Source organism: Ovis canadensis, chromosome 1 (genome assembly GCF_042477335.2).
Source record: "Ovis canadensis isolate MfBH-ARS-UI-01 breed Bighorn chromosome 1, ARS-UI_OviCan_v2, whole genome shotgun sequence".
Classification (NCBI taxonomy): domain Eukaryota; kingdom Metazoa; phylum Chordata; class Mammalia; order Artiodactyla; family Bovidae; genus Ovis; species Ovis canadensis.
Genome location: NC_091245.1, coordinates 569,551 through 640,849, shown reverse-complemented (window position 1 = coordinate 640,849; position 71,299 = coordinate 569,551). Strand labels below are relative to the sequence as shown.

The window sequence follows — 71,299 nt, the reverse complement described above, 5'->3', positions numbered from 1 at the left end:
CCTTCTGGTTTGGTCCTTTGACAGTACATACTGATCAAAGAGCGGTAAAAATGATTTATGCTTGGCATGGAAATTTTAAGTCTCACTCCTGGGAATTTATACCAAGTAATTAGGTAAATATTTTGACATTAGAATATGTACTCTAAGATGAGAAATAATCTTTACTCTCAGCATAAGGATTTGGTTAAACAAAGTATAGCAACTTTCACACCATGGAAATGTTTAAATTGGAAAGGAAATAAACCAAAATATGAAGCGAGATCATCTCTGATAGGTAGATTTTCTGAATTGTATACAAGTAAATTTAAATGTCTTCTTTCCTAGTTATCAATATTTTTCAAAGTTTGCTAAGATAAAACACAGATGGCTTTGATAATACTGTGGTGGTGGTTTCATCACTAAGTTGTGTGTGACTCTTTGTGAACCCATAGACTGTAGCGCACCAGGCTCCTCTGTCCATGGGTTTCCCAGGCAAGAATAGTGGAGTGGGTTGCCATTTCCTTCTCCAGGGGATCTTCCCGACTCAGGGATGGAACCCATGTCTCCTGCGCTGCAGGCAGATTTATTACAGCTGAGCCTCCAGGGAAGCGCAGGAAATCTATAAAGTCACGTCAAAGAGACATGAAAGCAGCTGATGAGGGATCTGAGTAAAGTGGGAAGCAGATACCCTAGGCTACCTGAGCAGAGTGGGAAGCGGAACCCGTGGGCCTGAGACCCAGGGACAGGACTCATCTGCATTTGAATCCTGGTCACTCTCACTTGCTCTGTAATCTTGGCTGGGTTTCTAAAAGTACCAAAGTCTGAGCTTTGTCAGCTGCCTCAGAACCTTGTTTCCTGAACTCAAAGGGCTCAGAGTGGGCACAGAGAAAGGCTGCTGCTCACCAAATCCTCCAACCTTGTACAGTGAAAAGTAGATTTTTAAAGTTGAGAGTAATGAGGTCTTTTTGAACCAAGGGGGATGCAAAGCAGAAACAGGCCAGACGGATGGAAAGAATTCAAAGCAGGACCAGAATCCAGAGGACGCTAAGCATGGTCACCCTGCGCTCAGTATCACGAGTCATTCCCTGGGGTTTTTGGGGATTGCTAGCTACCCTCACTATGCTAGCTGCCCTCACAGATGTGAAGAACTGACTCACTGGAAAAGACCCCGATGCTGGGAAAGATTGAAGGCAGAAGGAGAAGGGGACGACAGAGGATGCCATGGCTGGATGGCATCACCGACTCTATGGACATGAGTTTAAATGAACTCTGGGAGTGGGTGATGGACAGGGAGGCCTGGTGCCCGTGGGGTCACAGAGAGTTGGACCTGACTGCATGACTGAACTGAACTGAGCTCCCCTCATAGAAGTGCCAACGCGTGTCTTATCTCATGTGATTTTCCACGCAGCTCTATGAGCAATAGGATTGTCATTTCTACTCTGGAAGTAAAGAAACAGGTGATTAAAGACATTAGGTGTCCTGTCCAAAATCACACAAGTAGACAGGGGCAGCGATAGGATGTGGATGTTTGTGTGACTCAGAGCCAGCTCGTGTTCACCCTGCTCACACAAGCACAGTTTGCTTCAGGCTTGTGCACTGAGAATGACTGGCTTCTTACCTCCTCATCTGATGACACATTGCTGTCACACTCAGCTAGGCATCAGAAGAAAGAGAAAGATGCAGAGCCAAGTCTGCATGGGGCACGTTGTGATAGAAGGTCATTTTTTTTCCTGGTTACACTTTTCCTCCAGTGGTGACACCCCTGGTACTGGATGCTCATCTTTGAGGGCTGGCGCTCATCTGGTGGTGAAGATGCAGGCGCAAGGCCCCAGGACCCCCCTTGTGCATCACCCTCTCTCAGCTCAGCTGTCTCCAAAGCATCTCCAGATCTAAGTAAGATCACGAGCACACAGCCCTCCTAGCTGTTTCCCTGAGGCTGCTCTGCCTGCAGTCCCTTCCTGCCCCCAGGGAGGGCCTTTCTTATCTACTCACATCTTCCCTTCCCTCTTTCTCAGAGAGTGCCTTCTGAATTGCTTTTCAGAGGATACATATTATCGAATTACCTATCCGCATTCTAACTCCCTGATACAAAGAAATTCTTCCTACTAGTAGGGGGGCCATGTATCTTTTAAAAAGATACATTTTTTCAAGGAAACATTTTAAATTTTAAAGAAATTCTTCCTACCAGTAGGGACCCATGTATCTTTAAAAAAGATGCATTTCCCTACCTGTTTTCATTTCTTACTGCTGGTATAACAAACGAGCACAAGTTCACTTTCTCATCCATCTGGAGAAGTCCGATGTGGATCTTGCTGTGTGGACATCGGGTGCTCTTCCTAGGGGTCGAGGTGTCGGCGGGCTGCGTTCCTTCTGGAGGACCTGGGGGTGCTCTTCCTAGGGGTCGAGGTGTCGGCGGGCTGCATTCCTTCTGGAGGACCTGGGGGTGCTCTTCCTAGGGGTCGAGGTGTCGGCAGGCTCTGCTCCTTCTGGAGGACCTGGGGGTGCTCTTCCTAGGGGTCGAGGTGTCGGCGGGCTGTTTTCCTTCTGGAGGACCTGGGGGTGCTCTTCCTAGGGGTCGCCGCACTGCTCGCCTGCGGGCGCAGCAGCCACTTCAGCCCCGCGGTGGCTCACGTCCTCACGGCTCCTGCACCAGCTGTGACCCTCCTGACTCCCTCTCTGCCTTCTGAGGACGCTTGGGACCACATTGCACCCTCACCAGTGACCCAAGGGCCTCCGGATGTAGAGCCTTTCTTTAACCACACCCACACAAGTCCCTTCTGCCCTGTGAGTTAACAGTCACAGGTTCTGGGGATTAGGACCCGGACATCTTTACGGGGAGGGAAACTGCTGATCACACTACTCTCTCTGCGCAACTTGAGAGAAAATTACTTTAAACAATTGCAAGGTACCTTCACAACAGCTCAGAGTAGCATCACCTGCTAAAATATGACATACAGATAACACAACAGTTGGGTCATAATGTAGGTCTCAATAAACAGGCCTAGAAGAATGCTTTCCTAATTTTTCACCAGCGAGAAACGACGATCAGGTTGCATTTGGGTGACACCTGTCGCCGTGGTTTCCTGAAGCATGAGGTCGGGGAGGGTGGGTGCGGTCTGCACAGACAGGGCTGACGGTCCCGGTGAACACAGGCTCGGAATCCAAGGGACAGCGAGGCCTCTGCAGGCTCAGGCAGGAGGAGCCCCGGACGTCAGGGTGGGAGCTGGGTGGGCAGGATGCGGCTGCGGGTGTGGGGGTCCCTGAGACGCCGAGTCTTCTCACCACTTATTTGTGCAAGGGCCCCACCCTCTTTAACTCCTAGTCACCCCGTGATGTCCTGGTCTACAGCGTCCATTCAACACAAAAGGGCAGCGTATTAACAGCAGCGTGGCAGGACTGCAGAGGGCGGTTCGGCCCGCTGAGATCAAGAAGCACTTGGGAAGCAGCACCTATGCTGAGCCCGGAGCCCCGGGAGACTCCTTCCGCCCCGGCCCGTCGGCGATCCCCAGCCCCGGAGCTTCCCGATCCGCTCCTCTGCTGGAGAGGGGTCCGGGCGCCCGCACGTCTGAGCCCTGGGCCTCGCGCCCGAGCTCGGGTGTGCCGCGCGCCCCTTCTCCCGGTCCTTCGCTCCCGGTTCCTTCAGCGGCGGAGGCCCGGGGTCGGGCCCGGGGAGGCGAGCGGGCGGGGACGCGCGGCTCCGTCGGTGGCCGCGTGCGGGGAGTGGGTGCAGTTTCTCCCCGCGGGGCCGAGCCCGGTCGGTTGGAAGCCCTTAGCCCGGCGAAGGGGCCGCTGTGCCGCCCGCGGGATCCCCGGGTCCTCCGCATCTCCCGCCCGCGGGGGATCGGAACGGTCTCCGGAGCCCGGAGACCGCCCCGCTCTCTCCTCGCCGCCTCCCAGCTTCTCGGGCGCACCAGGCTCCCGGGTTCCAGCGGCGGCCAGGGGCCCGGAGCTCCTGCGGGGACGGGACCCCAGATCCCGCCCGGCCCCGGGCCGTCCGTGCGCGTCGCCTGCCCCGCGGGCGCGGCTTCCCGGAGCGGCCGGCCGAGCGGCAGCCCCGGCCAGGGAGATGCGGCCGCTGGAGGCCCCGTCGGACGCGGACACCGGGCCACCTGGGCTTCTGGCTCCGCCGGCCGCCCCGGCTGCAGCCCGAGGGCCGGGGGACACCAAGCCAGGCAGCTTCGCCGTCTGCCCGCCGAGCGCAGGGGCGGCCCTAAACTACGACTCGGGGTCAACTGCACGCGCGCCGCTTCTTTGATCCACGTCTCCGGTGTGAAAGAACCCAGAGTTCCCACCCTGGGCGGAAGAAAGGTTCTCTATAAAGGTTTTGTAGAAGGCGTTCTTTCCCCCGCCAAAATAAGAGGGTTGGTGATTTGAAACGCCACCGTCACCCACGCTGTTGGCGGTGCGCCTGAAGGGCAGGTCTGAGCCTAACCCGCTGTGGGTGCGCGGAGCACAGAGCAGTGCCCGCCTCGGCTGCTTCTCAGCCCTCAGAGAATCAGACTCTCAGGGCTGGACTCCAGCTCCAGGGCTGGGGCTGGAAAGGCGGCTTCTGTCCCGCTGGGAGCCTCAGTAGGTACTGAAGGCTTGATGGGTGAGGAACTGTGCCCAGCAAGTAACTGCTGCTCAAAACTCGATGGGCGCCAGCGCGCAGCAGGAAAGGGGTACCGAACAGGACAGCTTCCCTCCTGCTGGAGGCTGGGGACGCACAGATGAGCTTGTTGCAGCAAAAACAGAAATGCAGTGTTTCCTGTCCTGAGAACAAGGAAAGTAAACAGCGAAGACTAGACGAGAAACGTGGCCGGTCGCCAAAGAGTTAATCACTCCTAGTTTTACTTGAGGTGTTTCTAACCTGTGTGTCTGTAACCGGGAGTCCCCGATCCTGCGTACTTTCCATCCTGCACCACGTTTTTGCTCTCCCTGCACCCTCTCATAGCAAGTCACCCCTTAGAGCCGTTTGCATTTCGGGAGGCAGGTGGCAGGCTGCCGGACCCAGGAGACCCAGGCTGTACACAGTCTCTCGGGTCCCCCAGGAGGGGACAGGGCCCTGTTCCTGGGGGGCTAGCCTGCTGTGTGCTCCCCTTGGCTGCTGAGGAGTAAAGCCGTCTAATTCCTCCCAAATTCCGTCTCCCATATTTTTTAATTGAGCATTGGTGGGCCGAGAAAGGAGAGATGTTGGCAGTAACAAGGCGGCCACGCATGAGTGGGAGGCAGGGGTGGAGGCGGGGGGCGGAGTATCCTGGGGCGGGGGAGGACTCGAACCCCTCACACCTCAGGCAGCTTTTGGAAATTTGGATTTTGTTTTTTGAATAGGGTTTCATAGTTACAGCACATAGCTCAATCACTCTGTTTTGGAATGGTGGTCCCTATGGGTGGGAGCGTCCACTATAAATGGATAGAATAGGCCATTGCATCTTACGTCCCATGGACCAAATTCCACTCCCAGATTGTGCTGGTAGGGCCTGAACGCTAAAAATGGTTTTTATACCTTTAAATGGTTGAAAATAGTTCTTACAGATAATATTTGCAGCATGAAAATTCTCTTCATTATACTCACATTCATCCAGATTTCATTGCCTATAAGGAGTGTCTTCTTGAAACGGGCTCTTCATGTACTTCTTATCTGTGGTGCTTCTTGGATACAACGAGTGAACTGAGTGGATCCAACAGATGTCATGTGGAAAAGCTAAAATATTCACTCTCTGGATCTTTCTAGAAGTTTGCCCACCTCCACTGTAGAAATATGGTAGGGCTTTTTGTTTGATTGTTTGTTTTAACACATATGCTGAGAACTTTTTGTTCACATTACAAATTACTGTGAATTTAGTTCACATTACATTGTGCATTTTGTTCTTTGAAGCAAACCTCCTGTGGGTAGATGTCCAGCTGGTCACATCGCTCTCAGAAATCTCACCAGCATGAACACTGCGCCTGTGTACTCAGTTGCTACTCAGCTGCTAAGTTGTGTCTCTTTGTGACCCCATGGACTGCAGCCCTGCAGGCTCTTCTGTTCCTGGGGATTCTCCTGGCAAGAATAATACTGGAGTGTGTTGCCAGGCCCTCCTCCAGGAGATCTTCCCAAGCCAGGGATCGAACCCGGGTCTCCCTCATTGCAGGTGGATTCTTTACCATCTGAGTCACCAGGGAAACCTCTCAGGAGAATGGTCAAGATGAATCGAGTTCTCAGAGTGATGTTTACTCTACTTTCTGTCTCAAATGTCACCCCTTAATTGAATCTCCCACCCTTTTCTGCCTTGATTTGTCAAATTTTCCATCTCTGCCTGCCCCCCTGCCCCCAAAGGGTCTCTCTGCATTCCTTCCAACCTATCCTTCCTACAGTAGAAAATGTAACTTAAAAAAACAAACAAAAAAAACACACCCAAATCCTCCTTAAAAATTTCAGTAATTTCTCACTACCACCAGACCCACGATTCCAGGACCTTCCATGAATGACCCCTGTGTTTCTCCTCAGGCTAATCTCCCTGCCATCCTGGGCTTCTTTGAGTGCCTGGCACCGTACGTTTCCCCCTGAGTCAAGGCTTTATATATGCCGCTCCTCCTGCCTGGGGAGCTCTTCTCTCTACCCCTTGTTCCACCAGCTCCCACCATCTCATCTTCATGTTCAGTACTCCTTGTTCAGGGGCGTCTTCCCTAACCCTTCCACCAGCTCCCCGAGCACCTGCATTCCCCCTCTGTCACATTCATCAGATTGCCAGTTCTTATGGAATCTCCTGCTGGACAGAAAACTCTGGGAGAGCAGGGCTGTGTCTTGCTCATGGTTCTTTCCTGGCTCCTGACACATTGATTCTCGGTCACTGTTGAATGGATGGTTGAAGGATGAGTGACGGGGGTGTGCTGGGAGGGGCCTGGCTCTGCGATGATCTGGAGATGCCACACATCTTTGGAGGATTTGGAGACTGGACGAGTTAATCGCTAATGTTTATCAGCTTGGACATCTATTAATCTTTAGGCTTACCCCCAGCCTGTTCCATTTGCTCCTAGATATTTGGTTGAACATTCACTGTACTGAACTTGAGATTCAAGGTTAGGCTGTGGATAAAAGAGTTAAAAGTGACAGCTGCTTGGTACACACATAAAATAATTTCTGAGATCTTTCTCCAGCTACAGAGCTCAGAGAATAGCCACCAAAACCACATAGTCATGCACTTGGCCACATAGTTTCCCGGGTCCTAAAGCACTGTTGGAGAAGGCAATGGCACCCCACTCCAGTGCTGTTGCCCGGAAAATCCCATGGATGAAAGAGCCTGGAAGGCTGAGTCTATGTGGTCACTTAGGGTCAGACAGGACTGAGCGACTTCACTTTCACTTTTCACTTTCATGCATTGAAGAAGGAAATGGCAACCCACTCCAGTGTTCTTGCCTGGAGAATCCCAGGCACGGGGGAGCCTGGTGGGCTGCCGTCTATGGGGTCGCACAGAGTCGGACACGACTGAAGTGACTTAGTAGCAGCAGCAGCAAAGCACTGTAGCCAAAGAACCAAGTGTTGTCTCTGAAGGTCTAGAACTAGCCATGCTTGCACAATGGAGAAGCTAACTTACGGCAGCCTCTATCTTCCGGTAAATGCTGACACTGGAAGGTGACTGATGATCACCTGGCTTTAATTCCCTCACCCCAGGGCCCTCTGGTGGGACTAATCAATCAGGTTGAAACGTGTACTCTAGAAACACAAGGGGTCCTCCCCACGGGAATCTCACTTTATTCAAAGCTTTCAACAATCTCTGAAATGGGAAATATACAGGGCAAAAGTCTCCCAGCCATACCTGCAATTAAACTTTGAGAAAGGGTTAAGATCTTTGCTTGTGGCTTTTCATATGAGTGAATTCTCATTCCTATCTGTCCATAGATTCCAAGAGCACAATTAATGTTCCCTGAGTTACAGAAGTCAGTTCTGCATCACCTAGGATTAGGGCAGGTTCAAACCCACTCCTGTGGTTTAATTAATGTAAAAGCAACCTTCCGTAAAGGCCTACAGAACAGGTGAAGTTTTCAGGGTTTGCTGACTCTGTGACTACAATCTGGGGGAAAGTCTCGGAGGTGTTTTCCTGCCAGATGTTTAACATTTCAAAGGGCGAGATTCAAGTCTGGACTTGTGTTTCCAAACAGTAGTTGCTCTAATTAATGAAGTGTTTATCAAAGGTGATGTCCATTATCATGATTGTTGGAAAGAGAGTCATTACTGAATGACCACACACTTTACTGGTGTGGAGGGGAAGTGCCCCAGAGCCACACACCAGGGCTGGGAGAATCTGCCCCATGACAGGCGGTGGGAGGAGATCACATTCCCATCTCCACATGGAATGTTGAGAGGGTAACAGATCCAGGACCTACTAAGACCTGCACTAGTCCTACAGGTGCACAGGAAAAGGGTGAGCTCACTTACATGTGGCATCTTAAAAAAATTAATAAATGAAAAGCAAAGCACCAAGGTCCTCAATCCAGGGCACAGATCGGTGTCTGCAGAAGGCGGGCCGTGGGTGTGAGAAGTAGGTGAAGGTGCTCAAAAGGCACAGACTTCCAATTACAGGAAAGTGACTCCTGGGATCATCATGTGCAGCATGGCACCTATAGCTAATAGTACTATTAAAAAATTATTTTGTATATTTGAAAGTTGCTGAAAGAGTGGATCTAAAAAGTCCTCATCACACACACAGAAGATGTCCCAGTGTGAGATGATGGACCTGAGATGGACTTACCATGGTGATAGTGTCACAATATATACAAATAGTGAATCATTATGCTGCACACCCAAAATGAACATGAAGGGATATGTCAGCTATGCATCAATTAAGAAAAAAAAGAAAATGGTGGAAGGATGACATGCGCTCTCATAATTGCTGAGAAAGATAAAGCTTTGAGCTTTGCATCAGGGTCTGCAGTCTTCCCTTCCTCTCAGTAAAGTAAAGGGTACTTATGGCCTTGGAGGCAGCAGATGGGACAGGCCTGGGGCTCTGCATTTTTCACAAGCTCCCAGGAAATGCCAGTTCCTGCGGATCCCTGGCTGCACTTTGAGTAGCAAGGTGTCAAAGCTCCTGAGGGTGGAGATTAGCTGGGCTGGTTTCTAAGGGATCCAGTTACACTTATGAGTACAGCACAGGGGCTTTTTTGGCCTCCATTCCTGACAGTGCAAAATAGCTGGGGGTGAGCCGAGGTGGTGTTTCCCTTGCAGAGAAGAGGAGAATGGCAACTTTCACCATTTCACCAACAGGAAATGATGCTGTTTCATGTTCATATACCGATCTCCTCAGACAGATGGGGCCCACCAGCAAAGACCTTCAGAAATAAGGGCAAAAAGACCACTATGACGTTTAAAGTATTATTTTGGAGTGCTATCCACAATGAATAAACTAGATTCAAGGACAAGATTTTATGTCACAGCTCAAGTGGTTCAATAGCCTAGGACATTTTTTTTTTTTTAAGTTTTATCTTGAACCCTTCTTAGAAGCGTCTACAATCACATGAGGGCTTGACGGAGTGAGTTACTGCTTGTTCAAATCTCTGATGGCAAATAAAATATACAAAGACAGGAAGGACCCTTTACTACTCTTGTTAAAATATGGAAGGGTCCTCCCTGGGAAGCTATAGCTTCTTCGTCACTGCGAGGAGTAGAAAGTGAGCCCGCAGAATTCACAGCTGGGCCGCAGGAGAGGAGCCAGCTGAGCTCCTGACCCTCTCAGCCCCTCTGATACAGGCTCTGTCTGACCCCTGACCCTCAGATATGCCTCCCGAGGGTCACAGACCCTGAGAGGCTTGGTGTGGGTCCCAGTGTTCTCCTCTGACCTGGGGGAGGAAATGGTGGGCTCAGGAGAGACCCCGGGCGTGAGTGAGGCCCGCGGCCTGAGCAGCACCCCGCGTGGAGGGACACCATCTGCACGCTCCGCTGGTGTCGGCTTACACGTGTGTAACACAAGCGGCCCGGCTGCTCTTGGGTGTTTCTTGATTCTTCAACGGTGCTTGGGCCTCAGCAAAATTGGCAGAAGTCAGAAATGTGATATCTCAGGCAGCCCTGCTGACTCAGTGGTAAAGAATCTGCCTGCCAACGCAAGAGACACAGGTTTGATCCAGAAAGATCCCGCACGCCATGGAGCAGCTTAGTGCACACACCAGACTACTGCTCCTGTAGGGCCCAGAGCCACAGCCCCTGATGCCCGTGCCTCCCAGAGCCTGTCTCTGCAACAAGAGGGCGGGGGAGTTTCTTGGAGTGAAAGCTGCTCCCCCACAGTGCGGACAGCGCCTGAGATGAGACCCAGATCGCCCCGCAAGACTGGCGGGGGAGCCACAGCCTCCAGTCTCCGTGCGGGTGAGCAGGGAGCACCTCCGGGCCTGAGAGAGTCGTGGAGAGTCGTGGGGCCTGGATTCCTGTCCTCAGGAAGCCCTGGGCCTAAGAGGGGCGTCAGACGAGACATAATGCACCCCCATGTGGCACATGCTCACCGAGAAAAGGCACACAGGACCAGAAGAGAGACAAGGAGTTACGACACAGCCCGAGGGAGTCAGAGGAAAATCAGCAGAGCAGATGGTTTCCAAGCCAAGGCCTCGGAGGAGTACAGTTCAGCAGCCTGGAATCCAGAGCCAGGGCCCAGTGGCAGGTGCAACAGAGAGCAGGCTCCCCCCAGAAAGGCAGATGCGAAGGCAGAGCTTTCATCTAAGCTCCCGGATGATGTCAAAGGCGGTGTGGACTGCGGGGTGGACGCAGGGGGTGAGGGCTGGCAGAGGAAGGGGCAGGGGAGAGAGAGTGAAAGGCATGTAGAGCCTGGCCTGGGATGCCACTATCCTTCCTGGGAAGTGGGCGCCACTCAGATGCTGTGAGTAGAGAACGGAGATGTTCACAACTGCAGTTAAAGCAGGTCAGTTATCACAGAGAGAAAGCGAACAGGGGGGCAGAGAGGCTGCAGCCAGAGGGCGGCCAGGAGCCCAGCAAGAGCGCCAGGGAGAGGAGCCCAGACTGAACTCAGGAGGCGGAGCTGGAGGCAGGAAGCCCCTCAGAGCAGGGGGAGGAGAAGGAGAGGGGAAGATAGGAACCTGGAGAGCAGCTCCTGCAGAGGCCGAGGGTCCTCGTGGTTGGTGATGAAGGGCAGCTCAGAGAAGGCAGTCGCTGAAGAAGGAAAGGAGAATCCTCATCTCTGCCCAGATGTCTGTTTGCCTACAGATATTAGAAGGGTGAGAACCAAACAAAACTCAGGATAAGATGTGTTTCTTGGGTGAATTCTTTTAAAAAACCAGTCCTTTAGCAATCTCAATTTTTAAGTCAGAATCTAATTCACATATTATAAAATCTACTCTGTAAAATGTACAACTCAGCGATTCATCATCTGTTTGCAAGGTTGTGCAGCCATCACCACTCTCTAAATCAGAGCACTTCACCTCCTCACAAAGAAAGCCACCACCCATTAAGCAGGCGCTTCCCTGCCCACCTCCCCCAGCTTTGGGCAACTGTCTGGGTGCTTTTTGACCCTGATGATTGGCCTGTTCTGCATTTTCACAGCACAGGGGTCTGCACCACTGTGGCCACGCACGCTGGTTTCCTACACTTGGTGCTGTGATTTTGAGACTCATCTCTGGTTTAGCACACGATTCATTCCTCTGTTTGACTTGAGAAGTTTCCTTTCTAGGCCATGATAATACACACACACACACCCACGTTCTTTTCTTTTTAATTGTGAAAAACTCACAGAATATAAAATTACCATTGTCACTCAGCCGTCACTAGGAACCGTCTTTGTGCAGGGAGCCTCTTTGCCTCACCAACCCTCAGCCACTGATGAGCACAGAGCAACCAGCCCAGCCACAACACCCCTTCTCAGGACCCTCCGTGCCACCCGCACGACCAGGACTCCACGCAGGCCTCCCCACGGCGGCCTAAGAAGAGAACTGCATGGGGGGGGGGGGCAGAGTTGGCTAAGGAGAGAGACCCAGGAGAGAGGAGAGGAGAGGCGGGTGGAGGAGTTGCCCCCCTGAGCTCCTGTCTCAGTCGCGTGCCCACCAGACCAGCCCTGCTTAACTGCTGGGATCAGTAATGGTTAGAGGGGTGAGGGAGGTATGATCACCGGTGTCAGCAGCTTCAGCCAGACACCCAACAGTCTACACTGCAAACCTGCCAGGCCCAGCTTCACTCCCCGGGCCAGCTTCAGAGCCCCAGAGCCCCAGCTTCATGTGGGGGGCTATCCCAGCCCCATCCTCCAGAGCTCCACATCCCAGCTCTCAGGAGAGTCTTCTGAGCTCCCAGGAGATCGTGTCCACTCAGGGTGTATGACAAGCGGCATTAGGCTGGGACCAGCTGGAAGTGGCCAGAGTGACATCAAGTGTCTCTGTATCTCTTCTGCCCCTGAAGTGCCCACTCTCTCCGACCCGCTCATGCCTGCTGTGTCCAGGCGTCCCCTAACACAGCCAGGCTGCAGGGAGGGGTTTCAGGACAGAGCAGGAGCTGCAGCATCTCACGGTGAGCAGGGCTGGCCACCAACTCACGCCCGACTCTGGGAGAGCACCACTGTGGGTCAGAAAGTGACCCTCTGAAGGCACAGGTGAGTGCTCCTGGATCACACAGGGGCCCCAGAACTTAGGTTCGTCTTGTGCCCTCTACAGCTGGCTCTAAAGGACAGACCAAGGAGATATCTGGACCCTGGTAATCACAGTCAGGTTGCTTACATACAAAGGGGGTGGGGCAGGGCTGGGCGGTGAGAACGGGGGGTGGGGGCCACTGCCTCTGCTGTTCCCCCCACCCGCAGCTACTCCCCTGACCCTCTCCTGCTCAGCATCCTACCCCTGGGGCGGGGCAGTGAGGACAGGGTGTTGGGGGGAGGGTGGTTAGGCCGCCTGCCTCTGCTCTCCCCACCCACCTCCCCGCCCCCGACCTTCTCCCCCTCAGCATCCTACCCCCGTACTGGGCTTTCTTGGCCCAGACACAACAGAAGTGATCATTCAGTTACTCAGTATTCAGTGGAATAGTCACAAAGTGACTTCAGGTGTAAAAAGAAATAAAATTGAAAATAAAATCCACCCAGACTGTTAATGTTTTGGATGAGGTTAGTGTCAGAGAAGATCCTGGGCTCCTGGTAAAGGTCCCCCTGAAACTCTGGCTCTGGAAGGAGGGAGGAGATGACCTTTGGTGAATGTGACCTGAGCCTGGTTTGTGTCTGACCAGCTCATTGATTTGATTACTGGTCATCATCACATTTTCTGAGCCCCGTTCTGCATCTGTTTGAGGTCCCCACATGGCTGCCAAGCTGGAGAGCTCATCACAGTGTGCTTAAAGACTCGAGGGGTCCTGGGTGAGGCAGGAAATGGTGCGGGCAGAGCGTGGGATCAAGAAAGGCGTTGTGGACCCGCTGAGGTCTGCGCTGGGTCTCCAAGGGTGAGCTCAGCAGGGCCTGGCTCTGAGCAGGACTCACATACACGATGAATCACTAAATGAGTGAAAATGGAAATGTTCCCAAAAAGGGCAAGACTGTGAGCTCGTCTGTAACTGAGCCCAAGCTCATACTGCTCACCTCATGACAGGCCAAGAAACTGAGAGATGAGTTCCTGGGGCAAGGAACAGCGGCTTTATTCAGAAGCCCAGGACTCTTGTCCCGGGACCCATCTTGCCTGAGTGAGAATTCAGGCTTCTTTTATCTTACTTCTCAAAGGTGGTGTGGGAGGAAAGTCAAATATTTCCTCATTCTGATCAGGCTCCGGAGGGGATGTGTTAATGTCTGCCTCCCTGCCATGATTCACAGGTGAGACTGGTCAGGAAGTTTCCTGTGAGCTAAACAAGTTATTTTAGCTTGGTGCTCATTACCTGGGTTGCAGGGCTCCCAGAGACGGGACTTTCTGTACAAGCTTATAGGCATCATTTCTTTAGTGGTTAACTCGTAATAGGTAGAACACAAAGGGTCCTTCCTTATGACACATTCAGGCCAAAGCTTGGACCTGCAGGGCACCCGGGGACAGTGGCAGAGGCCCCGCGGGGCGCCCACTCCACTCCCTCACAGCTGTCTTGCTGACTAAGCAGCCTGTGTCTTGACTCCCTGGGGGCACCTGTTTGCCCTCTTCTCTGGGCCAGTGCTGGTTGTAAGGTATAGATTGGGCTGACGCAGAAAAGGAGAGATGACCTCAACGGAAGTAGGTTACCTTTATTCAGGCAAGGAGGGGCGGCAGTCGGCCTAATGACCAGGCTGAGCGTGAGAGGGATCAGGGAGGCTTCATATTTAAAGGGAGGTTTGTGGACATGATAAGGGCAACGTTAGTCAGGCGGGATCTTTTGGGTATTCTTTAGTTGAGATGGCATTTGCAGTTGGGCAGGGGGTGATAAATCCTCTGGACGAGGGGTGATAAGTCCCAGGTAGATGCAACAAGCCTGTAGCATCAGGGAGGGACCTAAAGTTTGGTTTTGTTTTCCTTGAAGTTAGATGATTCAGCAAGGGCCTTTGAGACTGCTGTTTCCTTTTCTAGGCCCAAAGACTCTTTCACTCATCAGAAGCAACACTCACCTGTGCCCCTCCCTGATCAGGCCCAAGCAAACCAGCTGCCCTCACCTGAAAGGGTGTTAGTCTCTTAATCATGTCCCTGCGACCCCATGGACTGTAGTCCACCAGGCTCCTTTGTCCGTGGGATTTTCCAGGTAAGAATACTGGAGTGGGTTATCTGTTCCTTCTCCAGGGGATCTTCTCAACTCAGAGATGGAACCCAGGTCTCCTACATTACAGGTGTATTCTTTACCATCTGAGCCACCAGGGGCATGCATAAGAAACTGCTACCTCCCCAAACTGGGGTCAGAAGGCTGGGCGTGTGGTTCAGGCTCTACAAGGCAGTTCACATCCTCCTAGTATCTCCCCTTGTCTGCCTAAGAAGCTCTTACATCTCAGGACACCTCTAACCAATACCGTCTTTTGGTGGGAGCTAGAGCTCAGCAGTGAATATTTTCAGCCCAGAGAGACACAGCCTGTGCTTTAGACCATGGGAAACCCTCCCAGCTAGCCCCAGTCCATCGAAATCTCTCCTGTTCCTCAGATCCCATGGTCAACAGACAGTCCCCGAGTCTGTTCAGCAGCCCAGCTCCCACAGTGTCCAGAGCTGAGGCTCCTCCCTCCCCCGTGTCCCCTCGGCCCTGCACGATGAGCCCGCACTCCTGGGAATGGAGGGGCCCCTGTGCGCTTCTTCCAGGGCTGCTGCTGGGCCTTCCTTCTCCTCCAACCAGAGCAGGGAGCTGGGCTCTTCCGTGCCCATGAGTAGGGGGAGGAGGGGACGAGCGGTCAGTCCCTCCATCTCCTGCGGGCCGAGGCCCTGGGGGAGGAGGCGCTGGGGGCTGAGAGTGGGCTTGGCCTGCTCAGTGGTCAGGACTCAGGGCGCATTCGGGAAAGGCTGAACCTGCTGGGGAACGGTGACAATGTTGATGGTGACAAGCTGTGTCCATCTCTGTACGAGCTGGTCCAGTTCACCAATTCTCTCAAAACTAACCCCCGTATATAAACACCCTTCCTCTGGCAACAGAGGGTGGGCTCAGTGTTTTCCAGGAAACTCCTCACTAACCTCTGGGAAACATTCTGAGAGAGTCTCTGATGATGCAACGAGCATCCGCTTTGGTTAGGAATCGACAAGGACTCACTGTTGGGCACATGGATGTCCATGCTATGTAGCAGCCTCGATGGGAGGGGAGTTTGGGGGAGAAAGGACACACGTGTGTGTTTGGCTGAACAGTTCCCCTTGGTGTTCACTTGAAACTGTCACAACACTGTTTGTTAACGGGCTACACCCTAAATACAAAGTGAAAGTTAAGAAACAAAACATGTGACCAAACACAAAAAGAAGACACTGGATGATTTGAACGTTGGCTTCACAAGTGCATTTTGGTAATACAGAAAACCACAGTATTTTAGAATCCTAGTTTATGATTTAGATTCTATGATATTTAGGTGACTGATCAATTGTTGAATACAGGCACTGGCAAAAATACAAGCTAAAGGCTAACCAGTTTTAGTATCATAAATGTCACCCTACAGTCTAAAGCTAGGCACATCTGTCTGTTCATCTGTCTCCCTCCCTCCAACTCCCTCTGTCTATGGTGTTAAGATTTGTGCCACCAGTGAGCTGGCTCCCGCTCTCCTGCAGCACACACCCTTCATTCTGTGGGAGAAGTGGTGACACGCGTGTACACTAGTGTCGGTGAGGAGGTGACGCTCGGTGACAGAAGGAAGGTGACTGGCGGGGGGCTCGGCCCGGCCTCGGCCTGGGGGCTCTGCCCGGACCCCCGCTCCCTGGTCCACTGCTGACCATAGCAGGGGCGGGAGAGGCCCGTGAGGGGCCCTGGCCAAGAACCTTCATGCACGGCTCGCCATTTACATCGAGAGCGTGGAGTTTTTGCAAAGATCTTCAAATTTCTGTCTTTTTTCTGACTTCTTTAGTTTTCATTAGTCTTCTCACCAGGGGTGTCGTTAACTAAATCAGCCTGTATATTATTAATATTAACATATATCATTGATATATAAAATTATATTAAAATAATAACAGTACATAACATTTAATATTTATTTACATTATATATGCATATGTTTATGTAGCATTATTTTATATTAACTTAAATCAATAAATATAAGTTGACTAGCATAGCAGTATGAGTATATGTTACTCCTCAGAGGCAGACCTTTGCCTTTTATGCAGTCAATACTGCCTGCTGACCGTATTTTGTTTGCCAGAAAAAAAATGAACACTGAGGCCAGAGTGAAAAGTGAGGGGAAGACAGGCAGAGAAGACCCAACCTGAAATTACAGCGGAGGCGTAATTAAGTCACTCAAGTGAAACAAGAAGTGCGTTCCTGAGACCAGCCTGAAGCGCACAGTCTTAGTGAGGGGAGCGGATGCGACTCAGCGCCGGCTCATTGGCACCTTCAGGGGTGGGCGAGCGGGAGGGAGCGTCCTCCGGGGGTCTCTCTGCGGCTCCTCCGCGGACCCGCTCGCCTCCCCAGGCTCTGCTGCGACCTTCCTGCTTTGCTGCCCGGAGGCCCGTTTCCTGCCCTCCGCTGTTCTCCTCCTACCCTCTCTCTGTCCTGGATTCTCTCGGCTGCTACCGGCCGGCTGGAGACACAGGCATCACAAGACCTTCCCTCCAGCCAGTGAGCTGTCCTCGCCCAGCCCTCCTCCTTGAGAGCTGGGTTAACGGGGTGCCTGGGGTTCATTACTGAGACTTTCCTTGCTTGCAGTTTCCTCCATTCGTGATGGTGGGATGCGCAGGGCAACTGAAGACATTTCTGGATTTCCCTGAATGTGGATGCTACATGAACCTAGTTTGCTTATAGCAGAATCATGTGGTTCTAAAGAAAGATTTTTATATTCCTATTAAAACCACTGGAAAACCCCCAAACAGGAAACGGTGACACCTCAGAGTCATACTGTTACATGACAAAAGCAAGCTGTAAAACAACACACGTTATTTGTCTAAGGGAACTGAAAGTGAACCTATGTTATCTGCGTGTCAATAAATACACATTTGAAAATGTTTTTAAAAAGCTGGAGGAATATACATAAATGAACCACAGACACTTTGTCAGGATGAAAGAGAAATTCTGCTTTTACTCTAAATTATCCAGTTTCTTGGTGCACTTTTAACTCAGGAGGAACTTGAACATGAGTGTATATTGTTTGTATTTAGATAAACACTTTACATATGATTGTACAGAACCAGCTTATCATAAAAACCGAACCAATGTATTTCAGAGTCAAACAAGTGATGAGCTGTGCAGAGGAGAGTGAGCCTCTGCTGAAGGGTCAGAGACAGAATGAGCACACGAGCAGCACGCGCAGTGAAACGCTGGCTGCACGCCGCCGGCCCCTCCAGCCACTAGAGCATTCCTTGAGCACTTGCTGGGTTTAAGGCAGCCTGGACATCAGTTCCCTGCCCAAGGCAAGTCTGAATTCATGCCAGGCCCATAGTAAAGACATGTTCTCATTAGCATCTCTCAGAGGTAGAAAATGTACGCTTTATTCTCTAAACGTATTCTGGCCTGCTCTATAATGGATCGTTCCACTAAAAACAAAACTCTCAAGCCAACATTAAAAACCACCTTTTCGGTGTACCTGAAAGCTTTTGCCATTTTAGAGCTTTCTCTTTTTCTGTCATCTCTTAAACACATGTAAAATAAATACAGTCAAGTCCCCAGCAGGAGGGGCTACTCAGGGAGCTCTGGGCCTCAGTCGTTTCTAGGAATGAAAGTGGCAAAGAGCATTTTTGCTCCAGAACTCTAAAGGCATTTTGGTGTTGGACAATCAGGACCGGTGGAAAGCATATGATAGCCTGATGCTGTTTTTCCATCTGCCACAGTTCAGTGATTTTCAATATCTTACTTTCTGTAACCAAATATTGAGAGTGCTCAGGAGAGAGCATACATATAACTACACAACTCGTTATAAATAGCATATAAGTAGAAAGTATAGTTAGATGTGAGTAGTTCCTGTGGCTCTCAGTCCATAAGGCTGACTCCCTTCCTCGGGCAGCTCTACAGATTGGACAGTAGGTGGCGCCTTCAGCCTGTTTGGAAAGCAGTTCCCGGGGCTTTGGCTCGTTCACTTGCTTTTTAACTGTTTCCGCACTATTGCACAGAAAACAAAGTAATGCGCTGCCTAAGCCTATGAAGTCCCGATCAACGTCACGGGAGCAACTCCAGAAGAACACAAAGCCACATAACTGGATCTGTCGGAAGCACTGACAAATATCCGCAGGAAAGACTCCACCTCTCCGTGATTCCGAACTGAAAAAAGAAAGTGAAAGTCACTCAGGCTTGTCCGACTCTGCCATCCCTTAGACTGGAGCCCACCAGGCTCCTCTGCCCATGGAATTCTCCAGGCAAGAATACTGGAGTGAGTTGCCATTCCCTTCTCTAGGGAGCCGGCCCAACCCAAATTGTCCAGTGATGAAACGCTGTTAGGGTTTGTGTCACGGATGCCCTTTGCTGCTTTGATTCCTGGAATGACAGAATCCCAGGCCAGCCTGGGACCCACCCCAAAGTAGTTTGTGTCCTGTAACCCTGGTCAGACAGTTTAGTTCGGTTTTCTTGTTTGGAAACAATTTGACCTAGCTGCTCACAAGCGAAAAGCAAACTGTTGCAGGAAGACGAACCCCTTCCAGGGCCCGAAACTGGGCTCTTCTCTAACACTCGAAAATGAATTGTCCGAGACACTTGTGCTGACAAAGCAAGAGATTTTATTGGGAAAGGGCACCGGGGTGGAGAGCAGTAGGGTGAGGGAACCCAGGAGAACTGCTCTCCCATGTGGCTTGCAGTCTCGGGTTTTATGCTAATGAGATTAGTTTCTGGGTGGTCTTTGGCCAATCATTCTAATTCAGGGCCTTTCCTGGTGGCCTTTGGCCAATCATTCTAATTCAGGGCCTTTCCTGGTGGCCCACGCATCCTCAGCCAAGATGGGTGGTAGCGAGAGGGATTCTGGGAAGTGGACGGACAGGCGGTGTCTCCTTTCGACCTTTCCCGAACTCTTCCGGTTGGTGGTGGCTGATTAGTTCTGCGTTCCTCATCAGGCCCTCCTGTCATAAAACAACTCATGCAAATGGTTACTATGGTGCCTGGCCTGGGTGGGCGGTCTCAATCAGTGGGCTTCCCCTAACAAAACTGCTAGACCTTAAAATGTCCCAGTAGAGTACAGTCAAATGCTCCTGATTCTAGGTACTTCACAGGGTGCTTTTAAGCCTTGTCAGCCAACAGCTTCTCTTGATTCTGAAAGCTGGGTTTTCTAGGGACCGGCAGCAGTGGAAGTGTGATGAAATCACCGCAGCGGTGTTGTGCTTCAAAGCACAGGATCTGGACAGACTAGGAACAAGGATAAAATATTCTGAAGGGGTGAGTCCAGGGCATTTACTCTTATCTGAACGAGTTTGTGCACAGATGCATTTTAGGCATCACTTCAGGGAGGCCACAGGCACCCTGGGCTCTCCAAGTCCCTCAGGTGAAGAGCTCCTGGCCCGGGAGTGAAAGAAAGCAAAGGCAGCCCTTCCATCATCCCCATTCCGACCTCGGGTCCCATCACATTCCGACCCCTGGGCCCGTGAGGGGGCCGGTGGCCGCTCAGCGCGCTCTCCCAGCCGCTCGGCCCCAGAGGAGTGACCGGAGCAGGCCTGCCCCGTGGTGCCGCGGCTGCCTGCCTGCTGCCGGCGCGGTGAGAAGGCCCATGGAGGTCTAGGAAAAGCAAAGGGGCGCCCCTCTCAGCAGAGCAGCCCCGAGCACAGGGAGTTAAAGGAACAGGAAGCAGGGTCAGGTCAGGGAAGGACCCCTTTGTGCCGCGCTGATAAGGGAGTGGCTGAGGCTTCCCTCCCCGCACACGCGGCTCCACCTCTGCAGGCTCTTCCGGCTTGCCTCCGTGAGAGGCGGCCGCTTGTCAGAAGGCAGATCTTTCTATCACCAGTAAACTGTCTTCTCCCTGCTGTCAGCCCTGTAATCTGGCGCTATATGCTCCTGTTCCACTGGCTGCTAACACTTCTCTAAAAGGAGATCTAACTGTCAAAGTTCAAAATTCCAGGGGTCTGTGGAGCCTGCCACCAATCCACCCCCAGAGTTGTGTTTGAATCAGGTAAAAACGCTCATTACAGGCTTAGCATTGAGGATACTAAAGTGAGAACATGAGTGAATTTAGAACTTTTGGAAAGTCTGATTTTAAAAGTATTTGTTTATCTTTAGTCCAGTAAGACAATTTTACTCTTGCTTATCTTGTCTGAGGAATAAACATGGAAAGATGCTGAACAAAAGCTACAAAATTTAAGGCTTTGAAGAAGGGAACTAAAAGAGAATGGGTCTCATGAAGAGTAACACCTTTCAGACGGAGAAGCTGAGAGGAGAAAGAAATTGATTTAAGAAGAGATCTTACCATTAGAGCTGAGGCCATCTGCCATTTCGTCACATTTACTTTCCTGCATGCAAGGTCACCTTGTACAGACTCCTACAGACGCACAATACAGCTGCCATCTCCACTGACACGCAGAGGGGCCGCCGCTTCAGACCGCCTTGTGGGGCACTCAGGATGCTCAGGCCTCTGTCCTATGTGTCCCTGGGAAGTGACTCCCAGGAGGTCCAGCCACTGAGCCGAGTTCCACTCTGTTTTCAAACAGCCCTTTAAATCCCTGGGGCCAGCGCTCCTCTCTCTCACCACATAAAACGTCCCCCGTGAGTCACTGCTCCTCATCAACATGGCTGCTGGTTTTATAATCAGTCTTAAGATATGGTCACCTGATTCTATTATTTTTTATTATGCTAAAGTCAGTCAAGTGTTTTATATCTTTTTGGCATATTAATATGTTAGATTCAGAGAAATGATTCAAGTATAAAGTCAAATGCTTATCCTCCTATGCACATGAAGTAGATAAATATAATCTCTGGGAGATGGTGAAGGACAGGGAGGCCTGGGGTGCTGCAGTCCATGGGGTCGCGAGAGTTGGACCTGACTCAGCGGCTGCACAATGATGAACTATTGTCTCAGCTGATAATGAATGCCCAGTGCATAGGGGAAAGTGGGAGAAAAGGATTTTAAGAAATGGATCAAGCTTAGCTAATGAAATTAGCAGTTGCAAATGTTGTTTGAGGGAAGAACATAGTGAATTATGAATTAGGAATTTTCCTCTTATGTGAAAGGAAAAAAGCAAAAGTCACAGAACATTCTCATGAGGAGACATATTTATTTATTTAGAAACTGCTTATTTTCTGTCAACCAATTTCCATTTTATGAGTTTGTGGGGTTTCCATAATGGCTCAGGGTAAAGAATCCTGCCAATGCAGGAGACACGAGTTCAATCCCTGGTCCAGGAAGATCCCACGTGCCTCAGAGGAGCTAAGGCTGTAAACCACAACCACCGAGCCTGTGCTCCACAGCCTGGGGGCCACAGCCACTGAGCCCACGCTCTGCCACCGCTGAAGCGTGGGGGCCCTGGGGCCCACGCTCCATAGCAAGGGAAGCTGCTGCAATGAGAAGGCCAGGCACCAGAACCAGAGAATGTGCCCTGCTCACCACAAGCAGAGCAAAGCCTGTGCAGCAGCAAGGACCCAGCAAGAACCCAGCACAGCCCCCACCCAAGAAAAGAGCCTGGGAAAGAAGAGCTGAAGCCCACGCAGTGCTCTGCCTACCCGTCCAGTGGCCTGAGCAGTGGGCGCTGCAGGCCGGCCTTCAGGGGGAGCTGCGGAGCAGGCGGCGAGCTCGCGGCCCGCCTGTGGACTAGGCCGCCCCGCAGACCCAGCAGCCTTGCACTCAGGCGCTGAAGTGGCCCATTCACGGTGACGCCCTCCTTGCTCAGAGCGGCTCAGCTGCCCCCTGCTCTCCCCTTTTAATCTCTTCAGAATCTGCAGACGTGGAGATCAGGCACGACCTCCCAGGAGTGTTCACAGGAAACGGTGCCGCGCACGGGCAGAACTTCTCTGCGAGCATCCGCCAAGTCAGAGCCACCGACTGAGCTCCCTGGTTGCCGGGAATGGGTGGTCTCCAGAGCGCAGAGGAGAGCGCGTGTCACACAGACCGATGGTAAGAAGTTCACAGGCATGCCTCTGGGAGAGGCTGGCGGTCAGCCTTGGGATCGGAACCAGCAGGAGTCTTGGCTCCTGGAAGCTGCCTGGGTCTGGGGAGCGGAGGCTCCAGGAGCGAAGCGGCCGAGCAGAGGAGCGGCGGCAGCAAAGCAGCTCGGCTCGCTGGCGAGGGTTCCTGGAGGACGCAGCAGGGACAGCGGCTGGGGTTTCAGGGGCAACGGCGGCATGAGCTGCCCACAGAAGCTTCTCGCAGGTTCTCTTCGGATCCCTAATGCAGGCGCCGCCACTGTTCCCTCCGTAGATGTACTGCTCCCCTGGGAAGTAAAGGTCGGTGCCGCCTAAGTGGGCTCCTGCTGCAGGACCGTGATGACGCCGGCCTTCGTTTGCCGGACAGCAAGGACCCAGGAGAGCGTAGAAGATTCACTTCAAGTTATGACAAGAATCCAGACAGTGCCGAATGGACCGCTGTCTGGGTAGCGCGGGAAAAGCCTGAGCAGATGTTTTAGAGAAGCCAGATAGTAAAACAAACCTGACTTTCATTCAGTTTGTAGAAATAAAGCTGTGAGTTTTATTCTTTAGAGGTTTAAAATTTTTGTAATGTCTTGGCATTTCTGAGAAACTTGTAACACATGTGCAAGGTTCAAGAACTAGAAATATAAAATAGCTCACATTGCATTGTTCTTCCTACCCCCTCCCTTCTTGTCAAGGCCCTGCTGCTTCCACAGTCAGCCACGTGTTTTGTTCTCAGGAATACCTTCCAGGGGTTTATTTTATTTTTTTCCCTAAGTATTTATTTGGCTGTGCCTGCGGGACCTTTTCCATGGGAACTCTTAGCTGTGACATGTGGGTCCTAGTTTCCTGACAAGGGGTTGAACTCAGGCCCCTACAATGAGAGTGCGGAGTCTTAGCCCCTGGATCAGGAGAGATGCCCCAGAGTGTCATTTTATGTAAGCACAAGCAACTGTGAATATCTGTTTCTTCACTCCCCGTGGTGGTGCTAGTGGTAAAGAACCCACCTCCCTGTGCAGGAGACATAAGAGACTCAGGTTCAATCCCTGGGTCTGGAAGATCCTCTGGAACAGGACTTGGCAAACCACCGTAGCATCCCTGCCTGGAGAATCGAGTGGGCAGAGGAGCCCGGTGGGCCACAGTCCACGGTGTCACACAGTGTCGGGCAGGACTGAGTGACTGAGGACACCGCATTTAAAGCCATGAACGGTAGCATACTGAGCACAGTGCTTTATGGTGTCTTGCTTATACTCAGCTGACAATATCATGGGGAATAGTCTCTCTTGGGACACTGTTTTGCACAAACCAGTCCACTGAATAGATGATGTACTATAATACACTTTACTGGTCCACACTGGAATAAATACTAATATAAAATGACATCTTGATATCACAATAAGCAATGTAATGCAAAACCTTAGCCTAATTTATTCCATTGCAGGAAAATGTATAAATTTCTAAGGCGTTAGGAATTTCTACAAATCTAATGGATTTGTAGCCTGAAGTATTTCTAACTGAAATATAGCATGTGATAGGATGTCGCTGGTAAACTAGCACGTTGCTGGATTCCCCCCGCCCCCCGCCCCCCGAGGAGCTATGCAATGATCACTTCTCTTTCCCTGAGACTCGACCTCTCCTCCCCCAGGTTTCTCCCTGATCTGTTTTTAGAAACACTCTCCACCCTCTTCTCCGCTTGGGACTTCCCTATCGTCTGCTCTTCTCAGCACTGTCCTTCATTCGCCACCCGCATCGCCTGGCCTGGTCTCTCCCTGCGGTCTCAGCATTGCCCAGCATCGCTGCCCCCACTGCCCTGGAGACTGTATCCATGCGGCCAGATAGGTGGTTGAGTGTAGAAAAATGGTTCATGGATGATATTGAATCACTGAGCCTGGATGAGAAGGAGACATCCACAGGGGAGTTCAAGGTAGCGGGGGAAGAAGGAGAATTTAGGTTTTATCTGTGGTCTTCATTCAGGGGAAGATGCTACAGGGCCCACACCAGGGAAGAAGGAGTCAGAGTCAGAGGTAAATACTTGGGAGGTGGTGCCCAGAAATTCCAGCAGGAACTCTGAAGAGAAGAGTGAGGGGGAGAGCCTGCTGTGAAGCTGCTGTATGTTGGGCAGGGCACACACGGGGCAGCAGAGAAAGAAGCAGGAAAGTAATGACAGGCTTCCCAAGGGAAGGGGAGGGCGTCACGGTGACCGTGATGTGCATATAATTATACATGTCACAGAGAGACGAGGGAGAGTGGAAAGAGCCAGCGAGAGGGGAGCGTGGGCGCAATCAATACATCCTGTACGTTGTTGGAGAAGGCAATGGCACCCCACTCCCGTACTCTTGCCTGGAGAATCCCATGGATGGAGGAGCCTGGTAGGCTGCAGTCCATGGGGTCGCTAAGAGTCAGACGCGACTGAGCAACTTCAGTTTCCCTTTTCACTTTCATGCATTGGAGAAGGAAATGGCAACCCACTCCAGTGTTCTTGCCTGGAGAATCCCAGGGACGGGGGAGCCTGGTGGGCTGCCGTCTCTGGGGTCGCACAGAGTCAGACATGACTGAAGCGACTTAAATGTACATTGTTTCATGAGAGGCCAAGAGCAGAGGCCAAGAGAGAGGCTGAGCCAGAGCGCAGGACACAACCAAGGAGACATAAAACTTGATAAATAAAAACATAGGTGTTCAAATCAAGATTGTGTTAAAACGCTCTTGTAAGGAATACAATTGGGATTTTAAGGAACTCCTTTTAGGGAATATGGAAATAGAGTGCAGGTGAGATGATATGAATTTTTAGATGAGGATTCACAAGGATGACTGCCCTGCCTAGAGAGTGGCACCACCAGAAGCAGCTCTGCGCCGAGGTGAGCCAGGAGATGGCTCAGCACAGTGGGGGAGACACTGGTCGATGGAGACTCTGGGCCTTCACCGGAGGAGGGGTTCCTGCAGACCCCATACGCCGGGGTGCTGAGAACATCGGGCAGGAGTTACCTGCGCCACTGGGAGTCACTGTACTTGGAGGATGTTTGCTTAAATATAGTTCCATTTCTTTCTGGCCGCACGGGGCCTTCCTTGCTGCTTGCAGGCTCTCCCTACTCAGAGAGCAGGGCCTGCGCTCTAGTTGCGGTGGTTGGGCTTCCCACTTTGGTGGCTCTCTTGCTGTGGAGCGCTGGGCTCTAGAATGCCTGGGCTCAGTATTTACAGCTTCATTTCTCTGTGGCACGTGGGATCTTCTGGGGACCAGAGATCGAACCAGTGTCCCCTGCACTGCAAGGTAGATGCTTAACCGCTGGACCGCCAGGGCAGCCCCTGTACTTGAAGTTTTCACTGGAGCTACCTAAGTCCTGATAAACGTGACCCCAGCAAAAGGGGGAAGGAGAGTGAGCGCACGGCCTGCCTTCCACCGCAGGGAGCCTGCTGGGTCCGCACAGACCCCTTTCCGTTTCTGAACCGCACTTGCCATTTACTCACTTCCTTTTCTCCACCTAAAAAACACACTCTCTTAAATTCTCCAAGCAATCTTCCCGGTGGCTTTCTTCCATGGAAGCAGAATTTCTAGGCAAAAGAGTCTATGCAATCTTTCTATGTGAGTATCAGAAGAAGGTGAACATTTTCTTTGGGGTAACGGTTCTGGAAATTCAGAATTAAATATGTTTCAGCTCGCATTGGCCTAACGACTGTACCTGGCCCAGCTTCCTGCATCTTAGCCGGCTCACTGGTGTCATTAAGGCCCCGGGGTCTCTCTGGCCCCTCAGCCACGGCATCCACCTCCTACAGCAAGGCGAAAAAAAAAAAAAAAGGCTCTCTGGCACCATTAAGACCCCTGCTGACTGCAGATCCTGTGACCTTGCTGGTGCCTTGACTTACTGCAGCTTCCTAAGTCCTTACCTAGGATTTGTTGGCATAAAGTTCAACCAGGAAAAACAAAACAAAACCTGTTTTAGTGTGTCTCTTGATATTTGGTTTTGCTTTTACATTTGCAAGAGCAAAACAGAGAAAATGAAGCAGAAGATACTTTCAAACATATGGTTAACGGATTTAGAATTACTGATTCAAAGTGAAAGTGAAAGTGAAGTCGCTCAGTCATGTCTGACTCTGCGACCCGTGGACTGTAGCCCACCAAGCTCCTCTGTCCATGGGATCCTCCAGGCAAGAATACTGGAGTGGGTTGCCATTCCCTTCTCCAAAACACACACTTAACACACAAGAAGACATTAAATTGATTGAAGACATTGCAAGAAGTGTCATAATTCATTCTCCCTTTGTCCACAGCTAATTGAGTGTGCTCAGTTAAGATGCTCTGTGTCTACAGAGCGCGCTGTCATTCTTGGCTAATTTAAAATACAGTGTATTAATGGGAAATTGAAATACAGTGTATTAATGGGAAACTGGAGGCACAATGAGGCAAACAGATCAGGAGACAACTGTCATCGAAGAGAGTTGATGACATAGAGTTCCCAAGAGGAGGGACAGGCCACGCCATTGGGCACACGGGAAGGGACTGGACTTGTCCGGAGAGGGAGGGAGGGGAATTCAGTACAGGGGCCTTTCCTGTGACTCCTCAGGAGGGAACAGCGAGCTGGGTGTGCAGGTTCAGGACCAGCCAGTGCGCGTGATGTTAGCGGCCATCCTCGGCGTCTGGCTCTGGGTGACGAGGGAAGGGGATGGTGGCCCAGGGCGCAGCATAAATGTCACCTCCTCGGAGACACGTCCCCACGTGCATCTGCAGTGACGGCTCCCCCGCGTCTCCTGCCCTCCGCGCCTCGGCCCTTCGCGGTCCAGGGCCGGCCCTGTCAGCGCCGCTGGGGCTCGTCAGCCATCCGTCCTCGGCCGGGACGCCTCTCCTCTCCTCCCCGCCGCCCCCCGCCCCAGCCCCTTCCCGCTGCGCCGCGTCCGCCCTTCGCTCCCTGGAGCTGCCTCTTCTACAGGCGGTTCTGTTCATTCCTCGTCTCCCTCCACAGCGCCAGCTCTGCGGGAGCAGCAGGATCGCTTCTTTTTAAAGTGTGGGGGTTTTCTGTCTTACTCTCCTCTTTTTGTTTATTTATTTATTATTTTTTCTTTTACTTTATTTCACTTTACAATGCTGTATCGGTTTTGCCACACATCGACAGGAGTCCGCCACGGGTGTACACGAGCTCCCAACCCTGAACGCCCCTCGCACCTCCCTCCCTATGCCATCTCTCTGGGTCATCCCAGGGCACCAGCCCCGTGTCAAGGGCTGTGAGGTGTGGTGGCTGGGCCCCTGCCCCCAGCCCCGGCCTGGCACAGAGCACATGCGCTCTCAGCATTTGGGGACGGACACACCCGCCACCGTGCTTAGCAGGGAACCAGCAGCGGTAAGCCTTGTTGCTGCCCCCAGGGGGCTGTTAGAAACCAGATGACAGCCCCAGAGGAGTTGCTTGGTTAGGAGCCATGCCAGCAGAATAGCCGGAAATGCAGTTTTGGCTCTTCCAGAAACGAACTCTTGAACCAGTCAGCCAGGAATCTTCTGACTATCACTAGTTAAGCCATCTGCCTGAGAAAGCTTTCCAGCCTCTAATGGAAAGTAACCTTGCAGTAGCCACTTGGAATCTTTGCCCAGCACAAGGTCCTTGTTCCTGATCCCTCAGCCTATACACGTCTTTTATTGTGTGCAACTCCTCAGTTTCTAACTGCTGAATTGGATGCTGCCTGATTCATAAATCTTTAAATAGAGGCACTAAGATTTTAAAATTTTACTCAGTTGAATTTTATTTTATTTTAATAGGGCTTATAGCTTCTTTTGGAGAAAGCACCCGACTCCAGTACTCTTGCCTGGAAAATCCCATGGACAGAGGAGCCTGGAGGGTGTGGTCCATGGGGTCGATCAGAGTCGCACATGACTGAGTAACTTCACTTTCACTTTTCACTTTCCTGCATTGGAGAAGGAAATGGCAACCCACTCCAGTGTTCTTGCCTGGAGAATCCCAGGGATGGGGGAGCCTGGTGGGCTGATGTCTATGGGGTCACACAGAGTCGGACAAGACTGAAGTGACTTAGTAGCAGCATAGCTTATTTTAAGATTATACTTGGCTTTTAAGAGATTGTTATAGATTCAGTCAAGCTCACTGTGAACGATGTCAGATTCATGATCTCTGAAGAAGATTTAGCTTCAGGACCAAGGGCCAGGATTGATCACTCAAGAGCGTTTGTGTAGCAGAGTTTTATTACAGTGGAAAAAGGTCAGAGAAAGCTTCTGACATAGATATCATAAGGGGTGCCCCCCTTGCTAGTGTTAGCAAGGGACGTATATACTTTTTACATTAGTTACGGGACTTCCCTGGTGGCTCAGAGGTTAAAGCATCTCCCTGGAATGCAGGAGACCAGGGTTCAATCCCTGGGTCGGGAAGATCCCCTGGAGAAGGAAATGGCAACCCACTCCAGTACTCTTGCCTGGAGAATCCCATGGAGGGAGGAGCCTGGTAGTCTACAGTCCATGGGGTCGCAAAGAGTCGGACACGACTGAGCGACTTCACTTTAAATCAAAAGAAGGTCTCAGGGTTGTGAAAGTTTTACCAGAGCCACTCTCACAAGTAACACTTTAGGACGAACAGGATCAGAGTTTAACAGAAGGATCCTGCCAGACCCATTCCCATAATATACATTCTGAGATATCAGGACTAATCAGAAGGTTTTCAGGAAGGAGAAACTGTCCCCAAGCAGATACACTGTTGGTATACAATCCCTAGTACGGAGTTTAAGTGGCTCAGATGGTAAAGCATCTGCCTACAATGTGGGAAGCCCAGGCTGGATCCCTGGGTTGGGAAGATCCCCTGGAGAAGGCAATGGCACCCACTCCAGTGCTCTTGCCTGGAGAATCCCATGGACAGAGGAGCCTGGTGGGCTACAGTCCGTGGGGTCGCAAAGAGTCGGACACGACTGAGCAAGTTCACTTTCTTTCACAGAGTTTAAACTGAGTTGTGTAATCATCAGTTCCGGGCCCAAAGAAAGAAAAACAAACAAACAAACAAACGTTTTAAGTGACTAAGACTAAGAAAAAAGAGGAAAAAAGGTGCTTGTCCTTTCCTCCTCCTTGAGAACCCCAGACCCCTCTCTCCTCGGGTACCCCTGGACTTCTTATCAACCTGCCTAGGAACTGACTCGCTCACTTTGAGTATCTCTTCAGCCTGTGAGCTCCATGAGAACATAAGGCCCTAAAGAGAAAAGACCTTGAGTAAATGTTATGATGACTGAATAACTGTAGAGATAAAATGACTAAACAGAGTCCAGGTGAAGGTTACATTCACTGAAGATTAGCTTTTTCTTCCTCCTCCCTCCCTCTTTCCAGAACAGAAGTTCCAGGGACCTTATATCACCCTCACCTCATATGGAACTCCAGTGGTCGGGGTGATTTTTAGCTTTTCATTTATTTTTACACTGGAAGACATTTCATGAGTGTACCCCTCAAAACTGAGAAAATTACTACTTGAGGGGCAGGGACCCTCCATGTTGTCTGAGTCGAAAGAGAACAACATGTTGACACAGGATATTGAGGAGACGGCCTGGGGCCCTGGGCAGCTGGGAGCAGGGAGACAAAGGCAGAGGGTGTTGTTCCCACCCCCCTCCTCCCAACATGACGCATGTGTCCCTCTTTGCACTTAATCACTCTGATTCTGATTATCTGGAGATTGACGTGTCTGCTGGCAGATGGCGTGGTCTCAGGTGACAGCATTAAAGGCCCCCAGACCTCAGTTCGGAGCTGTTTGCAAGACCTAGGACAAGTCTTCAGCGTCTGAGATCTGCTGCTTTTAACCCGAAGCATTGATAGCGGTACTACCTATGTGAGGGTCCAGAGGTTGAGGCATAGGTACTTGGGATTGGTCACTGGGAAAGGCTGCAACCCTGGGAAGGCTGCCGCTAGAATCCCAGCCTGGAACACGAGTGGTAAGTGCAATATCTGGATGAAGCAGTGAGGGTGTCAGCGAGAGACACGCAGCTGGTGCCAGGACCACACTGAAGGAGAGCACTGGGCTTTTCTCCACTCGCTTCCAGAGGGTCAGGCCCTATTGCCATTGGCCACATAACCTGAGTGATAACCACCTCCTGGGAACTCCAAGTCACAGCCTGATGGCTAGGCCTCCAGAGGGCTGAAGGATGTGTCAGGAACGGTTTGCCCACAGATGCTGGGCACCCCAGGGCTCTGACAGGGGCTGGTAAGGCTGGCATGGCAGGGTCCCACAGCACAGGGTATTGGGGTGCCTGGTCGGGGCTGCCACCATCTAGGGCCATACCACCGTGAAGGCACTTGCTAATTTCTGAGCTCAGAAGCTGAAGCAAAGTTGAGCGTGATTAGTAGTTGGTTGCAAGACCGCCTGGGGAGACCAGGAGCTGCAGACCCTCCTGTCCGTCCCTCCTTTCGTCTCTCTCACCCTCGGCCACCGCCCTCCACTGGCACAGATGGGCCCTTCTTTGGCCATTGGGAAGCGGCCTATTGTTGAGTCTTGGCCTGGGAGGGCGCTCTGGGGGCTCTGACAGTGGGTAGCACAGCTGGGCTGGTGCCCCCTGTGCACGCTGGCCGCTCTGGGTTGGGGGGCAGGTTGAGTGCCTACAGGAAGGCGGTACTTTATGCCATGGAACTGTGCGCATAAAATGGTTCTAATGGCGACGCTGGACCTCAGTGTATTTTCCACATTAAAAGAACTGTAGCGTGTGTGTGTGTGTGTGTGTGTGTGTGTGTGTGTTAAAGACTTAGGAAAGTTCTGAAGCCAAACAAAAAATTGGACCACGTGATAAAATAAGAATAAGCCTCAGAAACACGGCACCGTGTAAGGAGCCGGACCCAAATGGCCGCAGTTGCACAAACCCATGTGCTTGGAATACACAGAATAGGCAGTTCCATAAGGACGAAGGAGTGAGGAATGCGGAACTTAAAGTGGCTGATGAAGGAACACTAGGTGTCTTTGTAGGGAGATAAAATGTAAAATATTCTGGATCAGATAGTGATGATGGCTACACAACTATATGCATAGGCAATCACTACAATACAGTGCTCAAGGGAGAAGTTTTTGGTATATGAGATATATCTAAACTTAAAATGAGTAATTTGAATTTTTTTTTCAAAAGTAACAACAACCACATATTATCCTCCGTGCTTTATTTGGTTCTTTCTAAGCGCTGTAGACATAAACAAAGATGCCCGTGTCTCTGTGTGCATGCTCAGTCGTGTTTGACTCTTCGTGACCCCATGACCTGTAGATGGCTAGGCTCCTCGGTTCATGGAATTTTCCAGGCAAGAGTACTAGAGTGGGTGGCCATTTCCTCCTCCAGGATATTTTCCCGATCCTTTACTGTTTCTTCAGAATTTGTCTCCAGAGCAGGGAGTCAGCCACCACCACGCGCCTAGGCTGAGACTCAGGGCACACACTGGAGTGGGGACACGTTCTGGTGGGAAAAGGGAAAGCGTGTCCTGCTCAGAGCGTGTAATATGGGGTAGCCAGAGGCAGGCTGACAGGAAGAGGGCCGTCCCAGGTGACTGCTTAGATAACAGATTTGGTTTCCCCCATTTGGTACTAAATTGAAAGGAAGAAAAATAAGGAAGGTGGCAGTCACTGACCATGCACTGAATCCTGGAGCCCACTGCTGCGGAGGCTGGGGTCTGGTTTTCCAGGTCGGTTGCTGCTGGGCAGGGCCTCGTGGCTGGAAGGAGAGATTCCCCGACTTCCCAGTGTGTGAAGAAAGTTCTTCATCTCAACATCCTTCTCTAGTTGTCTGCAATTGGATACTCTGTGGATAAGCTTGAAACGATGTTTCTTAAATTAACTGCAAACAAAGGTAATAATTACGTTATTGTTGAGTAACAATGATAATGGTGATTTTCATTATAATTAATTTTAAGATTTCTCATTGGATACCTACATTACAGCAGGTTACCACATTAGTAGCAAGGAGCTTCAACAACTGTCGGGCCATCTGGTCGACCTCGCCAGAGCAGCCGCCCATCTGTAGGCTTTGTGATCCTCACACAGACGTATCCGTGTCTCACACCCGCGAAACAGCGCCTCCACGCGGACACCATTCTTCCCACCTCTGAGCCCGAGGAGAATAGAAGGGTCGCAGGGCGCCCCTCGCATAGATGCAGCCCGACCCGCAGGAAACCCGCCGGCTGAGTCCTGGGCCCGTCACCGGGAACCGTGGCCGCCTGGGAGCAGCCGCAGCGCCGCGACGGCAGCGGGACGCCCGTTCCCCCAGGCTGACAAGGAAGCGCTTCCGGGCGCCCTTTGGGGAGGAGGACGGGCGGCCCGTGGTCCCTCTGCGGGGAGAGGACGCACGTTCGTGAGTCAGGACTGTCGGGGTCCATGGGGGAGGCTGGGGAGACTGGACATGTCCGCGTGCGTCCGTGTGGTCCGCACCTCCGGGCGAGAGGGAAACATCGAGGAGGTGTGACCCGGCGGACGCCGGCGCCGGGACCTTTCCGGCTCGCGCTCAGCTGCCCCGGCGGCGCCCGCGGGCAGAAGGGGCCCCGCGGCGCGCCGGTCCCGGGCCGGGCAGCGACACCGGCCGGCGCCGCCCGCCCAGGCCGCGGACCTGCAGCCCGACTCTCCGGCGACAGCAGGCTCCTCCCGGGTCTCATGGCGCTGGCACCCCCGGCCCCTGGAGCTCTGCCCCGGGCTCGGCGGCCGAGCCGCAGCCTTCGCGGGAGTCGCCAGCGTTCCCCGGGAAGGGACCGGCTGGCGGCGGCCGCTGGGTGGCTCCCGACGAGCGGCGCACACGGCCCCGGGCGCACCCCGACCGCCGGGCCGCCCTGACGCCCCGCTTGTCCCGGGCGTCCGCCTGGGAGCCGGCTCCCGGCCCCGCAGGGCGCGGAGACCCAGACAACAGACGGGAGGGCGGCAGCTGGGGAGACCTCCCCGGGCAGCTGCGGGAGAAGGCGCGCTCCTCCGCGATCCCCGAGGGTCGGACCCAGGCGGCCCAAGGGCAGGTCCCTGCTCCCGGGCGGACTTGGGAATTTAGTGAGACTTAGACTGTGTGGACTGTAAAGCTGAAACCGTGAAAGGATTCGGTAAAAACATGCATGAATGACTTTTATTCTGTGGAATAAAAGAATGGACTCATGATACATTTTTTAAAGTCCAGAAGCCATCAAAGAATGAATGATAAACAGCCATAAACCCACCTTTTCATATTCCACAAGGAAGGTCCAATGATAACACATCAGCGTGGGAGGAACATTTGTGCAAATACTTGTGTAATAAGATTATTGATATTAGTATCAGTATAAAAACAGAACATTCAGGAAACAGCCATTAAGAGGGATCTGATAAGGGCATTTTTATCGGTACTGACTTGAAAGATCTGCGTGATGAACTGTTGGATAAAAATAGCCAAATTAGGGTTTCCACTGGTGTTAAGAGAAAAAATATACACATTTGTACATTTATCTTTTAAATGAACTAAGATGGAAAGGCAAATGAATTAGAACAGCTAAAGCAGTTTTATAAAAAGAATACAGTCTTTGCCATAGCTTGGCACCTGGTGCCAGAAAGAAGTGTCTTCAGAAACCAAGATGAGCCACACCGCCTGCTTTTCGGCCCCCTCCTCCTGTGGCCTCCAGGCAGGCAGCTGGCATCCTAGCCCCTTAAAGTCACTGCTCCACTCAGACTGACGCAGATCCAAGGAGCTGTTGGTATGACCTTGGCTCTGCAGACTTGGGCTCCTCAGCCTCTTGCCTCATCCTGGGAGCCCCCAGCCAGTCAGTCATCACTGCAGTCTTCCCCACCAGAGGCTACTGGCCCCACTCTGCAGGGGGCAGCCCTTGTCTCTATGAGATCCGAGCTGTTTTCCCAAAGGAAGGCTTTTCCCTTCGCACAGCAGCTGTGAAGCAAGCGGACAACTGCCTTTTTGCACCTGGACTGATCGTGCGCTTTGTCCTCACGTCTGGCCCCAATTACCCCCATGACGGTAAAAGAAGGACATTCCCTTTACACAGGTGGTGTGGATCAATGGGCACCTGAACTTTTACATCTGGACCTTTCATACGCATTTGACATGCACTTAGCTCCTGAAGACACGAGACAGAGGCAGGGTTAGGCCTCTTAGCATGGTTGGCTGCCGCGGCCAGCACAAACAAGAGTCGCACCTGCACAGGGAAAGAACGGAGCGTCCCCGCTAAGAAAATAAGAGAGAGACAAAAGATGGGGCTGATCCTCTCAACCCCATCTTTTGTCTCTCTCTTATTTTCTTAGCGGGGACGCTCCGTTCTTTCCCTGTGCAGGTGCGACTCTTGTTTGTGCTGGCCGCGGCAGGTGGCGCCCAACGTGGGGCTGTAAATATAGACTATTACCGTGACCAAAAGCAGCCAAAAGTTTCCACAGTTCTGTCTGATATATAGGAGCAGTGTTTACAGAAAGAATGGGTGGATGCTGTCCTCGATATTCGGGGAAATCAGGTGTTCCCCCAGGTGCCCAGTCCCATAAAAAGGTGGCATTGGCATTGTTGATGTTGTACACTGATGCGACCCGTGCTCGACATAAAGTCCAAGGAGTGTCTATTCCTATGCCGATGCTTAAATGTTTGTCACAAAACGGAATGTCGAGAGGTCCGGTTCCGTCACGGTACCATCTCTTTCCGGTTTTTTCATCAATGCCTGAAATAGTCACTCGAGGGTAGGATATATCAGCTGACACCTGTATACAGTGAGGATGCTGTGATTGATAAGAAAAGCACATAGGATATTGCATAGTAAGACCATAAAAGGAGATATTGGCTTGCTGAGGAGAAATGTGAATATCTGATTTTCCTCCTAAAAGACTTGTATCATTGACATATACAGGTACTATTTCTTTATCCCATCCTAAGGATTGAATCATGGGCGGATCAGGAATGTATGCCCAAAAAACCGCAGCCGCCCCGTTTTGTATCCGCTGTAACAATAATAATAACATGATCAGTATATTAGTAGGTGTCACTGGAGGTTGTACATGAGCCTCATTCCAAGCATATCGCATCAACGCCTCAATCTGCCTCTGGGTAGGCAGCTCACTCGTGGGCTCGCTCAGTGTCATGCGATGCATCTGATATGTCAGGGAGTTCCTCCGCCGCGCGTACCAGCCTTTCCGGTATCCAACGCGGCGCTTCGGCATCCTGTGGAAAAACACAAACATGCCCTCGTCCCCATATTAATACAGGGTCTAGCCCATACCACAGATTGGTAAGTGGATCCTTCCATCGTACAAGTGGTTTTTTGCATGAGGATCGTTCTCCCCAAAAACGCTGGGCTGCTGAATTGCCTTCTGTGTCTAAAGTTAAAAAATTTAAAACATAGAGGGCATGATTTAAGGCGTTATGCGGTGAGGGGCTATACAGTTCATTCCCCTTTTTTTGTTTTAATAATTGATGTTTAAGGCGTTGATGGGCTCATTCCACAATGCCTTGTCCTTGTGGATTATATGGAATTCCTGTTTTATGATGAATTTGGAAAGAAAGACAAAAACGTTGAAAAGAACGGCTAGTATAACCAGGTCCATTATCTGTTTTAAGAAAATAAGAGAGAGACAAAAGATGGGGTTGAGAGGATCAGCCCCATCTTTTGTCTCTCTCTTATTTTCTTAGCGGGGACGCTCCGTTCTTTCCCTGTGCAGGTGCGACTCTTGTTTGTGCTGGCCGCGGCAGTTGGCCATTGCTTTCATGAAACACCCAGGGTCTCTAAGCAATGCCAGGGTGGCAAGAATAAAGAAGCAGCATGCAACCATTCAGGCCAGACACACACACACACACACAGGAGAGGCTATAGAATCCACCTGATCCTAAGGGAAAATGTAACTCTGGAATCAACCATGTCAATGTGTCATGCAGAAGTAAGATCACCTAAATGACCTGATTCTTTAACAAATTTTCAATTATTAATAAATATTTGCTGTCCTTGTGTTTATTCTGAGATTACTGAGTAAGGTGGCCAGTTTTACATTACTAAAAAAGATTTATTTCATGGGGCAAAATTTACTAAAACTTTACCTTTCTTCAACCAAAACTCCAGCATACCGTGTTTAAAATACCACTTTACTGAGCCAGAGCTGGCAAGTCTTCCTAAGCGGCAGATAGTGAGTATCTTAGACGGTCCTACGATCTCTGCGGCATCTGCACAGTTCCGTTATTGCAGCAGGAAAGCAGCCCCAGGTATCTTTACAGACGCTGAGACTTGGCAGCCATAGAATTCATATGTCTCACAACTTTATAACATTTAAGATAATAAAGATCATTCTTAGCTTGCGGGTCCAACCAGCACAGGTTGTGGTAGAATCTGACCCGGGGATGCAGGATGCTGTGGCCTGATCTATGAAACCTCAGTGGGACCGTTAGGGGAAGCATGCTGACAGAAACCGCCCAGCCTGGCCAGGCACCACGGTAACCATTTGCATGAGCTGTTTTATGACAGGAGGTCCTGGTAAGGAACACGGAACTAATAAGCCACCACCAACCGGAAGAGGTTGGGAAAGCTCAAAAGGAGACACCACATGTCTGACCACCTCCCAGAATCCTCCTCTCTGGCATCCATCTTGGCTGAACCAAGTGTGCACCACCAGGAAGGACTCTGAGTCAGAATGATTGGCTAAAGACAACCCGGAAACCAATCCCATCACCATAAAACCCGAGACTGCGAGCCGTGTGGCAGAGCTGTTCTCTTGGGTTCCCTTACCCTCCTGCTCTCCATGCTGGTGCCCTTTCCCAATAAACTCTCTTGCTTTGTCAGCACATGTGTCTCCTCGGACAATTCACTTCCGAGTGTTGGACAGGAGCCCAGTTTCGGGCCCTGGAAGGGGTCCCCCTTCCTGCAACAGTACCCCCTGATGTGGAACACCCGCTGTGTTTTCAGGAGTCAGTGACCTGTGAGGATGTGGTTGTGAGCTTCCTCCAGAAAGACCAGCCCTGTCTTGTGATGCTGGAGACATCAGTCGTCTGTGGGTGAGACTGTCACTATTTAATGGAGAATCATCCAGAGCAGCTTGGCGTGAGTCAACTCTCATCTCCCCATGCCTCTTCTAAGGCTCACATGGACCTGAAGGACAGTTACTATTAATAAATTATATTTTAAACTACCCCTGAAAGAGAAGACACTTTTCAGACAAGCACAAATGAATAAATGAATTATCAAACTTATTACCATGTTCTCAAGCAGTTTAATATTTCAGTATATGCGTTTTTTTTTTCTCTATAAACTAGCAGGTTCCATAAGGGTGAAGGATATCTAAGAAATTACATAAACAAGATCAGACCCCTGGGAAATCCTGAATATCTGTCTCCTTGACCTGAGAACTTAGGGCAAAACTTAGCAACTTCCCACATTTTAGCTTAATACTGAAAATGGGTTTTAGTGATATTTCCACTGAAAGTTTTCAATGCATCAGTTTAGCAGGGGACCTACCAGAGTGAAACTCATCTTCCTTGTGATAATCCAGTTACACCACACACGAGATGCCTGTGCCTCGAGGCTGTGCAGTTAGAAACTGCCCTTATTATCAGGAAAAGAGCACACATCTCAAAGCCAGTTATGTGTTTAGGGGAGAGTGGGGGGTGCGCGGTGCGGGGGAAGGAACAAGTCCATCTCCCTGGAAGGTAGAGGGATCACCTCCTGATTCACTGAGTCGGGAGCATCTATTTTCCACGTAGGTTTTCAGAGCCGCAGCTGGAGAGGACAGCAGATAGAGCTGAGCTTGGCTGTCCTCCCACAGAAAGGAGAGCTGAAAACACCAGACTTCTGCATGTTGGAGCAGCCTGACAAGGCTGCTGCACAGAAACCCCCTCAGAGCCTGATGTGCCAGTCAAGGTTGTGGACAAAAAAAAAAGTCCCCACCAAATTACAGCCAGGAGAAGTGTGCGTCTGTTCCCCATTTAGATGTGGAGTGAGGCAGCCCGGGGTTGGTCTGGCAGGGCTGTTCCAGAAAGCTCCACTCTCGTCCTAGGAATACTGTTCTGTCATCCCAGGGGCGTTTGCCCCCTCCAGGGTGGACCTGGAGCAGAATGGAGCTTCCCCTTCTCGGCTGACGTTCCCACAGCAAGACAGCAGGAGAAGGGAGAGCACACGAGGTTTCCCTCCATCCTGGAGGGAGAGCTGGTCTCACCAGCATCCCCGCTTCAGAGGATGCTGGGAATGTCTGTAGTCTCGGGCAGCCATGTGCTCAGTTCAAAGCTGAGTGTTCAGTCCCCCCAGGAGAGAAGGGGCCAGCCTCCTAGGAGCCCAGTGGGTGTCTCTGCCATGTTCCCCCTACCCACACCCTTCCCAGAGTTCTTGCTGTATGAGAGTTTGTCCTTCAAGTTGCATCAATTCACATTTCAGGAATGGGTTGAAAACCATGAGTTCATGGGCAGTTTTCATTAGATTTGCTGGTAGGTCATTGACTGAACTCCATTGCTAGCTCACAGAGTTTCTGTGGCCAGGGGCGGCACTGGGGCAGGCCATGTGGGTGAACAATAATAAGGTACCCAGTGGGAGCACCAGGGTGTCAGCAGCAGCTTCAAATCACAGGGGAAAGGAAAACATGGGGATACTCTTGAGGTCAACCCCCAAATAGTGTTGCTGGAAAATAACTACAATTAAGTAATTACTTCCCTGATGTAAAGAGCCTACCTGCAGTGCAGGAGACCCAGGCTCGAGCCCCGGGTGGAGATGTCTGGAGAGGGGAGCAGCTCCCCACTGTAGTATTCTTGCCTGGAGAACCCCGAGGACAGAGGAGCATGGTGGACCTATAGTACAGAGCGGTGCAGTCAGACCTGACTGCAGCTACAGCATGGGTGCGCACATACACACCTGAGCAAGAAGACTAGTGAAGACCAAAGACATCCAAAGAACCGAGGCCTCTGAAGAGCTTCGGGAGCGCTCGATGCCCAAGAGGTAAATGGAGGGTATATGGAAGGTGCTGACTGCAGCTCCCCCTACGGCTCTTCTTGTCTGTCTCCTCCCCCATTAGTAGGTCAAGAGCGAACCAGGGGCCCCTGAGTGCCTGGGCAAAGCAGAAGCCCGAGGGCAGGACCCCCCCTCCCTGGCCAACCCCCTTCCCTCTGTCCCCACAGCCCAGGGGCCCCAGCCCCCTGTGCCCCACGCCTCACACCGGTGTAAACAGGTGTGATCACTTCCAAAGAGTGAAGCGCACGGGCGCAGAACTAGCACCTCCCCGCGGCGCCCAGCCTTAGACCAACGCGGAAGTCAGGAAAGTGCAAGTGGGAGTTACCACAGCCTGCAACACAGCTTTTGCTTTCACCAGCGCCTGCAGTATACAGTTAGTCATTAAGTAAGCTTGTTCTAAACACAGGCTTTTAATTTAGAAATAGTGCTGTTTTCTACTTCTTCAAAAATGTAGCTTTGCAGCCAATGTTCAATTCCTCCCCTGTCTTCTTAACCAAAGCAGACTTTTTTTTTTTTTTTTTTTGCATCTTCAGAGACCCTGTCAGAGTGTTTCCTGAAGGTTAGGGGAGAGTTTCCTGGGTCACAGGCATCCCTTCCCCTGTTGCCAATCAGCACAGGTGTTTTACCATAAGCGCTGGTTCTGAGAGCACTCGCTGCGTGACTGGCTCGCATAGACCCGGAGCACTTTGTCCCCATCAGCGTCTGTGGCTGGTGTGGCCACTTGGAAGCAGCCCGGCGTCCCGGCCCCCACCCCGGGCGAGCCACCCTGCAGGCCCCTTCCCTCACCGCTCCCACCCCCAGGATCCCAGGGCGCTGGGCCCTCGGGGCCGCTGTGCACTCCTACCCGCCCCCTCACGGGTATGGACAAGTCATCTTTGTGCCGGTCCAGGAGAAAGGAGGTTCTGTCACAGCCCCAGGGAGACCCACGGAGGGGGCCCCATCCCCTCAGAGGCTCAGGACTCCTCACAGAGGTGCGGGGGATCGTCGTGGTGGCTGCAGGAGCCTCAGCGCCTGCCCTGTGGGTTCTCACCCACTGAACAAAGACTGCAAATACCTCTGGAAGTGGGGTGACTGCAGGATAGGTGAGACGCAAGTGGGTCCATTGTGGCGGAGAGGGGCTTCTAAGTTGCAAAGCACAGGCCAAGTCTTTTCTGAGCTGGAAATATGGACCGCTCAGAACCTGCCCCACCAACTGGAGGGATTGGTTGGCATGCTTGTTGAGGCAGTCTGAGTGTGGGCTGGAAAGGAATCTCCAGGCACAGCATTTCAGAAGGCAGTGGGTTGATTACCCACAAAGCAGAGATAATGTGGGCACTGCCATCACAGTGGGCTGAACTCCGGGCAGACCAGGGAGATTTGGCAGTTTTTGTGGGTTTAATAACCAATTTTTATAGCCTCAAGACAAAGAAAATTCCTGCTGTAGGGCTGGCATCAGGTGATTGATTAGGGAGCTATGAGTGTTTACTGGAGTGGGCATCTTTGCCTAATTGGGAGTCAGGAAGCTTGTTAGTGATGACTGGGTGTTTTGGCAATGGTTACAAAGGGCGGAGTTACCTCCAGAAGTGTCATTGGTTCTGGGCTCGGCTTCTGTGGCCAAGGGCAGGACTCACCAGTCCTGGGCGTAAGTTTCTCAGAGAGAAACGAGGAGATGGTGGAGGAGGAGAGCTCCCGGTGAGAGCCTAGACCTGACACCCATCCTTCTTGATCTCAGCACAGGAGCTGCGGGTTACTCTGCGTACAGCTGTCCCCAGGTCAGAGTGGCCGCCTCCTCCGGGCCTGATGTTCAATCTTGATTACGTAAGACAGATGCAAAACAAAAGAGTTAAGACCTACGGCAGGCTGTCGTCCTCCGACCCCTTCATTCACAGCCCAGGACAGTGCTTCGTGACACCTCCTGTCCCCACTACACGCTCAGGGCTCCCTCCCGAGAGCACGTTCATGGAGGCCCCACTTTGTTCCTGGCCCATTCCAGACACTGGGGCTCAGCTGTGGGTCAAGCAGGAGGCTGGAGACCCCAATCCTTATACGAAACTGACAGGCTCAGAGACAGAAAAAGTAAAATGTATGCCAAGTCCAGTGGTAATATGCACCTGGGAGAAAAATAAACTCAGGAAGTTTAGGTAAGTTTCAGAGTGTGTTTCGAGAGTAATCAATGGGGAGAGTGTTCTGAGCTGGGAGAGCAGCAAGTGCCAAGACCCTGAGGCCACCGTGGAAAGCATGGTCAGAGTTTAATAGTGTGGATTCTTTCATTTTTCTTGAGTCTTTTTCTTTCTCGTTTCTAGCTCATTAATATAAACCTGGGCACCAGTCTCTTGAATTCAGCATATTATATCGTGGTGAATCAAAGTGAAAGCTTCAGTGGTTTTGGATCAAGTGAGCACCTGTTTATTGAGTGGTCTCTCTGGACCCAGCACTCTGGGAGTAACCAGGAGGCTGTGGAATGGAAGTGACGGTCTCCCCCTTGACGACCGTGGTCAATGAATTTCCACCATGTCCTGAGGCCCCTTCCACTCCACTTTCTCCCCACCTCACCTGGGTCATGAATTCTGGTCCAAATGCTTTCATATCTTCATCCTCGGTATGTAATTCCTTCCAGATGTTTCTGACCCAAGATCCACCAAACTTCTCAAAGGCAATGCGGCCCCAAATGAGCCCACCCTTTAAGGGCAGCCACTAATTGCCCCGCCCTCAAGTCTCAGGAGTGGCGTCTGCCTCATCGCACCCAACACCTTCCACCATGATCCCACCACTGCAGGACTCCCCAGCATCCTCTCCAGCCTCAGACTGCACACTGACTCACCTCTGCACCAAGCCACTCCCCTCAAGCGGAGGGCAATCGCACACAGAACACCACGTGCGGATTGCCAGTAAAGAGGACCTATGCCCGAGCAGAGGGCAGAGAGGCCTCGCTGAGCGGGTGGAGCACAGGCCAGTGGGGCAGCACAGTTCACACGGCAGGTGAGGCAGGCGGCACACTGCAGCCCCTGCCCGCAGGTCTCCCAGGGGGGCCTGTGACCTCAGGCTCCCATCCTGGTGGGCTGCCTCCCTGTGTTAGAGGGACGCCCCGTTCATTCACACGGCAGGTGAGGCAGGCTGCACACTGCAGCCCCTGCCCACAGGTCTCCCAGGGGGGCCTGCGACCTCAGGCTCCCGTCCTGGTTTGCTGCCTCCTTGTGTTACAGGGCCCCCTGTTCATTCACTCACCTTGTGTTTTGTTTTGGCACCCATGCCAATCTTTGCCTAGATAACTAACTCACCCTTAGGCCCAGCTCAGAAGTTGCCCACTCCATGAAGACCTGCTGATGGCCACCGCTGCTTCGTGGTGCCTCTGGGCTCATCTGAAACTCCCCAGGGCTCTGACCGTGCTTGATTACCTCTCCAGCCTGTGAGATCTGTGAGGACACTGGACCAGACTGAGGAAGGAACTCAAACTGTGATGACGCCTCAGTGAGCAGAGAAAGGAACACCGTGCGCGCGGGCTCATCACAGGTCTCTGTCTTCTCCTCTGCCCTCTTTCTGGGACCAGAAGCTGAGGGGCCTTGTCTCACCCTCACCTCATCTGCCACTTCAGTAGTTGGCAGGATTTTTATTTTCAATTGAATAAAGAAATTTCATGACTGTACCCTCCTTGAGAAACCTCATTGAGAAACCAATGGCAGGACTCCTTCCAGATACCCGAGCCAAAAGAAGACATTCTCGGAACATAAGTTGTCTGGGCCCCTGGGCAGCAGGAAGTGGGGAAACAGATGGGGGCAGTCTTCACCATCTGCCACCGGGACACACTTGCTCCCTCTTTGGACTTAACCAACATACCTCATTATAATTAGCTGATTACAGCTGTAATTCAAGGTCTCTCCTTGGATGGTCTGTCTTTTGGAGACAGATTTAGAGGCTGCCAGACCTCACCTGTCCGAGAAGGCAATGGCACCCCACTGCAGTACTCTTGCCTGGGAAATCACATAGGCGGAGGACCCTGGTAGGCTGCAGTCCATGGTGTCGCTAAGAGTCAGAAACAACTGAGCGACTTCACTTTCACTTTTCACTTTTAGGCATTGAAGGAAATGGCAGCCCACTCCAGTGTTCTTGCCTGAAGAATCCCGGGAACAGGGGAGCCTGGTGGGCTGCCATCTATGGGGTCTCACAGAGTTGGACACGACTGAAGCAACTTAGCAGCAGCAGCAGCAGCAGACCTCAGTTCTAAGCTCTCTCTATGACCTAGGACAAGTCACTCTTCCCCTTGGATTTTCTGTTCCTAACGCCAAGCAAATTTGCTTTTCTCTGCCAGACAGCCTTCCATAGGTCAGGCCTGGCTGGGTTCCTGCCGACTGTGAGATGCTAGCCCCTTGCTGTCCCTAAAGCCCCAGCCTGCAGCGTGGGGGCGGAACGTCTCCTGGAGGAATATGGGGGAATGCGGGAGCGAGCAGGGGCAGGGCGGACACGGTCAGGATGGCACCAAAACAGAGGGGAGAAGCCTGTGGCCCCTGCCAGCTGGTCCCGCGGTAACGCCACGGGCCCCACTCCCCGAGCGCAGCACACCAACCGGCGCTTGCCATCTGCCTCTGCAGCATTACAGAAAGAGCTGCTGCCCTGGCTGCCTTCCAGCCCCCCACAGGAGCTCAGGGTGGAGAGCAGAGAGGAGCCGCCTGTGCTGCGGGGAAGACTGCAGGACAAGTCTTCAGACCGACATTCTCAGGGGACGGTTTCATGAGCCCGGCCTTGTATCGCCCCGACATTCTCAGGGGACGGTTTCATGAGCCCAGCCTTGTGTCGCCCCTTATTTAGAAAAGCGCTAAAATCCTTCATGGTGACTTCTGCTCTTTGACTAAGCAGGAATCTTCACGAGACTAGCAAACTTTCTGGAAAAAGTTATGGGCTTGATTGCATCTCCAGCAAAGGCACACATTCACAGACCTTCCCCCACCTCTGCAGCAGTTTCTCAGTGTGGTCTGAGACGCCGCCCCCCAGGCTGGCGTTTTGCCCCAAATAAGACAACTCACAACATTATGCATTTTAAGTCAGCAACACAAGCTCCCATGTAAAACGTCTCAGCTTGAGGGGACGGCCCCAAGAGGGCTGAAGGGCACGTCAGGAGCAGCCCACACACAGGAACCTGGGGAGCCCAGGGCTCAGAGCGTGCTTGGGACTGGAGCCTGGCTGGCAGGGTGCCCAGCCTAGGGGCATCAGTGGCCACACCTCCCTGAGGAGCCTGGTCAGTACTTGGTTGGGAGACTTCATATTCTGGAGGGTCAGGATTTTGCCCCCTTCCTCTTCTGCTCTCTCATTTGCCACCACTACCCTCAACGCCTGGCACAGGAGCCCTTTCCTTTAGCCGCCGTCCTGAGGCGTCCATTGGTGGAGTCCTGCTCAGGGTGGGGGGGGGGGTGGCGTGTGGGGTTTTGAGAAAAGACAGCAGGGCTGGGCTTCTGTCCACTGAGCTTGATGGTGGCTCCGGGCTGGTGGGGAGAGTTGGGGATCTGCAGGATAGCAAGACGCGGCGGCCTGGACCGGAATGTACAAAATGATGGTGATTGTTATGTTCTGAGCATCGTTCACAGTAAAAAAGATTGTGCCTCTAACCATCTTAACTGACTTAGAATAGGCAATTCTTCAGCAAAAGAGAGGAACCAACCCTTGGCTAACATGGATGAGCCTCAAAAGCATGACCCCAAGTGTGAGAAGCCAGCCGGAAATGTCCACAGTTGCACAACTCCAGTTATGTGAAACACACAGAACAGGCCAGCCCAGAGGCAGACAGCGCCCAGGGGACGGCTGAGGGCTGGGGAAGGGGAAGGGAGAGTGGCTGTCTAATGAGTTTTTGATTTCTTTCTGAGGTAACAGTGTTCTGAAGTCACGGTGGTGACAGTTGAGCAAATTTCTGTGTGAACTGAATCACTGCACTGTCGTCTCCTGGAAGGGTGGATTTGATGATGTGTATTTCACTTTAAATATTAGCATGCAACTTTTCAGAACATCAAAGCGTGACATCCTAAACTTGGTTCCCACGCTAATCATTTCTGTAGACGTGAGCAAAGACCGCCTCCTCAAAGGAGAATGTGCATGCGCGCTCAGTCATGTTAGACTCTGCGATCGAGGGGGTCATGTTAGACTCTGCGACCTATGGACTGTAAACCTGCAGACTCCTCTGTCCACAGAATTCTCCAGGCAAGGATACTGGATTCAGTTGCCGTTTTCTTCCCCTGGCACTCTTCCCAACCCTGGGATTGAACTCACATCCACACTGACAGGTGAATTCTTCGCCACTGAGGCCACCCCCAGAGTTTCCAAATGAGAACAGGCAAGTTTATCCAGAACTCGTCTGCACAGCAGAGGAGTCAGTCGCCACTCACCTGAGGCTGAAACACTGGGCTCATGTGGGAGTGGGGACGATTTCTGGTGAAAAAAACAGGCAGGCTTTCCAGCTCTGAAATTGTGATGAGGAGCTGGAGGCAGGCTGACACAAAGAGGGGTGTCCCATGTGATTGCCTGGGGGAACAGATTTGGCATCACATTCCCGCTGTAAATGGAAAGGCTGGAAAGGAGGAAGGTGTGAGTCACTGATCCAGCGCTGATGTTGGGGCGTGTTGCTGTAGAGGCTGGGGTCTGGCTTCCTGGGTTGGTTGCTCTAAGGCGTGGGCCTGTTTGGAGGGAAAGGATCATCGGCTCCCAAGGAGGATTTAGAAAATTCTGCATCGTGGACCACGTCTTTCCTCTTCAAATAGTGTGGACAAAGAAACTGTATTCAATGTTTTAAAAATTAACTGCAAAAAAATAAATACATAAATAAAATAAAAATTAACTGCAAAGTGATCAGAGTGGGAACAATGGCGATTTTCGCTATAAATTTTAGAATTCGATTATATCGTAGTGAATCTCGCTCTCAATAGAAAAAAACAAACTCTTCACTCAATTTTGTTACCCGAAACACCATCCTGCGGTCTTCTGGTCGACCTCGCCGCAAAACCCACCAAGTGAGGTGCCAATGTTTACACTCTTCACCGGGGGCACCTGGGTCGCACACGGGCGAAGGTGCCGGGGAGCACCCAGCTTCAAACCCGGCCTCTAGGCATCGCGTGGCCCGGCCCAGAGCACTCAGTGTCCGCGCGCACGGAGGCCAGACTGTGAGAAGCCGCTGGCGATCGGCCCCGCAGCAGCTCGGTCGGGCTCCGGGTTCTCTGCACCGTCAGTGTGTGGCGGAGGCAGCTTAGGCGCCTCCGACCCCCGAGCGGGATCGGCGGACGGGACGTGAGCGCCCCCCGCCAGCCTGCGGGGTCCCCGCGGCCACCGCAGGGAGGGGACTGCGGGCTGTGACTGACGTGCCCGCGGAGCCCCCCGGACAAGGGGCGCGGGCGCTTCCCGAGTCAGGGCCCACACGACCTGCGTAGGGCCCCCCGGCGGCAGGGTCCGGAGCCCGGTTCCCGCCGGACCTGAGAAGCGAACGTGGGCGCCAGTGAGCAGCCGCGCCCCAGGGCGGGAGGCCCCAAGGCGGGAGGCCGCACCCTGGGCGGCCGCGGGCAGGGCTGTCGCGGTCCCACGGGATGGAGAACAGGGAGGTCCGGGCTCCATTTCCGAGTCCTAGTTGCGCATTCGTGCCCGTCCCTATGCCGGGAGAGATGTCAGCGACTGGGATTAGGGTGAACGGGATCCACGGGTCAGCGATGCGGACACCCAGCGCGGTTGTTTCATCTCCAGGCCACTGGTAAACGACACACTGGAGACAGTATCAGGTGCCAATAACCACAGGCAGGTCTGTAGAAGAGCACCCAGGAGTGCTGGTCGACCCAGCCGAGCACCTAGCCACGACTCAGGGCGCCGCAACAGGCCCTCTCTAAAAACTCTGGAAGCCCAATGTTCCGCGATAGCAGGAGACGCCTAGGCCTCAGGGATGCTGGCACTTTCGCCGCCAGTGTTGCCGGCTCCTGGGACGCTTCCTCGTGCCTGCCTGCCACGTCACAGCCCTTGCAGAGGTCGCAGACGCTCCAAAGGGAAGTGTGAGACGCTTGAGTGCTCTGACGCGTCAGACTCTTCGCGACCGCACGGACTGTAGCCCACCAGGCTCCTCTGTCCGTGGGATTCTCCAGGCAAGAGTCCTGGAGCGGGTTGCCATGCCCTCCTCCTGGGGATCTGCCCAACCCAGGGATTGAACTCGCGTCTCTTCCATCTCCTGCACTGGCAGGCAGGCTGTTTCCCACGAGCGCCACCAGAGGGAACGGACGATCTCAGAGCGGCAGTCGGGTGGCTCCGGACAGGCTGCTGGAAGGCCCCAGGGTGGATCCCTGTCACCGGCAGGACGCGGAGGACGCAGCCGCGCCGGCAAACGCCCTAGCTCGTCCCGGGCCGTCTGCCCTGGAGCGGCTCCCGATTCCCGGCTCCGCACAAGGCGCCTCGGGGACGCCCCGGAACCCTGGAGCGGGAGGGGACGCCGGGGAGTGGGAAAGAGCTCCCTGGGCGCTTCTGCGGAGACGGGCCCCGCCTCGAGACTCCCGGCGCGGCGGGTGCAACAAGGCGGACTTGAACTGCGTGGACTGTAAAACTGCAACCATGAAAGTAATCGGAGAAATCTATGAATCATTCATACTCTGACTTCGGAACGGAGTCCTTGTAAAGCACTTTTTAAGTCTAGAAATCATCAAAGAAATGAACCATAAAGTTGACTACAAACTGATCTTTACATATTTCACAAAGATCCATGATAACAAACGGGTATCTGGGGAACACGTGTGCAAATTTATGTGTAATAAAAAAAAAATTGAGACCAGTATTACTTAATATAAAAGCAGGGCATTTGGAATTATAGCCATTAAGAGGAAGTAGGTAGGTAAATTCTAGTACAATCACACAAGGCAATCGGCAACTTGTGTTTTGGTTATTGATGTTTTTGAAATGAGATAAATCTGCAGGGACTTGGAAGGAAGTTGGAGATGAACTATTCAACGCAAATAAGCTGTAGAACTCCCCGTGGTGTTATCGCTCAAAAAATAGAACATCCATCATTTAAGGAAATCTCGATGGAAAGGCCAAGGAATTAGAATTGCTTAACCAATTTTAAAAAACCACAGAAATCAAGTCTTCCTTGTAACCTAGTCTCTGGAGTCAGAAAGGTGAACGTCTCTGGAAATAAAGATGGGCCACACCTCCTGCTTTTCTGCCCCCTCCAACTACAGCCTCCAGGCTGGCAACTGGCATCCCAGCCCCTCAGTATCTGTGCTCCACACCCAGAGCCAAGTGGGGTGGGAGGCAACCCGGACCCTACAGACCTCGGCTCAGGCCTCCTTCCTCGTCCTGGGTGTCCCCACCCCAGCCATTCAATCAGTCCCCCCGCCCCCCACCACAGATCGTTCCCCAAGGGGCTGCCAGCCCCACCCCATGTGGGTGCAGCCTTCTCTCCATGAGCCTTGAGCAGTTTTCCCAGTGGAAGGACATTCTTTCCCACAGCAGGTGCCAACCAAGGGGACAACAGAACTTGGCTCCTGGACACAGGGTATGCACTCTCTCCTCACATCTGATGAAGACACCTGATTACAGTGGAGACGATGCAGGCACCGCCTCCTGACCCCAAGTTTAGTATAAACCTTCAGTAGTAAAGGGTTGTGGATATTGCATCAAGACCCCACTTTTTAATGACAACATTCCTGGATAACTAGTGACATACAGTATGAAGTTTTTATGTGAGTTTTGTTCTGTACTAAGCACTTACCTGTGCTTTTCATTTCTCTTCTTTTCACAGCTATTTGTAAGGCCTCCCCAGACAGCCATTTTGCTTTTTTGCACTTTTTTTCCCCATGGGGATGGTCTTGATCCCTGTCTCCTGTAGAGTGTCATGAACCTCCGTCCATAGTTCATCAGGCACTCTATCTATCAGATCTAGGCCCTTAAATCTATTTGTCACTTCCACTGTATAATCATAAGGGATTTGATTTAGGTCATACCTGAACCCCATGAACAGTATGAAAAGGCAAAATGATAGCATACTGAAAGAGGAACTCCCCAGGTCAGTAGGTGCCCAACACATTACTGGATACCAGTGGAGAAATAACTCCAGAAAGAATGAAGGGATGGAGCCAAAGCAAAAACAATACCCAGCTGTGGATGTGACTGGTGATAGAAGCAAGGTCTGATGCTGTAAAGAGCAATATTGCATAGGAACCTGGAATGTCAGGTCCATGAATCAAGGCAAATTGGAAGTGGTCAAACAAGAGATGGCAAGGGTGAACGCTGACATTCTAGGAATCAGCAAATTAAAATGGACTGGTGGGTGAATTTAACTCAGATGACCATTATATCTACTACTGCGGGCAGGAATCCCTCAGAAGAAATGGAGTAGCCATCATGGTCAACAAAAGAGTCTGAAATGCAGTACTTGGATGCAATCTCAAAAATGACAGAATGATCTCTGTTCGTCTCCAAGGCAAACCATTCAATATCACAGTAATCCAAGTCTATGCCCCAACCAGTAATGCTGAAGAAGCTGAAGTTGAATGTTTCTATGAAGACCTACAAGACCTTTTAGAACTAACACCCAAGAAAGATGTCCTTTTCATTATAGGGGATTGGAATGCAAAAGTAGGAAGTAAAGAAACACCTGGAGTAGCAGGCAAATTTGGCCTTGGAATGTGGACTGAAGCAGGGCAAAGACTAATAGAGTTTTGCCAAGAGAATGCACTGGTCATAGCAAACATCCTCTTCCAACAACACAAGAGAAGACTCTACACATGGACATCACCAGATGGTCAACACCGAAATCAGATTGATTATATTCTTTGCAGCCAAAGATGGAGACGCTCTATACAGGCAACAAAAACAAGACCAGGAGCTGACTGTGGCTCAGATCAGGAACTCTTTATTACCAAATTCAGACTTAAATTGAAGAAAGTAGGGAAAACCGCTAGACCATTCAGGTATAACCTAAATCAAATCCCTTATGATTATACAGGGGAAGCGAGAAATAGATTTAAGGGCCTAGATCTGATAGATAGAGTGTCTGATGAACTATGGAATGAGGTTCGTGACACTGTACAGGAGACAGGGATCAAGACCATCCCCATGGGAAAAGAAATGCAAAAAAGCAAAATGACTGTCTGAGGAGGCCTTACAAGTAGCTGTGGAAAGAAGAGAGGCGAAAAGCAAAGGAGAAAAGGAAAGATATTTCCATTTGAATGCAGGATTCCAAAGAATAGCAAGAAGAGATAAGAAAGACTTCTTCAGTGATCAATGCAAAGAAATAGAGAAAAAGAACAGAATGCGGAAGACGAGAGATCTCTTCAAGAAAATTAGAGATACCAAGGGAACATTTCATGCAAAGATGGGCTCGATAAAGGACAGAAATGGTATGGACCTAACAGAAGCAGAAGATATTAAGAAGAGGTGGCAAGAATACACAGAAGAACTGTACAAAAAAGATCTTCACGACCCGGATAATCACAATGGTGTGATCACTCACCTAGAGCCAGACATCCTGGAATGTGAAGTCAAGTGGGCCTTAGAAAGCATCACTATGAACAAAGCTAGTGGAGGTGATGGCATTCCAGTTCAGCTATTTCACATCCTGAAAGATGATGCTGTGAAAGTGCTGCACTCAATATGCCAGCAAATTTGGAAAGCTCAGCAGTGGCCACAGGACTGGAAAAGGTCAGTTTTCATTCCAGTCCCAATGAAAGGCAATGCCAAAGAATGCTCAAACTACCGCACAATTTCACTCATCTCACACGGTAGTAATGGTCAGAATTCTCCAAGCCAGGCTTCAGCAACGCGTGAACCGTGAACTTCCTGATGTTCAAGCTGGTTTTAGAAAAGGCAGAGGAGCCAGAGATCAAATTGCCAACATCCACTGGATCATGGAAAAAGCAAGAGAGTTCCAGAAAAACATCTATTTCTGCTTTCTTGACTATGCCAAAGCCTTTGACTGTGTGGATCACAAGAAACTGTGGAAAATTTTGAAAGAGATGGGAATACCAGACCACCTAACCTGCCTCTTGAGAAATCTGTATGCAGGTCAGGAAGCAATAGTTAGAACTGGACATGGAACAACAGACTGGTTTCAAATAGGAAAGGAGTATGTCAAGGGTGTATATTGTCACCCTGCTTATTTAACTTATATGCAGAGTACATCATGAGAAACACTGGACTGGAAGAAACACAAGCTGGAATCAAGATTACCGGGAGAAATATCAATAACCTCAGATATGCAGATGACACCACCCTTATGGCAGAAAGTGAAGAGGAACTAAAAAGCCTTTTGATGAAAGTGAAAGAGGACAGTGAAAAAGTTGGCTTAAAGCTCAACATTCAGAATACTAAGATCATGGCATCCAGTCCCATCACTTCATGGGAAATAGATGGGGAAACAGTGGAAACAGTGTCAGACTTTATTTTTTGGGGCTCCAAAATCACTGCAGATGGTGACTGCAGCCATGAAATTAAAAGACGCTTATTCCTTGGAAGAAAAGTTATGACCAACCTAGATAGCATACTCAAAAGCAGAGACATTAATTTGCCGACTAAGGTCCATCTAGTCAAGGCTATGGTTTTTCCAGTGGTCATGTATGGATGTGAGAGTTGGACTGTGCAGAAGGCTGAGCGCAGAAGCATTGATGCTTTTGAACTGTGGTGTTGGAGAAGACTCCTGAGAGTGCCTTGGACTGCAAGGAGATCCAACCAGTTCATTCTAAAGGAGATCAGTCCTGCGTGTTCATTGGAAGGACTGATGTTGAAACTGAAATTCCAATATTTTGGGCACCTGATGCAAAGAGCTGACTCATTGGAAAAGACACTGATGCTGGGAGAGATTGAGAGCAGGAGAAGAAGGGGATGACAGAGGATGAGATGGTGGGATGGCATCACCAACTGGATGGACATGAGTTTGAGTGAGCTCCGGAGTTGGTGATGGACAGGGAGGCCTGGCGTGCTGCAGTCCATGGGGTCACAGAGAGTTGGAGACGACTGAACGACTGAACTGAACTGAGTCTGTATTTGGGCCAGACCTTTTGCAGGGCTAAATTTTCCAGTTTCTGAGAATGTAGCCAAGGGGTGAGTCTGAGAGAGGCTCCCGGGACGTACCAGAGCGCACTCTTGGCCTCTCTGCCATAGAATGGGGTACTCAGAGTCACCGGCTGACAGAAAGGTGTCCCCTTTGTCCCAGTGATCTCCCCTGTGACTAATGCATGAAAATGGCCTCCCGACCCAACAGCCGCGCCCGACAGTGAGAGGGGGACCCCTGAGAACCGTGCTGCTAGGGCACGTGTGACCCGGGCAGAGACAGACTCCATACTTGTCACAAGTGCACGGGGAACATTCTCCAAAATTGACCAGATGTTAGGCCAGAAAATAAGTCCACTATAAATAGACTCAAACCCTGCAAAGGCACTGTTTCCTGTCACAATGCAACGAAACGAAAAGTTAATAGCAGAAGGAAAGGTGGGAAGACCCACAACATGTGAAGATTGAACACACTCTTGCGTAACCAGCAAGCTAAAAGCAAGAGCAATAAGAAAGGAGCTTAGAGAATACCTGGGGACAAACCGAAATATAAACATACCAAAATGTATAGTGCCGGGAGCCACCGCGGGAGATCCCACCCACGACAAGGTCATGTGGAAGAGAACTGTTAAGCAAGGCTTCAGAACTCAACGGGCTCCCTAGGCTTTCTCGAGCATCTACCCCAAAACAGAATCTGTCTATTTTACTACTTCATGACTTTCACCAACTCCTCTGACATTAACAGGGGGCTAACCCTGATCACCTTTCACTGGAGAAAATCAACTGAGGGCTATAGCTAATCAGTCTCCTGGACATGAGAGAAATATTTCAAATCAAACCCCCTCTGTTAGCATTTTAGCTTGCTTGGCAGATATATCCAGACTCTTGCAGCTATGCATATGATTATTTACATCTTCCAAACTGTGAGAGGCATGGAAAGCCTAAAACATAGAGCCTTTCTAAGAGTTAACAGTTATTCGAGTAGTACTAGGCATAGGATGTCTTTGTTGGGCCAATGCATGTTGCTGAGTTCCCATGTCTCTAATCCACTGTGCACCTGGGAGTGCATTAGTTAACAGAGTTGGAAAGTAAGAAAAACAAGTGTAGCCTGAAATTAACCACATGGGACTTTTGAGCTAATTGGTTCTTTCTTGTAACTCACTGCACCTTTGCTTCATGAGAATGTAACTCTGTTTAATACTTTTTGAGGCTGACATAGATTAGAAATATAAGAAAAGACATTTCAAGGGAAAGTAAGTTTTCTGGTTGAACAGCCTTTATCAAAAGAGGGTCATAAAATGTTCACAGGCCTCCAAGGCCAGAAGATAATGTACACAATATTGTTTATGGGAAAGGTTTACAGAAATAATCTTGATTTCGATAAAGACAAAATAGACGTAATGTTTGGGCTGACTCTGTATGACTTTGCATCTTTCATTTCCCTCTATGTACAAATAAAGGTATAAAAGGCCCTTTTAAAAATAAAAACAATGGGCCTCGCTTGAAGAAGCTTGGTCACCCCGTGTTTTTCTTTTTTCTCTGTTTTTCTCTCACTTTCTTTTTCAGGCTGATCCCTGGAGCATAGAGGCTCCCTGCGTTCTCTTATCTGCCCGGGTTTCTAAGACCTGAACGGGAAGACGTTCTGCATCTTCATTCCCTTGGGAGACCAGGAAGGCACCTGTGGCCTCCGTGAACGGGGCAGACTTCTTGTCTCGAAGTTTTATTGGCTTTCTATGTAAACCAAAAAATATCAGCCTCTTTCTCTCCTCTATTTTCTCATCTATAATATTCTTTCCTTATCTCTCTCTAAATCAATCACAGACACCGTTTTTCCTTCAGGTTCCCCTGGATCCTACGGGGGCTGGACCCCAGCAGTATGAGATTCTGCAAAAACATCACCAACAATGAAATGTAAAGCTGGTAATGCATACGTTTAAAAGAAAGCTCAAATAAGCAACCTATCTTTACACCTAGGCAGAAAAGGGAGACCAAACCAAACTCAAAGCTAGAAGGAGGAAGGAAAATAGTAAAGATTAGCTCTCAGATACATACACAGAAGAGGAAAACCAAAGAAATCAATTGTAGACAAAAGTTACTTTAACCAGGTTGACATAAGTAACAAATCTTTAGCTATATTGACTAAGAAAAAGACAAGTAAAATCAGTAACAAAGGGGAAACATAACTGCTGATTTGACAAAGCAGAGCACTGCGGGAGAACTCTGCACAGCCGGATGCTATGAGGCTGGATAACCTGGATGCAGCGCTGTTATTTAAGCCTCAGGCTGCGGTGTTTTATTCTGGCAACCCTAGCAAACTAGCGAAGCTTTATCCTCTTTCTTGCAAACAAAAGTTATGAAAACAGTGCCCAAACCCACAAAGTATACAAAGTATCCGAAAGGAGGAAAAAAGAAAAGGATGAACTACCTAGGGTGTTGAGAAAAATCTTTGTTTCTTATCAAAGTTAAAATAAAAACATCAAAACCACCAGAAAAATCTCATGAATAGACATTTCAGAGAAGCCCAACAACAGCCGTGGTAAAACAAACCAGAAATTCATTCAGTTGGTAACAGCAGTAAAATAATATCGTAAAATAAAAACAGTAAAATGCATTGTATTCTTTGGAGGTTTAAAAAAATTCAACTTACTGAAAATTCCAAAGAGGTTGTAATAGAGAGATATATTATATACTTGCCTTAATTTGTGCCTCCTATCGTTTAGCCTGTGTGTCCAGGGCCATCTGCCCTCCACAGGTAGTATTTTGTTTTTACGGATCCTTCTAGAGTTCCTTGTAAGAAAACATGGAAGTATATTTCTCCTCCATGCCCTAATTAAAAACACAAATAGTGGTCTATTAAGCATGCTGTTTTGTTACATGTTGATTTTATTTGACAATGCCGGGGGAACTGTCTTCCCTCAGGACATACTTTCCTACACAGCAGGCCGCTGGGTGGATGATGTAGTATTATAATGCTTTTTGCCCATCCACATTGGGATGAACACTGATATGCAAGAAGACGGACACTGGGATTCAGGAAAAAAAAATTCTCCACAGTATAAGCTGTGGGAAAATTTAGTGTGACTTATTACACCAACAGATCTTATGAAAACAGGAGCAAAAACTGCCTTAGTGACTTGATTTAGTACCTGAAGGACTCAAATTCAGAGACTCCTAAGACCTTACCCCCAATTTATTGGCATACTGTTCTTCTAGGGGGTAAGGAAAGCCATCTAAGTGTGTCTCCTGATATTTCGTTTTAACATGTTCATGAGCAAAACAAAGAATATGAAACAAAAGACACCTTCAAGCACGTGTGGTTAGGTGATTTTAAATTATTGATCAAAAGTATAATTTTCTCCTAAAATAAAATGGGATTTCTGCTTCCAAATAAATACAAAGAGTGTCTGGACTTCCTCACCAGTAGTAACTGGTAATTAGAAAGCTGAACAAAATGCATGAAACGAACCCTGAGTCAGAATGCTTGGCCCGAGACAACCTGGAAACCAACCCCATCACCATAAAACCTGAGACCGCAGGTCACGTGGTGGAGAGGGCCCCTGGGGCTTCCTCACACTGCTGCTGTCCTCCTGGGCGCCCCTCCAGCCAAGTCTCTGGCTTTGTCAGCGCGTGTGGGCCCACTCTAGGGCCCTGCAGAGGGTTCCCCTTCCTGCAACGATAAGAGGAACAGTGTCTACTTGCCCACCTACCATTGGGAATTAAAAAGCTGAACAAAACAGGAAACTATTCTCAGACCCTGAACCGCAGGCAGTGTGGGGGTTCCGGGGCTAGGTTCCTCGCGTGAAGGTGAGCACACACACCAACCTGATGACTCCGCCGCTCTCTGCCTTCAGGCGTTTTCACGCTGCAACTGCAGGCAGAGGAGCCCATGAACATTCTGGCAGATTCAGAACTGAGAACACGGCTGAGCTGGGAGGCCACCGAGGCTCTGATCTGTGTGGCAGGGCTTCAGAAATGAGGGAGCTACTCAGAGAAAGTTCCACAGCTGCTGAATGGTCACTTTGAGTCTTTATCGAATATCAATCGGCGGACACAGAGGTCAGATTCCGTAATGAATAAAAAACACAAACATAAAATATTGGTCTAAAAGCAAAAAATAAAACAATTCCTTCCACATTAAATTTTTTTCTAAGTATGACGAAGACTAGTGAGCAGTACACACATACGTAAATGGATATGTTTCTAGAAAGCAGTTTTTAAAAGATGTCAAAACCTCTTGTCATGCCAGTCTTCGAATTCTGCTGAAAAAGTGAAAAGAGTAATGTGGAACTAGGTCTTTGCATACAAAAAGGCATTCGAATAGCTTTAGTATTTCTTTCAAAAATTTTTTCATCGGTCAAAAATTGTTTTCCCATTTTCTGTTGGTTTCTGCCATACAACAATCCCCATTAGCCATAATTACTTACATATGTATTTTATATTTGTGTATCACTTGCTTCTTGAGCCTCTCTCCCCTCCTTGAATAGCTTTAGTTTTAGAATGGAAAAGTTACAAAGAGCCCTATAAACAGGAAATCAACAATGTTACAGGTGTTCCTCACTCAATATTACGCTTCCATTATCACGTTTATAAAAGACCTTAAAATACACATCAGTAAGTGCATTTCCCTGCTACTATTTGGGTTGCAAGGGGTCAGCCGGCACCACTTGCATTAGGCTGACTAGGGGTACACACAGGAGTGATAGCAAACCAGGAAGGCACGTCCTGCTCAGAGCTAGTGACTAGGGAAGCTGGAGGGCGGCTGCGGGGAAGAGAGGCGCCCATGGGATTGCTTAGAGGAGCATGTTCCCCCCGGTGTTTCTAATTGGAAAGGATACAGAAGCAAAGTCACTAACCGAAACTGGACCATGAGGCCTATTGCAGCAGTTTGGGGGGGGGGGGTCTGGATTTCCCGAATGGCTGCTGCGGGGAATGGGGCCAGGCCTGCTGGGTTGTAGTTTTCTGTGGTTTTAAAGTACTTAGGCATACTGAAACTCCTCTTCGGTCAACTGAGCAGCTGTTCTGTAGATAAACTTCATAATTACAGACAACAGTAATTACAGTATCGTCAAGTAACAACGATAACAGTAATTTTCATTATTATAGATTTCTTTCATCTACTAAAACCTGCTACTGCTGCTCCTAAGTCGCTTCAGTCGTGTCCGACTCTGTGTGACCCGATAGACGGCAGCCCACCAGGTCTCCCGTCCCTGGGATTCTCCAGGCAAGGACAGTGGAATGGGTTGCCACTTCCTTCTTCAATGCATGAAAGTGAAGTCAGTCCTGTCCGACCGTAGGGACTGCAGCCTACCAGGCTCCTCCGCCCCTGGGATTTTCCAGGAAAGAGTATTGGAGTGGGTTGCCCTTACCTTCTCCCTACTAACCTGCATTGTAGCAAATTTCAAAGCACCAAAGTTGTCTGGCTGTCTAGTCGACCTGTCGGCGGTGATCACCCAGCATGAACGCCACCGGGACAAACCCGGATCGTAGGGCGCAGAAGGCACAGCATCACCACTCCGCACGCGTTTCCTCCGAGTGCGCCGGAGGTTGCATTTCTCTCTCCCGCATCCTCCCGTTCACGCGTGTTCAGAGGCTCTTCTGAGACTAAAGGGGCGCCAGGCTCGCGTTTCCTTAGAACCATCCACGGGACGGCCGCGGACGCTTTCTGTCTCAAATATTTGTTTGGCACTTCCAACCGCCGAACCCAGGCAGGACTGGAGCCGCGCATGGGGCTCCTTTCTTACTCGCTATGTTCCCTGTTAACACCCGCGGTGAGGGGACTCGTGAGTGTGGGGTCGAGGGCCGCAAGGGGAAAAGGTGGGACAATAGGCGGTCCCCGTGTAGACACAACCCGGCCTCGTACGACCGCAGAGCCTGGAGAAACGACAGTGGGCGCCGGGGAGCAGCTTCCCCGCCTCCCATCTCTGCTGCGGGCCTGAGCCCCAGGCGGCGAGAACCCGCGGTGCTGCGGGGAGAGTCGTACGCGCAGCCCTGTTCCGCGCGTTCGACCTGTCCCACTGCGGGGTGTCCTTGATCCAGGGACGGCCGACGGAGACACGGCAACTCTCAGCTGAGACGGAAAAACTGATCAACGTGGCCCAGGACACCGCGTGGGGCACGCTCAGTCTCTTAGCCGCGAGCTATAACCCAGGCCGTACCCGGGGACCGAAGAAACGTCTCGACCGCTCCCCAGCTCCTAAAGACACGGGCCGGCCTCGTCACGCAAGCCTGCCCGTTCCAGTCAAGCGGGAGCAGGACGCGTCGAGGCCCGCTAAACGAACTCTACGAGCAGGATTCGCACGGGCTGGCCAAACCTCGGAGTGTGGAGCGGGGGTACCGAGAAAGGGAAACAAACGCCCTAAAAGGTGACCCACGAGTCTGGACGCCGAGCCACCAGCGCTCCGGCGGGGAAGATCCTCTCTCTCCCCGTTCCGAGGCCCCGCGGATGGCCGGGCGCGGGGAAATGCTGGTCGACCCGAGCGAGCAGCCAAACCCTCCTACCCCAGCGCCAGTGAGCCTCCCAACACCCTGCAGATCCAATCTTCAGCAGGAGCAGGCCTGCCCAGGCCTCCGCAGCACCGGGGATATCGCCGCCAGTGCCGCCGGCCTCTGGAGCTCCCTTCCGCGTATGCCGGCTGAATCGCAGCCCTTGTGAAGGTCGCCGAAGGAAAGAAACGCTCTGCAAGCGGCCGCCGGGGGCGCACGACAACCGGTTCGAGCGTCCCCGGGACGAGGCGCCGTCGCCGGCAGGCCGCAGTGGCGCCTACCGCCCGAACGCCCGAGCTCGCCGGGGGCCTCTGCCTCGGAGGGGGCTCCCCGCTCGGGACAGCACGGCGCGGAGCGGCCCAGGGCGGGCGGAGAGCGGGAGGCCGCGGCGGAGAGGCCCTCCCCGCGAGATTGCAAGGCCCAGGCGAACCTGAGCAAGGGAGATTCTACAGGTGGCTGGGCTGTGTGAACTGCAGGCTGAAACAGTGACGGTAACACAAAGAGAGAGAGCGCGGGAGACACTGCATTCTGTAATTTCAGAGTCCAGATGCTGCTGAAGAATAAAAGCCAAGGCTCAGAAGCCATAAAGGAAAGGACTGAAAATTTGGCTACGTAATTGGTCTTTGAGTCTTTAGCAAGCAAAGCCAGATGACAAGAAACGGGTGTACAGGAACACGTGTGCGACTACACGTATAACAGCGATGTTGACGTCAGCATTGCTTAATCACAGAATATTTAGAAAGCATGGCAAGGGACCAGTGCTTTTACATAACACAACTATCAATTTGCTTTTTGGTTTATTGCTGTTATTTAAATGAGTTAGATCTATAAGTATTGGAAAGATATCTATGGCAAACTGTTAAGTGAAAACAGAAAGTTCTAGCACTTCCAGCGGTGCATATATATATATGCATTTACCATCTTTTAAAAATGCAGTGGAAAAGTAGAGAGAGTAGCTAAAGAGGTTTTAAAAAGCAAGAATCAAGTCTTCCCTATAGCCTGGTGTCTGGACAGAAAGACGTGCAGAAACAAAGATGGGCCACACGACGTGCTTTTCTGCTCCCTCCTACTCTAGTCTTGGGACAGGCAGCTGGCATCTCAGCCCCTCCACCTCTCTGCTCCACTAACACCCAGAGCCCCTGCGGGCAATCAGAGCTCTGACTCTGCAGGCCTGGGATCCCTATGTCCACAGTCTCTTCCTTCAGGTCAGGAGCCTTGAGCCATTCACTTGGCTTGCCCAATCATGCGTGCCCAGAGCTGCTGGCTCTAACACACACCTGTGTAGTCCTTCTCTCCATAAGCTTTGAGCTGATATCCCAGGGGAAGACCATTCCCCTCACAAAACAGCTGTGAACAACGGGAACAACCGGAAGTTTGCCCCTGGACCCATTATGCAAACTCTGTGCACACTCAGCTCCCAAAGACACTACCCTGTTCACCGCGCTGTTTGCATGGCATGGCCACTGCTTACTTGAAGCATCCAGACTCACTTCTGTGGCAGGAAGAATATACGAGGCGCTTATACACACACACACGCACGCGCACGAGCACACACACACATGCACAAACACAGAAGCACACACATACCCCAGGAGCCACTCTGGACCCCTGCTAGGGCTGGCAATGGTGGGAGAAGAAAAGAGATCACTGTTGCTACTTCTCAGGTCCTCTGCGCTGACAGACCCTGGTGGCTTTACTGATTTCACTGTGGAGAGTGCGGGCTTTAGCGCCCTGGTCTGTAGTTTGCTGTCCCGCGCCCTGCGCTCTATTGGGTCCACTCTACCCTTTCTCCTCAATGCACACTCAGCACTAAGAAATGAGAATCAACACACATTGCGTTCAGCCTTCAAATCTGAACAAAGTTTAAGAGCAGAGAGAAACTGAGTTCTTGTGAAGAAGGTAGTGAGAAAACTGTATTTATCCGTTTTGTAGCTGCCAAAATGTTCAAATATAGTCTATAAAAGCTTAATATTTTTTAAAATTAGGAAAAGTAAATAGGCCCTCATTACTCCTCCTTGCCCATCACCACCTCTGCCCCAGCGTCCATCACACTGGGCTCGTCTGACGACACTCCTGTTCTCCTGGTTGGGGACCTTTTTCACACTCATCACTGTCATCTGTGCCCGCTGCACACCTGCGGCCACGGGGGCCATTCCCATGGTGAATCAGGGGGTTTTCTCCAGTGAGCCTCAGGGGTGCTGTTGTTTTCTTTTAATAGAAACCTCTCCCGTCTGTCCTGTAAACTCACAACCTTTACAGATGCTGTAGCGAGCGGGTGTGAGTGACAGAAAGAGGCTGTTTCCATATCAGTCCCTGAGCTGCCACGTGCCTAACAGAGTGGTGGGTGTCACTGGCATCAATATTTCCTGCGTGGTGTTAGAAGATCCAGGCCGAAAGGAGAAACCGGACAATTTGGCAAGACACAGATCAAACCAGGAACGAGAGCAAGTCCCTCTCATTGTTTCAAGGTCAAGAACTCAGCCCCCACTGTCCTCCTCTGCATCCTCACGCGGGACGGTTGAAACTGACCAGATAAAGCTGAGGAGACAGAGAGCCGTCATGAGAGCCAAGCCTCTAAAGCCCTGCTGGATACTCTAGGCTGAGTCTCCAACACTCACCTGGGGGTGACCCCTCCCACCAAACCACGGGCATGCAGAGATAAGGGGAACCCTGCTCTCTCTGGGGTCAAGGGGAAAACACTATGGGCTGCTGCTGCTGCTGAGCCAATCAGTCATGTCCTACACTGTGCGACCCCATGGACAGCAGCCCCCCTGGCTCTCCTGTCCCTGGGGTTCTCCAGGCAAGAACACTGGAGTGGGTTGCCATTTCCTTCTCCAGTGCATGCAAGTGAAAAGTGAAAGTGAAGTCGCTCAGTCGTGTCCTACTCTGTGTGACCCCATGGACTGCAGCCCACCAGGCTCCTCTGTCACACATTGCTAGGCATCAGAAGAAAGAGAAAGATGCAAAGCTAAGTCTACATGGGGCACGTTGTGATATAAGGTCATTTTTTTTTTCCTGGTTACTCTTTTCCTTCAGTGGCGACCCCCCCTGGTCCTAGATGCTCATCTTTGAGGGATGGCGCTCACCTGGTGGTGAAGCTGCAGGTGCAAGGCCCCAGGACCCCCTTGTGCATCACCCTCTCTCAGCTCAGCTGTCTCCAGAGCATCTCCAGATCTGAGTAAGATCACAAGCACACAGCCCTCCCAGCTGTTTCCCTGAGGCTCCTCTGCCTGCAGTCCCTTCCTGCCCTGGGGGGCCTTTCTTATCTACCCACATCTTCCCTTCCCTCTTGCTCAGGAGAGTGGCTTCTGAACTGCTTTTCAGAGGATACATATTATCGAATCACCTTTCTTCATTCTAACTCCCTGATACAAAGAAATTCTTCCAACCAGTAGGGAGTCCATGTATCTTTTAAAAAGATACATTTTTAAAAGAAAACATTTTAAATTAAAAAAAAAATTCTTCCTACCAGTAAGGACCCATGTATCTTTACAAAAGATACATTTCCCTACCTGTATTCATTTGTTACTGCTGGTGTAACAAATGAGCACAGGTTCACTTTCTCATCCGTCTGGAGAAGTCCAACGTGGATCTTGCTGTGCGGACATCCAGGTGCCGGCGGGCTGTGCTCCTTCTGGAGGACCTGGGGGTGCTCTTCCTAGGGGTTGAGGTGTCGGCGGGCTGCACTCCTTCTGGAGGACCTGGGGGTGCTCTTCCTAGGGGTTGAGGTGTCAGTGGGCTGCACTCCTTCTGGAGGATCTGGGGGTGTTCTTCCTAGGGGTCGCCGCACTGCTCGCCTGGGGGCCCAGCAGCCACTTCAGCCCCGAGGTGGCTCATGTCGTCACGGCTCCTCCACCAGCTGTGACCCTCCTGACTCCCTCTCTGACTTCTGAGGACCCTTGGGACTACGTTGCACCCTCACCAGTGACCCGAGGGCCTCCGGGTGTATATCCTTTCTTTAACCACACCCACACGAGTCCCTTCTGCCCTGTGAGTTAACAGTCACAGGTTCTGGGGATTAGGACCCAGACGTCTTTAGGGGGAGGGAAACTGTTGATCACACTACTCTCTCTGCGCAACTTGAGAGAAAATTACTTTAAACAATTGCAAGGTACCTTCACAACAGCTCAGAGTAGCATCACCTGCTAAAATATGACGTACAGATAACACAACAGCTGGGCCATAATGTGGGTCTCAATAAACAGGCCTAGAAGAATGCTTTCCTAATTTTTCACCAGCGAGAAACAATGATCAGGTTGCATTTGGGTGACACCTGTCGGGGTCGTTTCCTGAAGCATGAGGTCGGGGAGGGTGGGTGCGGTCTGCACAGACAGGGCTGAGGCGGGCGAGGTCCCGGTGAACACAGGCATGGAATCCAAGGGACAGCGAGGCCTCTGCAGGCTCAGGCAGGAGGAGCCCCGGACTTCAGGGTGGGAGCTGGGTGGGCAGGATGCGGCTGCGCGTGTGGGGGTCCCTGAGACACCGAGTCTTCTCACCACCGATTTGTGCAAGGGCCCCACTCTTTAACTCCTAGTCACCCCGTGATGTCCTGGTCTACAGCGTCCATTCAACACAAAAGCGCAGCGTATTAACAGCAGCGTGGCAGGACTGCAGAGGGCGGTTCGGCCCGCTGAGATCAAGAAGCACTTGAGAAGCAGCAGCGCTGCTGAGCCCGGAGTCCCGGGAGACTCCTTCCGCCCCGGCCCGTCGGCGATCCCCAGCCCCGGAGCTTCCCGATCCGGTCCTCTGCTGGAGAGGGGCCCGGGCGCCCGCACGTCTGAGCCCTGGGTCTCGCGACTGAGCTCGGGTGTGCCGCGCGCCGCTTCTCCCGGTCTTCCGGTCCCGGTTCCCGCAGCGGCCAGAGGCCCGGGGTCGGGCCCGGGGAGGCGAGCGGGCGGGGACGCGCGGCCCCGTCGGTGGCCGCGTACGGGGAGCGGGTGCAGTTTCTCCCCGCGGGGCCGAGCCCGGTCGTCGGAAGCCCTGAGCCTGGCGAAGGATCCGCTGTGCCGCCCGCGGGATCCCCGGGGCCTCCGCATCTCCCGCCCGCGGGGGATCGGAAAGGTCTCTGGGGCACGGAGACCGCCCCGCTCTCTCCTCGCCGCCTCCCGGCTTCTTGGGGCTCACCAGGCTCCCGGGTTCCACCAGCGGCCAGGGGCCCGGAGCTCCTGCGGGGACGGGACCCCAGATTCCACCCGGCCCTGGGCCCTCCGTGCGCGTCGCCTGCCCCGCGGGCGCGGCTTCCCGGAGCGGCCGGCCGAGCGGCAGCCCCAGCCAGGGAGATGTGGCCGCTGGAGGCGCCGTCGGACGTGGACACGGGGCCGCCTGGGCTTCTGGCTCCGCCGCCCGCCCCGGCTGCAACCCGAGGGCCGGTGGACACCAAGCGAGGCGGCTTCGCCGTCCGCCCGCGGAGCGCAGGGGCGGCCCTAAACTACGACTCGGGGTCAACTGCACGCGCGCCGCTTCTTTGATCCACGTCTCCGGTGTGAAAGAACCCAGAGTTCCCACCCTGGGCGGAAGAAAGGTTCTCTATAAAGGTTTTGTAGACGGCGTTCTTTCTCCGGCCAAAATAAGAGGGTTGGTGATTTGAAACGCCACCGTGACCCACGCTGTTGGCGGTGCGCCTGAAGGGCAGGTCTGAGCCAGACCCGCTGTGGGTGCGCGGAGCACAGAGCAGTGCCCGCCTCGGCTGCTCCTCAGCCGTCAGAGAGTCACTCTCAGGGCTGGACTCCAGCTCCAGGGCTGGGGCTGGAAAGGCGGCTTCTGTCCCGCTGGGAGCCTCAGTAGATACTGATGGCTTGATGGGTGAGGAACTGTGCCCAGCAAGTAACTGCTGCTCAAAACTCGATGGGCGCCAGCGCGCAGCAGGAAAAGGGTACCGAACAGGACAGCTTCCCTCCTGCTGGAGGCTGGGATGCACAGATGAGCTTGTTGCAGCAAAAAGAGAAATGCAGTGTTTCCTGTCCTGAGAACAAGGAAAGTAAACAGGGAAGACTAGACGAGAAACGTGGCCGGTCGCCAAAGAGTTAATCACTCCTAGTTTTACTTGAGGTGTTTCTAACCTGTGTGTCTGTAACCGGGAGTCCCCGATCCTGCGTACTTTCCATCCTGCACCACGTTTGTGCTCTCCCTGCACCCTCTTGTAGCAAGTCACCCCTTAGAGCTGTTTGCATTTCGGGAGGAAGGTGGCAGGCTGCGGGACCCAGGAGACCCAGGCTGTACACAGTCTCTCAGGTCCCCCAGGAGGGGACAGGGCCCTGTTCCTGGGGGGCTAGCCTGCTCTGTGCTCCCCTTGGCCAGCTGAGGAGTAAAGCCGTCTAATTCCTCCAAAATTCTGTTTCCCGTATTTTTTAATTGAGCATTGGTGGGCAGAGAAAGGAGAGATTTTGGCAGTAACAAGGCGGCCACGCATGAGTGGGAGGCAGGGGTGGAGGCGGGGGGCGGAGTATCCTGGGGCGGGGGAGGGTCGAACCCCTCACACCTCAGGCAGCTTTTGGTAATTTGGGTTTTGTTTTCTGAATATAGGTTTCATAGTTACAGCGCATAGCTCTATCACTCAGTTTTGGAATGGTGGTCCCTATGGGTGGGAGCGTCCACTATAAATGGATAGAATAGGCCATTGCATCTTACGTCCCATGGACCAAATTCCACTCCCAGATTGTGCTGGTAGGGCCTGAAAGCTGAAAATGACTTTTATACCTTTAAATGGTTGAAAATAATTCTTAAAGATAGTATTTGCAGCATGAAAATTCTATTCATTATACTCATATTCATCCAGATTTCATTGTCTATAAGGAGTGTTTTCTTGAAAGAGGCTCTTCATGTACTTCTTATCTGTGGTGCTTCTTGGATACAATGACTGAGCTGAGTGGATCCAACAGATGTCATGTGGCAAAGCTAAAATATTCACTCTCTGGATCTTTATAGAGGTTTGCCCACCTCCATTGTAGAAATATGGTAGGGCTTTTGTTTATTTGTTTGTTTTTAACACATATGCTGAGAACTATACATTAGAAACATTGTGAATTTTGTTCACATTACAAATTACTGTGAATTTAGTTCACATTACATTGTGCATTTTATTCTTTGGAACAAACCTCCTGTGGGTAGATGTCCAGCTGGTCACATCACTCTCAGAAATCTCACCAGCATGAACACTGCGCCTGTGTACTCAGTTGCTACTCAGTTGCTAAGTTGTGTCTCTTTGTGACCCCATGGACTGTAGCCCTGCAGGCTCTTCTGTTCCTGGGGATTCTCCTGGCAAGAATAATACTGGAGTGGGTTGCCAGGCCCTCCTCCAGGAGCTCTTCCCAACCCAGGGATCGAACCTGGGTCTCCCTCATTGCAGGTGGATTCTTTACCATCTGAGCCACCAGGAAAACCTCTCAGGAGAATGGTCAAGCTGAATCGAGTTCTCAGAGTGATGTTTACTCTACTTTCTGTCTCAAATGTCACCCCTTAATTGATTGTCCCACCCTTTTCTGCCTTGATTTGTCAAATTTTCCATCTCTGCCTGCCCCCTGCCCCCAGAGGGTCTCTCTGCATTCCTTCCAACCTATCCTTCCTACAGCAGAAAATGCAACTAAGAAAATAAAAACCCAAATCCTCCTTAAAATTTTCAGTAGTTTCTCACTACCACCAGACCCACGATCCAGGACCTTCCATGAATGACCCCTGTGTTTTTCCTCAGGCTAATCTCCCTGCCATCCTGGGCTTCTTTGAGTGCCTGGCACCGTACGTTTCCCCCTGAGTCAAGGCTTTATATATGCCGCTCCTCCTGCCTGGGGAGCTCTTCTCCCTACCCCTTGTTCCACCAGCTCCCCACCATTTCATCTCCATGTTCAGTACTCCTTGTTCAGGGGCGTCTTCCCTAACCCTTCCACCAGCTCCCGAGCACCTGCATTCCCCCTCTGTCACATTCATCAGATTGCCAGTTCTTATGGAATCTCCTGCTGGACGGAAAACTCTGGGAGAGCAGGGCTGTGCCTTGCTCGTGGTTCTTTCCTGGCTCCTGACACATTGATTCTCGGTCACTGTTGAATAGATGGTTGAAGGATGAGTGACGGGGGTGTGCTGGGAGAGGCCTGGCTCTGCGATGATCTGGCAATGCCACACATCTTCGGAGGATTTGGAGACTGGACGAGGTAATCGCTAACATTCATCAGCTCAGACATCTATTAATCTTTAGGCTTACTCCCAGCCTGTTCCATTTGCTCCAAGATATTTGGTTGAGCATTCGTTGTACTGAACTTGAGATTCAAGATTAGGCTGTGGCTAAAAGAGTTAAAAGTGACAGCTGCTTGGTACACACATAAAATTATCTGCATAGTTTCTGAGATCTTTCTCCAGCTACAGAGCTCAGAGAATAGCCACCAAAACCACATAGTCATGCACTTGGCCACATAGTTTCCTGGGTACTAAAGCACTGTTGGAGAAGGCAATGGCACCCCACTCCAGCACTCTTGCCTGCAAAATACAGTGGATGGAGGAGCCTGGTGGGCTGCAATCCATGGGGTCGCTGAGGGTCGGACACGGTCCTTGTTCCCGATCCCTCACACCTATAAAAGTCTTTTATTATGTGCAACTCCTCAGTTTCTAACTGCTGAATTGCATGCTGCCTGATTCACAAATCTGTAAATAGAGGCACTAAGATTTTAAACTTTTACTCAGTTGAATTTTATTTTATTTTAATAGGGCTTACAGCTTATTTTGGAGAAAGCACCCAACTCCAGTACTCTTGCCTGGAAAATCCCATGGACAGAGGAGCCTGGAGGGTGTGGTCCATGGGGTCGATCAGAGTCACACATGACTGAGTAACTTCACTTTCACTTTTCACTTTCCTGCATTGGAGAAGGAAATGGCAACCCACTCCAGTGTTCTTGCCTGGAGAATCCCAGGGATGGGGGAGCCTGGTGGGCTGATGTCTATGGGGTCACACAGAGTCGGACATGACTGAAGTGACTTAGTAGCAGCATAGCTTATTTTAAGATTATACTTGGCTTTTAAGAGATTGTTATAGATTCAGTCGAGCTCACTGTGAACGATGTCAGATTCATGATCTCTGAAGAAGATTTAGCTTCAGGACCAAGGGCCAGGATTGATCACTCAAGAGCGTTTGTGTAGCAGAGTTTTATTACAGTGGAAAAAGGTCAGAGAAAGCTTCTGACATAGATATCAGAAGGGGTGCCCCCCTTGCTAGTGTTAGCAAGGGACGTATATACTTTTAAAATTAGTTACTGGACTTCCCTGGTGGCTCAGAGGTTAAAGTGTCTGCCTGGAATGCTGGAGACCAGGGTTCAACCCCTGGGTCAGGAAGATCCCCTGGAGAAGGAAATGGCAACCCACTCCAGTACTCTTGCCTGGAGAATCCCATGGAGGGAGGAGCCTGGTAGGCTACAGTCCATGGGGTCGCAAAGAGTCAGACACGACTGAGCGACTGAACTGAACTGAGCTGCACTGAATTGCCTCAGCACAGGTTGCACACATGATGCTTGAAAACTACAGAAGACTTAAAACTCATTTAGAACATTATGCATGTGAGGGACTACAAAAGAGAAAATGCTTATGAGTTCAGCAAAGTAACGCCGCATGGAAACCAAACAAACGTGTTTCCAAAGGAGTTTCCAAGGGAGACCATCACAGAGAGAGCGACTGCTGTCAATATGCAGAGAAATAGTACCTGGATGTGTGCGGGCAGTCTCTCATAGCCTCTCCTCTCCGTGCAGATTAGCAGAGACTTCATATTGGAAAAGAGGCCATGAATGGAGCGCATATGAGGAAGATTTCATGCATAAGTGTCAACTCCACAAGTATTAACTCATGCAGAAGAGAACCCCATCAATGTTATGAATGTGGGAAAGATTTCAATAGACCACTTGCTTTATGTGCACCAAAAGTTCAGACATGAGAAAACCCCTATACTTGTTGCCAAGTTGGAAGAGCCTTTGGCCATTCTTTATTCATATTTTAACTAACAGAAGGCGAATTTTATTACAGAGAGTTCAACTGTCAACATGGGAAAGCTTCCGTCGATGCTCTAAACTTAGACAATATGAGAGAACTCACCCTAGAGAGACCCCTACAAATGTTGTGAAGGAGGGAAATAACTCAGCTGGGGCCTTGGCTGTGTATACACCAAAAATCACACTGTAAAAAAATCCTGAAAATGTAATGAATGTGTGAGATCCTTCATCAGGGGCCAACTTTTATTCCCACCTATAAGCCCCCACATAGGAGAGCAGCCCTTTATCTGGAATGACCAGGAAAGAGCTTTCAGTGAATCTTCATTCCTTCAAAGTCAGGGGCTCATTTGCACCGGAGAGGAGCCACGTGAGTGCCATCTATGTGCAAAAGCACCAGGTGAAGACAGGCCCTCAGTCGCCACGTGAGAAGCTGTGAGTGCAGAAGAGCCTTTGTGAGAAGCCATGAATGCAGAAGAGCCTTTGGAGGCCCCCTCACAGGTACGTGCACGGAGAATGCAGGAAGAGACACCCTGTGTCTGCAATCAAGGAGGTAGATCCTCCAGCCAGAAGTCTTCTTTCTCAAACCACCTGGAAAGTCATGTGAAAATACAGCCCAGCCCTGTTATGACGGTGGGAGAACCCTCAGTGGGAGCTCCAGCCCCAGCGCACAGGGAACTCGGAGTGGACGTTCACTCAGTTACTTCTGTTAGTTTACACTTTTCATTTATTACCGCCTTCATGAATGTTAAAGAGTGTAACTTAATTGCATCTTTAAGCAAGGAGAACTGTGTGTGCCTGGACAGGAAAGTTCCAAGACCTGAGTCAGGCAGTACTTCATCTCCTACATTAGCATTTTGTAGCCACAGGATTTTCCCCAGAAGAACCGAGAAGGTGGAAGATCATTGCAGACATGGAAAGTCCCATTTCTAGATTTTGTGGGAACAGCAGGGGTGAGTGCGCTGACTCATGGAAGGCGCTGCCCTGAGACCCATTTGTAAGTCTACCCTCCAAAGATCTACTCTTTATGCAGATACTTTTCTTAGATGCTGAGAGAAAGATGAGCGGAGAGAGAATGTCCATTTTATAAGTTAAACCTGCGAAACACCTACTTAGGGAAAGAGTTGGGCTCCCTGTTTAGATCAATTGCATGTTCTTTGTTAAGCAAAACATTCATTTTAGCACTGAGGTAAAATAAAGACTATTGGGTGAAGGCATAATTTGTTCATAGGGTCTACAAAGCACATATATTAGTTGCATTAAATTCAAATTAACTCCATGTATAAGCCAAAATGACTTTTCCATATCTTAACATGTCAACATTTCTTTTATAATTACCTTCCAGAAAAAAATGAAGAGGGTGTCTTAACAACTAAATATGAGAGAAGGCCTTTGGACAAGCACAGAAGTTTACTGAGGAGATGATGTCATGGGAACGATTTTTATTTTTAGAATTTATTCGAAATGGAAGAGTCTGAGTTGATGGGCCTGAGATGGAGATCCAGATATGAGGCATGCCGGGTCCATATTTCTGCTAGAGATGCTGCTGAGCCATAGGCAGACAGCCCTCTGGAACAATTCCTTATTAGCCTGGCACAGCACTTACAACATTCCTGCAGACAGGTGAGGGGACCCTTGACACTCAGGAGGAACTGGGCTATAGAAGGAAGAACCCCCAGTGCCTGTCTGACTGAGAGGACAGCGGTGGCGGTCATCCAAGGGGAGATGCCAAAGCCTGCGACCCTGGCGGGTACCCTGTCCTGCAGTGTTGCTTCACTGTCCTGCACTGTAGCCACTTCTTTTTAGATTTATTTTCCGTTTAAAAAATATATGAAGAATTAAGGAAAGTCAGGGAAAGTGGAGTGGGTACTCTTGGCCCATGAGCCACTTTCTGAAGAATAAAAAGTCAATTATTTCAGTGCCCGAGATGACACTTGGCACCTCTGGTATAATTACCGTTAAGTATCTAGTTTCCGTGCCCTGAAAGCGGCCTCCTTCCCACGTGTGCACACTGAAGCAGGTGGACTGGCCGCGTGTGGCCCGTGCAACAGCAGCAGGAAGTGCGGGAGTGCACTCACAGGGCGCATGATCAGATAGGATCCTGTTGCAACTCTGTAAGTCTCCGGCGACTTTGTGCATAGGTTTCACTATAAACATCATCAGTGGCCCGAGAGACAGTGAACTATACCTTCTGGATGGCTGAGTGTACATGTGAAAGACAAGTTCAAGGTCAGCTCTGTCCAGAAGTATCATGTATCTAGAGATCCAGGGAAGAAATGAAATTTTTTGCTCTTTCATAAAGAAGCCTATATTAGCTACCTACATACCTGATATGCTGGTACTGCCCCTGGGTTTTGAACTCAGCCTCACTCACTTGCATGCCATAGCATTTATAAGTGAAGAGCGGTGGGAGGCACGCGGGTGGTGACCTCATTCTCATTTAGAGAGCCCCCCTGTGAGTGCTCTGGTTAGGTGCAGCTACACGGCAACATTCTTTTTCTTCCTGATGGGTCTTCTGATTCCTCTCGTATATGTTGGCGTCCCCAGGCCTCATCT

General features: G+C 51.1%; 2 long non-coding RNA genes across 2 annotated transcripts; both read right to left on the bottom strand.

Annotated features, from left to right (window-relative positions):
* Positions 1 to 31,572: 31,572 nt before the first annotated feature.
* On the bottom strand, positions 31,573 to 32,926 carry LOC138428664 (uncharacterized). Its single transcript, XR_011252539.1, has 3 exons — positions 32,351 to 32,926; positions 32,049 to 32,254; positions 31,573 to 31,876 (listed from the first exon to the last, which is right to left on the bottom strand). It is a non-coding gene; the product is annotated as an uncharacterized lncRNA (long non-coding RNA).
* A 2,258-nt stretch (positions 32,927 to 35,184) lies between these two features.
* LOC138445204 (uncharacterized) lies at positions 35,185 to 39,399 on the bottom strand. Its single transcript, XR_011258761.1, has 3 exons — positions 39,057 to 39,399; positions 37,316 to 37,487; positions 35,185 to 35,575 (listed from the first exon to the last, which is right to left on the bottom strand). It is a non-coding gene; the product is annotated as an uncharacterized lncRNA (long non-coding RNA).
* Between the last annotated feature and the right edge of the window lie 31,900 nt (positions 39,400 to 71,299).